Genomic DNA, 72,089 nt, shown 5'->3' on the forward strand with positions numbered 1-72,089 from the left:
AACATATAAAATTCAGATCATGACTCATCATCTGTAAAAAAATCTTCAAAATCGGCCGAATAGTTTTCGAGAAATCGCGTGCACAAAATTTGGAAAAAAAAATAATAATAATAATAATAAGAAACAGTACGAAAACAATAAGGTCTTCCGTTGGAAACGGAAGACCTTAATAAGAAACAGTACGAAAACAATAAGGTCTTCCGTTGGAAACGGAAGACCTTAATTATTACTTGTTCCAATGTCCTTATACTTGGCAGCTTCTTGGCTAACTTGAAAAGGTACTTTTTCTTTGAATGGTTATCTACATAAAATTAATGTAGTAAAATTCTACAGCATTTTTTCGTTATTTTCAGTGATTAAAATCGATGCATTATTCTTTAAATATAAATGATTAAGTTAAGATAGCAGGTAGCTATAAATAATAAGTTATTCAAATGTAAACCTCCTAACATTTAACATTTGTATGTGTGCAGCATACTGTAGCTGGTATACTTTCAATTGTTAACTTAACATATGAGAGTAAAAAGTAACACCCTCAAATTGTGCTTGTTACATTCACAGCTGGTAAAAAGATAAAGTGCAGTGTTCAAAGGAACAATGTAAAAAATCATAATGGTGCCTTTATTTGCTAATCACATACTTCTATGGCTGTCTACACAAACTTCTGAATTAAAACATATTTGTTAAAGTCGCTAGAATTAATAACAACTAGATTAAGGGTTGGTAATGATTACAAAGGTAATTTAAATCAGGCCACGTTCATCCTATATGTGCATGTTGAACTAGATGTGCCAAAATGACGGAACAGGGTATCATCACTATATGCCCTGGGCCAGCCATTTTATGGCGAGGGCATAAACAATGGATATTTCACATACATGCATTTTCAAAATGGTAAATCTATTATGCTCACAAAGCATTGTCAGATTTGATGTACACACTGTTACAGGAATAAAATTTTCCTGGCCACCAACGTTTGAATGGTACACAGGGAATACCTCGAACCCAAACATATTTTTGGACATTTTCCCTAAAAAATGAAATAGTTATAAATTATTTATATGAAATAATACATTTAAAACTTTATTGATAAAACTTAAACATACATCGTACAAATTCTTATTAAGGTTCATAACTTGCAAGTATACATACAATCTACAAGTATAAAAAAAATATAATATATCCCCCTTATTCCTGATTCTTTAAAAATTGAATTGATTTTCTTAGCAAACAGTACAAATAAACCAGACTCTTGTTGCTATACATGTAAGGGGTCGGCCCCTAAAACGTCCAATTCCAGATATCTAAAAACGGCCAGGAATTTCTAAACACTTGTTGAACAAAATATGTTTAATATCAAAAGACGTTTTATATGATGCCAAGAAAATGGGGCTGGTTCTTCAATTTAGGGGCCATAATGGCTCTAAAGTCTCTCTTCCATAGCACTTTACTGACAAATATTTTGTAATATGTTTAAGAGGCAAAAATGTTCATCTTTCACTTATAAAACTATACATTGTAAAATTTTTATCATGTGTTACGTAATTTGGAGTTTTAAGGGCCCAGAAGTCCAAAACTTCGATCAATTATACATATGTAATTAAAAACCAACAAATATTTTGAATAGCGATATAGAATAAAAGATGCTTAGAATTATGTTTCAAACAATATTCAATCATAAAAATTTCGTTTTCTAGCCCCAAATAGGAGATAAGGGGATGGCCCCTAAAACGTCCTATACCAGATAGGTAAAAAACGGCAAAGAATTTTTTAAAACTTGTTGAACAAAATATGTTTAATATCAAAAAACCTTTTATATGATTCCAAGAAAAAGGGGCTGGCCCTTCAATTATGGGCCATAACGGCTCTTAAGTCTTTCTTCCATAGCACTTTACTGAGCAATATTTTGAAAAGTAATATATAATAATAAATGCTAAGAATGATGCGCAATATTCAACCATCGAAATTTTGTCATATGTCCCCAGAAGGAGATAATCCATTTTTATCAAAATTTGCTTAAAATTAAACGCATACCTGAATGTGAAATATATGGTATTTTCTGTAAACTGTATGGAAATGCTCTTATTAACTGTCATGTCATTTCTGAAAAAAATGAAGAGAAGAATATGGGGATTTTTGCAGAATGTTCAGTCAACCTCTCTACCTTAAAGATGTAGTATCTGGTTTTAAAGTCTACTAAAAGGCATTTGAATATAAATTTTGAATATTTAAGATCAATTCTATGTAAGAATCAAAATTCGGTGGCCACGCATATTCACGTATTTTCTTCATACTTGACAATTTGATATACTTTGGTGAGTAAAAAAGCTTAACACCATTTGTTTGTTGCTATGTGGTCCCTTTGCCATGGTAACCGAGGGTAAAGTGGTAAAAATGTCATTTTAATGCTTATTTGAGAACATATTGTGAGTAATGTGTAGAACCTGGGGTTTCCAGGGTAAAATATATTATTAAAAATAGATGTCATTTTTCAAAAGAAAGAAGAAAATTCATGGAGAAACGCATGTTTTTAGAGCGTTTCCATAGTTACCTAATAGGAATTTTAAAATCTGTTTTCTTCATTTAATTTGAATAAAAAGTGCAAATCTTGGATTTTTTGGTAAACAATATTATGATTGTGCAATTAAGAATTTAAATATGAAAATTGAGATCCGTTGCTATGGTAACACGCTTAAAAATAAGGAAAATCATAATATTTTTAGGCATATTTGAATGGATATTATTACCTTATAATGAATTAATATATAAAATCAAATGGTGAGAAAAAATAAAGTATGTCCTTAACTTTATCGACACTTGAAAACAATCTGATATTTTCTAAAAATAACTGCCGTTGCTATGGACTTTTCAAAAAGAAAGAATTTCTGTGTGATTTTTTACGCAACTTAATTTTCCATAGCAACAGCACTTCTCTGTTGCATAAAAATGGTTTTTGTCCTGTATAATAAAAATTTGGATATATTTTTACAAGTTTCAACTAAAACAATTGCAAATAAATTCTAAAATCAGGAATGAAAGCATATCAAAATAATCTTCAATTTCTCAGTTTTTCTTAATTTTTGGCCTTGTTGCCATAGCAACGGATGTCAATTTTCATGATAAAATATATATTGCATGGACATTGATATGGATGTAAAAATTTAACAGTTTCCCATTTGGGCTTATCAAAAAATCGCAGAAAACTGATTTCAAAAATCTGTAACGGTTTCCATGGTAACATTTTAAAAGTATTGGTTTCTCCATCATTTTTCTTATATAATTAAATAGTTGAAAATAGGACAAAGGCTGTTTTATGTCTTTGATAGTTTACATTAGTGGGCAAAACCTTCTAATATGGCTTCAAAGTAGTTAGTTTTGCTATTTTCCCATCTTTAGCCTCGATTACCATGGCAACGGTTACCCCCAGGAACCAACTTTTAGTGGTTTTTTGCGTTTTACACCTAGGTGTGTCCATGTATGAAATATAAGGAAAATTGGTGACTATGCGTGGCCAGACCATTTTATAAATCATTGATTCTTACATAGAATGGATCTTAATACCAAGCAAAAAGTTACATTTTCTAATTACAGATTCACCAAACCATTTCCAAGTTTTATCGCATATTCCTTTTATCAGAAGTATTTAACAGGCCATACCTTTTATGTACGAAAAGGCTGATCTTTGTTGAAACTAATTAGTTTGTGTTGGAACTTTGCAAGGTTTACAAGACCGGTACATGGCAAAGGTCCTTCCTGGCCCTGCTATTTCAAAATAGTCATTAAAAAAAACTTGTTATGTATTGACCTAATCCATTACATTTATGTTATGCAAATTTCAATGACAGCAACTATAACTATCTTGTCACACTTGCATGAGATAAGAAAGAAAAATTTAAGCTAGTGTTCGCTGTTGTGAGTGACAACAGCATTACATGTAATTTCCCTGATACTCTTCTTAGGTCTGAAAAGTGTTTGTTAGCACTCAATAATAGGATTGTTTCCTCACTAAACTTTTGTCTGCACAGAAGACACATCCTCCTCTAATTGGCCAAAAATCCTACTTCACCTCAATATTTAGTCTGATAAAATATATTAATTTCAAAATACAAGTATTAAAGATAGAGTTTCTAAGTGACTTTTATTCATTCTGTTTAATTTCTATTTTTTTGGACTTCCAATTCGGACTCCACTTCCCCGCAGGTGCACATCACCATAATTTGTCAATGTGTCATCCATACTGTATTCCTAAAAAGAAAGCACAAGTTAATGTAGCTATTCTTTGACCATAGCTTACAATATGGCAGTAGACCTATGTATGTACATGTGTTTACACTATTTTGTTTTATCGCAAGGAATATCTTTAACAAAAAACGTAAAATTGTATTATAAAGAACACATCAAACAAACGAAATTCCCAGTATTACAACAGTTTCAGATTTTTTCACTCATTCATTTCTCATCTCTACATTCTCTTATACTTAATGTTTCTAAACGATTTTAATTGAAAAAGACACCAAGCGCCCCATTTAAATCAAACTCTTTGATATCAGGAGTATTTATGACTTTGTGAATCAATTACCATCGTTGTTCAATACTCATTCTGGCAAAGTGAAACATCGTGCCAAATGAAAAAAAATGGAATAATTAAGGTCTTCCGTTTCCAACGGAAGACCTTTCTATTATTGTGCGGGTAAAAAATTAAGATTATTCTTATTATGTCTCCCCTTTCAAAGGGGAGACATATTGTTTTTGTCGACTTTCTTCTTCTTATTCTTCTTCATCCAAATTTGTCCAAGCCGTAACTTGAATACCCTTTGACATTAAGACTTCAAACTTGGAACATAGGTAGATGGTATTGAGACTGGTATTTTGTCACATTTTGCATTCCAAACAAATTCAAAAATGTCTTTATTGAGAGATAAAATTGTCTCCCTTCTGGGTGTCGGCAATGATATAAATAAGTGGTTGATTTTTGGAATGATTAAGGACTTTACTACAGTCACACGACCAACTGGAGTTAGAATTCTTCTATTCCAATGTTGTATCATACTTTTTATTTTAGGAATCTGCATAGAGTAGTTTAGGTCAGTAATTTGTTCTAAATCAACAGAAAAACAGACACCCAATAAGTTAAATGTTGTTGAACCCCAATCAAGTTTCCATCTAGAGTGATGAAACACCTGATTTGAAAATTTTTCGATCCTATCCAAATTATTTTTGTTTTAGAGCTATTTACTTTTAACACACATAGTTTTGAAAAAAATTCTAAAGTATCAAACGCTGTAAATAGTGAATTTGGTGAGCCATCAAGAATTAAAGATGTAACATCAGCATATTGACTTATTTTATGTTCCTTACCATGTATCAGAATGCCCTTAATATCATTATTTTCCTTTATCAAGGCTGATAGAATCTCAGCACAAAGGAGAAATAAATAAGGTGCAACAGGGTCTCCTTGCCTACATCCTCTCTCAACACAAAGTTGGTCTGATAAAAAACCACTTTGTAAAACAGCTGCCTTGAAATTAGTGTTAAGAATCTTAACCCATTGTATAATGTATTCACCAAATCCGAAAAACTTTAAGACTTTGTAAATAAAAGACCAAGAAATTGAATCGAAGGCTTTTTCAAAATCTATTAACACTAATAGTCCTGGTATTTTCTAACTTCAGTAAAATGCATTAAGTCATATATAAATCTGGTATTTTCTCCAATGTATCTTCCTTTAATAAAGCCCGACTGAGTGTCAGAAATAAGATAATCTAAAGTAGATTTAATTCTCGAACTAAGACACAGGATGAATGACAATCTTTTAGTTCTCCTTAAAGATAGCTTAAAGATGCTTAAAGGTAGCTTAAAGACGATCTTTAAGCCACCTTTAAGCTATATGTGTTGCTTAAAGATGGCTTAAAGAAAGCGTAAAGATGGCTTAAAGGCAGCTTAAAGACTATCCTTAAGCCACCTTTAAGGACAACTTATAGGTCCTTAATGTCCAAACTTCTTTAAGCCACCTTTAAGCCACCTTTAAGCTACCTTTAAGCCACCTTTAAGCCATTAAAAAAAATTATTTCAATATTGTGGTTAATTTCCAACAAAATGTATTAACTTTATGAAAGAAAAGGTATTAAAACGGTCTTTGTTCTAGAAAGAAAAATAAAAAAAACACACAAAAAAACCGGCCACGGCGAGAATTGAACCCGGGACCCTTAGTTCACTAGCATCACCACACTTCCTCTGCGCCACGGCACCTTACTTATATATGAGCGTTTTTATATCCTATATATCAGTGGATATTGAATCACTGTATTGAATGTGTTTACTTGAAAAGATTTTGACAAACCATTCAGTTTGTAACAATCAATTATATCTAATTTATAAATTACATGCATGCGTGTATTTAGAATGAAATACGAAACTTGGTCTTCAGTGAACAAAAAAATATATTATACCTAAATGGAAACCGTTAGGTTCAGTAAAGTAGGCTTTCTTAGTTAATAAATTTAAACCGAGTAGATATACGTTCATCTAATTTATAGCTATAAAAATGTATGAAAGAAAATGAAATCATTTCTTTTATGAAATGCATTGATACTATTAGGGCATTTGTTCAATTTCCCGCAATTTCCCGGTTTTCATGATCGCGGCGCCGTTCCAATATGTTTAAATATTTACATGTAATTGTATGTACATGATTTTTAAACTATTAATTCTATAACAAACAAAATTACCAATTACCGGTGACGTATTTACTGCATGTGGCAATTGCAAATGACTTGTATATACAATTGTATGATGTGCCAGGCCGGGTATATTTGACATATTTACCCTTATACATATATTTAAATAATCAACCCTTATTTATGATCACCGGTACATTAATTAATTAGCCTCAGGATTTTACTCTTACATACATGTATCGTTAATTTGTAGACGTAACATCTTTGAAACCCAGAGCTAGGAAATAATACTTTGAAAATGAATTACAAATGTAAATTAACTTTTATTCACTAGACTTATCGTATACTCGTACATACTAAGATTCAACGCCTTTAGAAACCCTGACGTGCACCTGGGCACACGACACACCTGTTGTGTATATCTTGTATATTCTGTGTTAGTTCCAGGGGTTTTCTTAAGTTGGACAAACAATAGACTTTAATTAGATATACACAAACATGCACCTGGGCACACGACACAACTGTTGTGTATATCTTGTATATTCTGTGTTAGTTCCAGGGGTTTTCTTAAGTTGGACAAACAATAGACTCTAATTAGATATACACAAACGAACAAAACTGTCTAGACAAACAAAGCAGTAATATCCTGCCCGATATAACAAAGGCAGTTGAGAGTCTTTTTCATCTTTAACATGTATCTAGCAGATCTAGAGTTAGAAATAATGAAAATTGAAAAAAAAAATACAAACCTTAAACCGATTATCAAATTAAATCATGCATTTTTGGTTCATTATCTTTATTTTGTTTAATAACCGGAGGAACAGAGAGAGAGAGAGAGAGAGAGAGAGATTTTTTTCACCGATTAATTTATAATAGGAAACAAACATACTTTAATTAGTTTTATGCACATATTAAGATACAGAGACTGCGCTTATCCCTACATTAATTTTGAAACCCCCAAAAAATTATAAAGAATTTTATAACGGCAATCTGTGTCCATCGGAGCGGTGCTGATGATAGCTATCTGTGTTTAATGGAGCGACGATTAAAACCGCCTGGAACACCCCCCCCCCTTCCTTGGAAATTATATTAACACTCGGATGACCCCCTCCCATCTCTATAAAAGAGCTTTTGCATTTAATATATGTTTTTATTGTTCAGCTTGATCAATATTGACTTAAAGGCCACTTAAAGACAGTGTAAAGGCAGTGTAAAGAGAGCGTAAATGCCACTTAAAGATGCTTAAAGATGGCTTAAAGGTGGCTTAAAGGTGGCTTAAAGAAGTTTGGACATTAAGGACCTATAAGCACTTGCTTAAAGGTGACTTAAAGGCGGCTTAAAGGTTGTATAGCCTTTAAGCTCCTTTAAGTCACCTTTAAGCCACCTTTAAGGACTTGCTTAAAGATGGTTTTTCGCCCTGTGAGACAACCTGAAATAAGTTTATATATAACATTCAAAAGTGTAATCGGTCGCCATTTTTTAAAAATTGTCTAGGTTTATCTCCCTTCGGCAAACATGATATAATTCCCACACGTTGAGAAATAGGAAGTTCCTTTTTGGAGAAAATACAATTTATTGACTTCAGAATAAATTCCTTTAGGTCAACCCAAAAGAATTTAAAAAACCCGACAGTATATCCATCGCTACCTGGGGATTTATTGTTTTTCATGTTTTTTAAGACTTCATAAATTTCATTTTCAGATATATTTCTGTCCAATGATTCTGAGAGACATGTATCTAATTTTGGAATATGGATTTGAATAATATCTTCGAAGTCTAGGTCCAATAGTTCAGAATCTCTTTTTGCATAGAGATTTTTGTAATTTCATTAAGAATTTCTGCCTGGTCATAGATCATACCACTTCCTTCTAATTCTAATTTTTTGATAGTTTTATTAATATAATTACGATTTTCCAAGTTACAAAAATATCTGATAGGCTTTTCCCCTTCCTCAACCCATCTAGCTTTACCTCTGATCATATGCCCCATCATCTTTTCTTTCCTAATGTTTTTCTAGTAATAATCTCTTTTATTCAACTGCATGTAAATTAATATTTTCCTCAGACTCTAATTTATCTATTTCTTCGAGTAATGACTTTTCTTTATTTTCTCTTTCCTTTTTCTTAAACGTGGAATATGAAATAGTAATACCCCTAATTTCCATGAGTAGAACATCTAGAAATGAACTATCATCTATATCCTCTGTGTCTCTTACCAGATATTGTTTGCAAATATCTTGTATTGTTTCTTTTACCTTTTGTACATAATTCATGTCTGAAAGTAGACTGTTGTTAAATTTCCACAATCCACGTCCCCTTTTAAAGGTATTGAATTTCAATTCTGTAGTAACAATGGAGTGGTCTGATCTATAACCAGGTTTAATTGAGTAAGATTCCACAGAATTTGATAGACTTTCAGATATCAAAATATAGTCTAAACGCCCTTGTTTTAAGGGTTTTTATTACGCCAAGTATATGCCCTTTTATCAGGGTTTAAAATTCTAAAATAATCCAACAGATGTAAGTCATCCATAATTTCTAATATTTTTTCCCTTGCTTTTGGGTTATTAACTGACTTGTAATTCATTGTATCCATAACAGGATTCAGTGCAAGATTAAAATCTCCCGCAAGTATATAATAATCGTTGTCTAATTCTAAAAATGTTTCACGTACATACTCATAAAACTCAGGACTATCAGTGTTCGGACCATAAATGTTCATAAGAGTAACCCTATTATCTTCTATAGTTAGATCCAATGCAATTAAGTTTCCCCCTTCATCTCTTTTTATTTCATGAACCTTATATTCAAAATTGTTGTTAAAAAAAATAGAGACACCTCTTGCATTTGATCTATATGAATTAAAAAAACATCTGTAACCCCACACTGCTTCAACAAGTGCTTCAATTTCGGGAATAAAGTGTGTATCTTGAAAACATATAATAGAATAGCCTTTTGATTTATAGAAATTTAGAACATCTTGGCGTTTTGATACTGTAGCCATCCCTTGACAGTTAACGGTAGCTATTTTAATTGAGTCAACCATTATCAAAGGTGAACAGAAAAATATAAACTAAAGTGAAATGATCAAAATATTGAAAACAATCTACGCAGCCACTTACCAATACTAGATGCATCCAAAAAAACACGTAATTTAATTGTAAAGGACAAACACTCTCTCTCACACTCACATAACTTCCACGCATGTAAACAACCAACACAAAACATTGAACCCGAATGTCAATCGTTGAATCCCGATCCCGAGGTCAAAACCTTACAGTTACTCCGCGTTCAAAACTGAAAAGTTAGCATGGTTAGCGCCGGTGCTTAAGTTTCTCACTGACATTATCTAGGATGTCGAATGTCTCTTGCCGTCATTATCGAGAGCGAACACTTTACCATTGAAGTGCCATGCTGAGTGGATCCTGGGGTCGTCTTTGAGGTCGCGCATAAGCTTAGCGTTCATCGGGGTTAAATGATCAAACATTATAAAATGTTTTTTGAGCTTGTCCTGCGAACGGTTCTTTATCACCTTGACCTTTGTTTCCGTGTCGCGGAATTTCGCTATCACTGGCCTTGGACCGTCCCTGGCACCTCCTGGGACCCTATGAATCGCAATGACGTCTGCAGGTGCGAGATCAATGTTGATGGTTGATTTCAGTATGTGACATAAGTCATCTCGCAGGTTTTCGGTCTGCTTTTCTTCCCATTTCAGAAATTTGATATTATTTTTTTGTGAGTATTGTTGATTTTGGTTAGCTAAAGTTAGTGCATTCTCTGATGTATGTTGAATGTATATCAGATTGTCCATCATGCTTCTCAGCTCTCGTGCCTGGTTGCTGAACTTTTCCCGAAGAGTTTCGAAGTCGAGATTGAAACCGTCGGAAATATCTTTGACATGGCTTTCATATTCATTTGTTTTGGTTTCAATTTTTTGTTCGAATTCTTCTTTAACGGCTGTTTTGATCTCTAATGTAGTTTTTTCTTTGATTTCTTGAAGCAATGATTTTTTTAACGTCCGTTATAATTTCTTCTTTAATATCATTTTTCATTTCTTCTAAGATCGAAGTAATTTCTTCTTTTAATATATATATATATATATATATATATATATATATATATATATATATATATATATATATATATATATATTATTTAAAGATGCATAATTTCAAGTGGCTTTGTTCAGTCACAAAGACGGTTTATTGATTAAAATTAATGGAAACGACATTGTCACTGTCGCTTGTTTTCTTATTATTAATGAAATTTTCTTTTTTAAAACATTTCATGCTTATCATTACTACATCTCAAGAAGGTTAAAAATTAAGATTAAGCAAGTCCTTTTTTTAAGTGCGCAATTCAAGTTGTTCACTGTATGAAACACTACTTTAGAAATTTTCGAGGCACAAAACACAACTGAATTTTCATACAACTTTATCCTAAGTCACAATGCAACTGTCTGAAATCTTCCGAAGTTCGTGGTATTTATTCAGTTTCTTTGTGTCATGTTATGGCAGCCTTAATCCGGGCTTTTCTCAACTTCAGCATGGACACAGGCTTGACAGGAAACTAATCCAATCCTTCACAGAAGTAAGTTTCCTTGACTGTGTGACGGAATGTATAGTGACACCTCGGTGTAAATCTGTTAATTATTTTAAAGGGGCTAATTTCTGTAAAATCAGTTACGAAAATAAAACGACAGCAGAAACTAAGTACGTGGACAATGCTGGATGGGTGTACAGTGAAAAGGAGCACTGGCCAAAGGTAAACATTTTATGTCCAAATATGTCTGTGCAGCATATTAAGATTATTCGATTTAAGTACAACTGAGTTCAAACGATATGTATTTATTAGTATAAATATATTTCAAGATTTTTCCATTCAAATGTCCCTCTAGCTTGTAAACACGTCTAAAAAAAGTCTTTGGGGATTCTTCAATGACACATACATAAAAGTACCATGCCATATTTTAAATACCCGTGAAAAACGACCTATAATTTGGATAAATTTTTTTTCATTGATTCCTAGTGCACTTTTTTACAGATATGTACATTTTTTGAGATTAAAATTGTGTTGTAAAGATATCTTGGGTGCAAACTGGAGTTTGCTTACACATGCACTGTGTGGTCTTCGCCACTTTTTCAAACTCGTTCACATCTTTTAAACTTAATTTTTTATTTATCTGACAAGACCCAATATATTAAATTGACCTTTAATATATAATTGATTTAAAAAAATTGTTTGAATTAATTCTTGATATTTACAAAAATATATTCCGACACACACGCTCGTATATATTTTCCATCCCAATTCAATTACATGTAACCAAATGAGAAAAACTGATTTTCTGCTTATTTAAAGGGTTTTTTTCAGACGCTGATAAAGATTCAATGAGTGATTAGAAACATGTATGCCATGATTAAAAAAATTGTTACTAAAGTAAGGAAGATTGAAAACGCTTTCAATCAGCAGTTCTAAAGTGTCCGGGTGATTCAAAACAGATGTTTTTAAGTTGTATATGTTGTGAATATTTCGTTAAAGTCGGAGCTTTAATTAAACATTAATAGTACGTGTAGCGATGATAAACAAGAATACATTTTTTAAAATAAATACATGTATTTTGAAATGTCAAAAAAAAAAAGATTGATACATTAATGCACAACTTTTTGTTCATTTTCGCCTCGTTTTAAACAAAGGATATTAATAATACTAAAGGAAATTTAGTAAGTAATAAATGGTGCTTTCAAAAAAAAATGAAACTTTATACTCATAAGTATTTACGATTCATGTGGGGGTTGTGTGTGTGGGTTTTTTTTCAAATAATAACAATCGCATTTACCAAATACATATATGATTGTATGAAAGAAAATCAAGATGAATCCAGCAGCAGCTAATATCAGTTAATAAACGTGTAGAATCTAGCAGCCAAAAAAGAAAAATAATATTGTACTGCTAGAAATAAAAAAGGAATAGTTCTTAAAACGCGTGATAACATAACAAAATGCAAGAAAAAGAATACAAATTGTAATGAATGTCTCTATTATTAGAAATGTTATCTTTGAACAATGAGATCTCATTCACATTATAATAACGACTGATGAATCTGGAGCTGGGTTAGTTTTATTAAATCTAAACAATTATGCTATTGTTTTATCAGGCATTTATTATATCAAATATACAGACATGTTTCACATTAAGATGATAAAACACTCTTTGACTAAGTAAGCTCTATATCAGATTTATGTATGTTTTTACCCCTGCGAAGTTTGGGGAGGGGGTATATAGGATTAATCTTTTCCGTCCGTCTGTTTGTGCAAATTTCGTTTACGATCCATATCTTTTTTTTATGGAGAAACATTGGCAGTTCTTACTTCACACAAAAATTGCTTATGACCTTGGGGTGTGTCATGAACTTGACCCAAATCCATTCGGGCAAGGTCAAGATCACTAGCAGAAAAAGTGTAAATTTGCATTCGGTCCATATCTTTCTTGTGGAGAGGCATTTGAAGTTCTAACTTCACACAAACATTGCTTATGACCCGGGGATGTGTCATGACCTTGACCCAAGGTCATTTGGACAAGGTCAAGGCCACTGGTAGGTAAAGTTCAAAATGGATGTCTGGTTTATATCATACTTATGAAGAAACGTTTTAGAAATTTTTAATTTACTCAAAGATTGCCTACGACCTTAAGTTACGTCATGACCTTGACAGACCCAAGGTCATTTGGGCAAGTTCAAAGTAATTGTATAAACAATGCTTAATTCTTAAATGTATCATATCTTGCCTTGTATGAATGGATAGAATAGAAGGTAATATTTGACAGAAAGCTTGCTTGTGTAAGGCAAAATCAAATAAGAAAACAGCCCGCCCCGATGCATTTTATATATTTTCGAGAAGAAAAAAAATTGGGTGGAAAATTTTTTCGATAAAATCATCAAGCTCGGTACACCAAAAATTATAAACATTTAATGGCCGCTTGACATGTTGATTATAGTTTGATTCCAGTTATGTTTCTTATCATTAAGTTAAGTTAAAATAAAATAAAATGAAATTTAAAGAACAGAAGATTGGTTTGTGTACTTATATTAGCATAGGGAACTGAAAAAAAATCAGATCAGATGTAATTGATAGAAACTTAATGTTTAAATAAATAGCATCGATCATTTTCTAAAACAACAACTTTTAGTTATGATTTTTTTTTCTTAGCAAGGGGTACCATTTGTGAGCCTTCACAGTACCTCTATATCTTGCCTTGTATGAATGGATAGAATAGAAGGTAATATTTGACAGAAAGCTTGCTTGTGTAAGGCAAAATCAAACAAGAAAACAGCCCGCCCCGATGCATTTTATATATTTTCGAGAAGAAAAAAAATTGGGTGGAAAATTTTTTCGATAAAATCATCAAGCTCGGTACACCAAAAATTATAAACATTTAATGGCCGCTTGACATGTTGATTATAGTTTGATTCCAGTTATGTTTCTTATCATTAAGTTAAGTTAAAATAAAATAAAATGAAATTTAAAGAACAGAAGATTGGTTTGTGTACTTATATTAGCATAGGGAACTGAAAAAAAAATCAGATCAGATGTTATTGATAGAAACTTAATGTTTAAATAAATAGCATCGATCATTTTCTAAAACAACAACTTTTAGTTATGATTTTTTTTCTTAGCAAGGGGTACCATTTGTGAGCCTTCACAGTACCTCTACATTATTTTGTAGGATCTGGCTGGAGCTTGTTTAAACTCAAACTGTAAAGTCAACGAGAAATGTACACACAAGAGATATTCTGAAAATGCATTCTTTAAATGTGTTTTGTCAGGTAAAAGTATATTTTTTTCTGTTTAAGACACAAATGAAAACCTACACGAGTTACATCATATGACAATTTCTTGTGTTTTACTATAGTTTAGTCCTAATTTCTAAAAAGAGCTCTAGAAATACGTTTTAACGGCAAATAATTACTATATTGTCCAGCATGTTTATTTATCAATTAAAATATGCTGCGTCGTGTGTAACATACATTAATTTATACTAATATACAAATGCCAATCCATGATCAATATGTATTTGAATTATCATTGTAACGTTTTGTTTCGTCTGGGTTATTTTAGCAACCTGGATACTGATTTACAAATTTTCAACGTTAACACTTATCGTTTACAATGTGTCTTTGTTATCAAGATTGTGGAATTCCCGATATCAAAGGAATAGATTTGAGTACAGCAAAACGTGAGGACGCCATTGGTATACACAGAAGAATACACACCTCTTGTTCTGATGGATACTCCCAGTCTGGTTCGGGACGACTGATCTGTCAGTCAAACGGAGAGTGGAAATACGACATTGTCTGCAAAGAAAGTTAATTATAAATGTTTTATTCTTGTTTTAATTGCATTGTACTTTTTCATAATATCACAAATGCTGACTCACCTGACGGCGCCAGCAATGTCAACATTGATGCAAAGTGCAATGAATTTTAAATCAAACATCATGTTTGCAATTAGTGACTTAAATCAAAGTACTCAAAGTACAGATATCCGGGCTTATTTGATGTGTAATGAAAACGTTTTCATGATATGACATTACTTCAAACTAAATAGACAGATAGAGTCATTATTAACGAATAAACGGAGTTAATAAGCATGTTTAAATATATTTATTTTGACTTTGTAAATGTAATATTGAGTAAATCGTGGGAGGGTAAGACATTTAACACCCTAATTAAGAATACGTGTGTTATTCTATGTACATAGGACATAATAAAACATTTACTTGAAAATTATGTAGCACACATAAAATCGATTCCTAATTGCATTTTTTATAAAATCGTTATGCCAAAAGTGTGTAATATTTTCAATGGAAATATGACTTTCTTACGCTTTTGTACAATAACGGTATTTTAAAATACTAATATTAGAATTCAAGTAAGCTATGTTACCTGTTAACAAGTCTTTTTTTTTTAAAAATAAAACAGGTCACCAAGTTTTAAATCAGAAAAAGACATAAACACATATATTATTGTTTTACATATTGCAAACCGTGATATCAATTATAGCGAGTGTTTTAACAATAACGTCAAAAAAATAAAATAAATGGTTTTTTGGTGTGTGGTAACTGATAATTAAGATAATGGTCAATTACACGTTTAAAAAATGGATTTTTATCTCTTCGAAGAGTACAAACTATGGTGGGTTTCGATTCAATCAGTGCACATGTCCATATTTTGCAGCATACCTGTTATGTACACACACACACACACACAGAGGGAGAGAGTGAAAACAATTATATTTCTTATTATTCTCCACACAATATTAAACTGTACACATCAAAAGAATTTGGTCTTAAGTTTTTTTAGGTTTTAAGTAATACATGTAGCTATAGAAGACATTACCTTTTCTATTTTTTTTACGGTCAGTGTATTATATTTTCTCAATGTTATCTCTAAGTATCTACATTGTTGTTATGTTGACAGCTACTTCCAACCTTGCATTGAATAAACCTGCAACACAATCATCAACGTTTACAGGGCCAGAAAATATTCTGAACTTCTCTGCCAATTTGGCAGTTGATGGTAACAACGGTACAGACTTTGCCGTAGACAAGTGTTCATGCACAGAGGGTGGAGACACAAATCCGTGGTGGTTGGTGGATCTGCAGGCTGTGTATTTCATCACATCTGTCAGAATATTCAATAGAGGAATGGACAAGTGGGGACTAGGTTAGTGTACACATGATTTCATCCGTGAATATAAAACGTGGAAAACCTCTATATCGCCGTTTTTTTATTTTTAGCAAGAGAAAAAATTAAAAATATATAAGGAAAAAATGAAATTTATGCAGTTTTCTGAATTATTACTTTACAATTTCACATTAACATATGTTGTTTTTTTTTTACTTAGATGTGTCAGACCGGCTGCGGAATGTTACCGTCACTGAAGGGCTGACAGAGTCAGATGTCAACACTCCCTGTGGTTTCTTTGCTGGTCCCGGTACTTTGTCACAGCTGGTCGTCATCGACTGTCCGACATTACCACAGGGGAGATTCGTAAAGATCTCCATGATAACTGAGTATCTCACTCTTTGTGAAGTTGAAGTGTTTGGATACTCTGTCTAATTATAATTGCCGATGTCTTTTATCTAAATGATTCTCTTTCCAACCAATCCATTACTGTGTATTCCTAAATAAACGCAAGCTCTTCTCGCAGATTTTAAATCTCGTTTGCTTTATATGGGAGTTGAGTACTAAAGGATTAAAATAAAAATTCAGTGTCGCGATTTTTTGTTCCCGCGATCTGATCCAAAAAGACGGGATCGCGGAATTAAGCACTCGCGTAAAATAGGGAATTTACAAAATGTGTATGTTGATGTGAGGTTTTTAATAGCTTAATGTTCAGTTTTGTTACAAAACTCTATTTATAATTGCTTATAGTGTTTTTATTTTTAAACTGCATGCAGTTGATATAAAAATTTAAAGCGTTTTATAAACTATTATATTTGATAAAACATTTAGTAATTAACTTTTAACAGTATATGTTTAGTTTTATTCCGTTCTGTTCTCTTTGGGTTAATAAAAAGTCATATCAGCATTTATGTTGTTTTCTTTTTAATTGCATTGTCGGATTTTTTGGCTATAACAATATCAAATTTTTTTTTCGGCAGAAACCAATTATTTTAGAAAGTTTATAGACTTTTGCCTATTTACACCTGTAAAATCGGTCTCCTTTCAACTTTAAAAACATTGAAAGTAAATAGAAATAATTTCATATTGCCCCCCCCCCCCCCCCAATTTTTGGGTTTATTTTGCCCACAAGTTATGCATCGATTGTAAACAAAACAAACTAAGAAATAATAGTGAGCAATATATTAATTATTATTTGTAAAAAAACAAAATGCCTCTATTAAAACCAATCTCAAAGTCGTACAATTATCCCCGCTTCGACGTCAGGTGTGAGATTGTAATTAGGCGAAATAACGCGATATCTTTTTCAAACAGCCAAAACAAACGTTGTATCAGTTGAAACACTTATTATTGATGACGTTTCTATAATAAGTGCCAAAACTTACAACAAGTCCAATATTTATCTAAAGATGTCCGAAAATTAAACAAAATCTTTGGTTGTATAAAGTAATATAAGTTAGTGATTTTAATCAACTTTCTCTCGTTTCGAATGAACTGTATGGCGATCCAGGCAAACATTGTATCATGTTGTCATGGTTTAATGAGTACTTTCCCCATAAAACTAATTTAAATGTAATTCAAACATTTAAAGAGAAAAAACTTTTGGCCATACAAGTCAGAAATATATTATTTGCAAATGTATTAATTGGGAAAACAAAGTTTATTTTCTGGCTGATCCTTTTCAATATTTGAGTTCTGTTTTTTTGTTTTTTCCCTTTGCCAAAAGAAACAATGTCACTTCATCAACCCCCCCCCCCCCCCTTTCTTAGGCTCGTGCAAGAAATCATCAAGGCCCAATCCAGCAACTCTATTAAGCATTAATTTTCTTTTTAAATCGGATAACGATGATAATGTTACCAATATTGTATGAAAATATCGTAAACTGCCCTTTACGTACAAAAGCAGAAACAAAATGTTTTAGGAATGACTCGAGAAATATGTTTTTTACGCAAAACAAGCTCCTGCAGAACAATTAGAGCACGATGCGCATTATATTCTTTATTTAAGGGTATTCTGGACATGTAAGTATGGAAGCGTATCTACAAATACAACAATCATTTCCATTCTTGAAGCTGCACATTAAATATCCAAAACATGGTATAAAACAAAAGTTTCAACTATCAAATCATTTTTGCAGGCCGGTTTTCAATACGAAGAATATGTTGTTCAATAAATTGATAGTGAACGCTGCAGCTACGACGATAACATTCAATTAGCACAGATGTGTATATATATATATATATATATATATATATATATATATATATATATATATATATATATATATATATATATATATATATATATATATCATTTTACTTTAAAATTTTCATTCCTGCCCGCTCCTCTAAATATCCAGCCATATTCTTAGTTTTTTTTGTATTTCAAGTTTGAAGAATATGTTAAGAATTAAAAAGATTTCTGGACCCAGAATAAACAAAACCTTATTGTATCATATTCATTTGCAAAATGTATATCTCCGGGCTTGCACAGGATAACCTCTAGTATTTACAGAAATAACGTAAACACGCAGATGTATTGATTCAATTATAAAACCAATTGTGTCTCTAGATCACTTATCACTATGTATTATGTAAATCATTGAAAAGCATTTACTTTTAAGTGCCTTTGTTCAACCACAGAAAATGTATAATGACTAGACTTTAATAGAAACGACACATTTTTCTGTATATTTATCAAATATTCTTTTTACCTTTTAATGCTTACTAGCGAAGGGAAGTGAAGCTCAACAAATTAAAAGCATCAGGTTTTGAGCTTCAATTGACAAGGACTGATAATACTAAAATATTAATTATCTTTAACTTTTTATACGGATGTTATTCGGCTTGCATCAACTCTTGATGTGATCGAAGAATTTGACATATGGCAACTGTGGTGCTTTTAAAGCTTTTTTCAATATGTTTAAATTGTGTGTCATGTAAGTATATTACCAAAGAGTTCGAAAAGAATTAACAGAAATCATGCAGAATGATTTTGACTGACACAAACATTTTGACTTTTTTTTAGTACTGCCAATGAAGTTTTGAAATAAAAACAATAAAAAAATAGATCGAATGTCCTCCGTTTTGCTTTGGGTTTATTTTTGTTTCAGCTTAAACTGTAAAAAATGCAAAATTATATCCATATCATTTTTATTTTGTTAATATTTTGTGCAGAACAGGAAACTACTTCTTTAATATTTGCTGAAAAAATCGGTGTGAGTTTAATCGCATGATATTTCAGTATTAGCTATTTATAATGAAAAGTAGCTAAATTTTCCAGTAATTATAGTCAAATTAGTTGTTATATAAATACCAAAGGCAGCATTTTATAATGAAATTAAATTTTTGAAATTCACTTACAGAAACACAATTTGGCATTGTAGACATTGAATGAAAGTACATCTATAATGAACAGTTATTTCAAGTTATCTTTTTATTGTCATAAACAGTCACTTTTCTATCTTTTAATATTCTGTTGGATCTTTGTCACCGTAATAAGATTTTGCGAATTCTGCGACGTCCCTCCGGCTTTTGAATTTGTCATTTTTGGCAAAATATTGCATATAGGGTACCCTCATTGTACGGATAACTCCCCCTACAGTTTGCAAGATAGGAAGTTGTTCTTTTGCAGATCAATTGTAAATATATTAGAGGTGTGCATATTGTTAGAATTTGGATTTCTGATAATTTATGAAAAAAATACCAGCTTTTATACTCTTTTTGCAAAAAATTGCATATACTGTGGTTCCATTAATATTCGAGGGTATCAATTTTTGTGGAAAAAGTGAAAATGACAGTTTCAAGGATACGTAAATTCGTGGCCAATAATCCTATCAATACAAAATGTAAATAGAAACTGCACCTCAATGAACACTTATTTTCATTAATCAGCTTAATAATGAAATCCATAAACATTGGTATTCAACGAATATTGATGAAACCACAGTAGGATACCCTCATTGTTCGGATAACTCCTCTTACAGTTTTCAAGATAGGAAAATGTTCTTATGCAGATCAATTGAACTTATATCGGAAGTGTGCATATTGGAAGGGTTTTTATTTCTGATAATTTATGAAAAAAATACCTGCTTTTGAACTTAGTCATTTTTTTGGGCCAAATATTGCATAAAGGGTACTTCATTTCACTGGATACGGTAGATAGTGTTTATCAATTCAGGGTTGACATGGATTTTGGATACAGTTCATATAAAAGAAAACCCGGTTTGCTGTCACATTGACAGCTTCTCACTTGTTTTCAATTTTTCCGGACATCGTCCTTGAATGTTTAGTAACTTGCAGGAAAACTTGGTGAAATCTGTGTCACATTTGGAAAATTAAAACAAACTGTGATTTGTGTGACAGTTGAATGAGAAAAAAATCACGTCTATTCACCGATGAATATATAGATTGAATATTGTCATAGTTGTTCGTTGATTCTGAACTAAAGACGACTAAACACAAAAAAATAACAAAGATATTACTTCATAGGCTTGAAGTCAGGTGTGAACGGTAATCTTCAATTTCTTTTTTGAATCATTTAATGAGATTTTTTTTCATAGTTAAAATGGTTTATTGATATTACCGATTTGACTTTATTGTAAAAAAAAACTCATTTAGATTTAAAAATAACAAAAATATTTGTCAGTTTGAAAAAGGCAGTATATCATGAATGCTTATTGAACTCTGATTTTTTAATACATCCGCGGATCTTTAAGGTTGGGTTGGGGGTAATTCAAATTTCTTCAATTTACATAAAAAAAATCTGAATCTGCGTTGGTAATTATGAATTCGCAAAAAAATAGTACCTTGTTCTCTTGTAATAAATAAGCGGGAATGCAAACCACAAAAAAAATTTAAAAATCCAGGTTTTGGTATCAACTATGGACTTTGAAAGAATCAAAGTTTCAGTTATTTTTTACAAATCATAAAAATACTAGATGCAGTGGGTAACAGAACAACGTACAGTGGGGTGCAGTGCTGGTCAGTGGGTAGGTACACTGCTGTCCAGCAGAGTACAGTGCCTCTGTACAATGAATTAACAGAAGGGTACAGTCATTATACCGAAGATGGCAACGAAATACCAACAGTTTTTGAATTCGGAAATTAAAAGAAGAGCTATATTAAATGATTTAGAAATATCATAAAGAACAAAGTAACATTAAAAACTACACCACATTCTATTTACGACGTAATCATTCTGGTCGACTACTCCCTGATCTAAAATTTCAATGATTCCATTGTTCAAAGACAGCGATTCTAGAGAATCTTTTATTATATATTATTGATTTCCTTAAAAGCTTTTCGAGGAAAATTCATTGTTAGAAATTCATTTTTAATTTATATTTTTGCAGCTATAAAGAATTACGTAATAGGCTGCTGGTATATATTGCAGAGTGTAATTGTTTCAGCAAAGCAAAGAAAAACTAAAAACAATCATTTAACTGTATACACAAGTTTGAAACAAGCACAATATGGTTCACCTTTTGATTGGTAAATATTTGAATGAAGTGACATTTACAACAGTACTCCTGTGTGTTGTATCATTGTACGAGGGAGTGACATCTTCGGTTGTTCCCGGTGAGAGGTATCGTGGTCCCGTTGTCCGGGTGTTGGAGATTATTGGACAACAGCAGTGTGTCCGGGAATGTAGACACAGACCCAATCTATGTCGGGGAGTCAACTACCGGAAAGAGGATTTGTTGTGTGAACTCGTGTCGGCCATCGACAAAACGGAAACCAATCCTGGCTGTGTTAGAATTCAACTCAATCAGGTATTGTTTTATCTCTTCTGTTTTTGACTGGTCATTTATACGTAAGAAATGCTCATAACACGAGTTATCAGTAACATTATATTGAAGATCATACATTTTTAATATTGCTTGTTTTATTATACGTCCTTAGGAATGTAAGTTTGGTAGAAAAAGTGGCTCCTCGTTTTAAGGGGGAGTAATAAAAAATTGTTGTAAATTTACAAGATATAGAAAAAATATTCAAGAGAATGATTTGGTCAAAACAGCTGTATCTTGTGTGTAAGAACTCTCAGATAGTTTAAAGGCTAGTTTGTTCAAATCATAGCGTTTTAGATATCCGTTAATAATTTTTCTCTAATGTGTACACAATGTAAGTAATAAGTAATAAGAACGGTTATGTATACATTGAGTGAGAATTATAACTATCATAGAAATGAATGAAGTTAAGAAACGCGATTTTGCATTATAGATATCAGAAACGAAATTTCTCAGGGTTAAAATGCACTGATTAACCAAAATCCCAGGTACGCTTTGTTACACCTCCAATTTAAGACCTACATGTACTGTATAATTCATCGCTTGCAAATTGAAGCCAGTAAAACGAGGAATAAATAAATGAAAATTTGTTCTTACTGTTGAGTATTGACTTGGTGTGTTTTATCAACAGCAACATAAAATACATTGCAGGAACACCTATAAGTAAAGTTTCAGGGATTGAAATTCGCAAAATTTGTTATTAGAAAAAGAAAACCAAACCTAACAGACAGTCACAAATAATGTACATGTCTATGTATACCAAAGTAAATAACATGTTTTTATAATCAACCGTGACCGTCTTGTAGACTGTAAATGTACCAGAAATGAACCAGGAATGTCTGGCGTGCTCCTCAGACGATCAGTGTGTGACGCTCTCCAGTAAGATTGTCCATTGTATTCGAGGTGGGTTATATGTCGATTTTTTTTTACACAGACAATGCAAATCTGTTCACATAATATAAAATGAAAATAATAAAACAGTGGTCTCAATTTCTTAAAATGATCAATATATTTGTTTCATTGATATGTCTTTTGCTGCAACACAAAGAGTCAGCGCCTGCATATATTTTACTTCAAGATCAATAAAAATAAACATAAAAAAGACTATATGAAAATCAAATTTGACAAAAACAAAATTTATTCAGGTTGCCTGATGAATCATGATAAACAGTTTTATAAAATAATGCAACACAATTATAAGATGATGGCATTTTTTATTTAACTAGCATTATAAGTAATAAATTTTTACGTGTATATGCTTTTGTTGATTTTTTTTTTATTAACGGTCAATGTATTGTATTTCCTTTAAATAATCAATTTATATCTGCATTTTTTGTAATATTGTTGACAGCTACTTCCAACCTTGCATTGAATAAACCTGCAAAACAGTCATCAAAGTTTACAGGGGAAGGAGTGACCTACTCTGCCTATCTGGCAGTTGATGGCAACAAAGGTACAGACTTTGTCGTAGACAAGTGTACACACACATCGAGTGGCGACACCAATCCCTGGTGGAGGGTGGATCTAATGGCTATTTATACCATTACATCTGTCAGAATATTTAATAGAGGGATGGACAAAAATAGAATAGGTAAGCATCCAAAGTAACGACATTTTATTTGAAATATAATAGTGGAAACAATACTTTTAATTTTGTTTTCTCGAATTACAGCTTTGATGAGAAATGTCGAGGAGAAATGGTAAAAAAAATCCATATTTTTAGCAAGGAGAAAAAAAAGAAAATAATGGAGTTTATGCAGTTTTCTGTATTATTAGTTTAAAATTTCACAATAATATATGTGGATTTATTTTAAATAGATGTGTCAGACCGTCTGCGGAATGTCACCGTCACTGTAGGGCTGACAGAATCAGATGTCAATACTCCCTGTGGTTTCTTTGCTGGTCCCGGTACTCTGTCACAGCTGGTCGTCATCGACTGTCCGACATTACCACAGGGGAGATTCGTAAAGATCTCCATAATCACTGAGTATCTCACTCTTTGTGAAGTTGAAGTGTTTGGATACTCTGTCTAATTATTTTTGCTGATATCTTTTATCTGAATGACTCTCTTTCCTACCAATCACTTTCTAGTATATAGATGTTCAGGTGGGGTTATTGTTTAGTTTTGTGACAAAACTCTTTATTTAATGATTGCTTTGTTTAATTATAAGACTGCGTGCAGTTGATATAAAATGTAAAGCTTTTTATAAACTATTATCGGGATATTTGATTCAATATTTCATAATTAACCAAAAATAATCAAACAGTATGTGTTAAGTTTTAATTTGTTGCTGTCTTGTTTGGGGTCAATAAAATATCTGCAGTTATGTTGTTTTCCTTTTTAACCGCATGCTTCGATTTTTTAGCTATAACAGTATCAAACAATTTCAAAATTGATCTGCTTTCAATTTATAAAATAATTCAGTCAGTTAAAACGAAAGAAATTAGTCACCACGTACATGTGCATGTATATAAAATTAATTTCAGTTTAGAGTTTCATTACTGTCCGCTCCTAATAGAATTCAGCCGCTTTGTTTTTGCAGTTGTTTTTTCCTTATTTCAATTTTATAGAACAAGTTATGAAAAGGAATAAAGAAAAGTTTTGGAAACAGTACATACAACAATTTAAAAAATCTTGTTAAACATTTTTAGCATGGTATCAAGTTAATGTAAAGAAGTGTTTATTCTCGTGCTTGCGCGGGATATCAAGTAGTTCTTCGTAAAATGTCAAAGTAAATAAAGCATTTTATAAAAATTAATATATGCGCTTAAAACCAGCAAGTTCTTCTTCAAAAATGTCTCAGATCTCCAACTTCTAAAATGTTCATCTTCATTCCTGATCCAAATGATTCCCCATGCTCGGTAGTTCGCGACATAAAAGGTAAAAAAACATGTACTCACCGACAATGTTACTAAAAATGTCTACCTAAAATGTTTGTTTACAATGTTAAATAGATTAATTTTAAAGACTATATTAAGATAAAATAAACCGTATCCAATAACAAAAAAAAAAAAACAAGGTGCAAACTAAAGACCTTGTATGAATATGTATAACTTAATAAAATTAAAATGTTACATAAAAAGGATACATTAAATCCATAAAAATTACTATCATGTTACCAAAGAGTAACTAGAATTTGTATTGTAACTTGTTTAATATTGTAATTCATAACTATATCTTGCACACAATATACCCCAATAAATAGCTATGGACAACGAATTTAGATTCCTCTGGGTCATTAATTTTACAGCCAGCATCATTATAATAATATTCTTTCAAAGAATTAGTTGACAGACTTGTGAATATTCAGGTGCAAGCAAGATTTTCGAGTTTTGCCTTTTGATAAAAAATAATCTAGATGCTGTCATTAGACAGTAATACCCGCACCAGGTGTTTGCCCATAAATAACACTGTTTTGTACCAGTTTAATCAAAAATGAAGGCCACATGTAGCTCCGGTAATACATTTAAAAATTATAGTTTTCATAACTAAGGATGAGCTCCCTTCCCATATGATAATACACATGAGCAGCACTTTATGTGCAATTTGGGGTTGAACTGTTTGCCGTGAATTTTTAGTTAATCAATATAATCTTAACATTTCATGTCATAGAAAGTATAATGCTCTATATAATTATTACAAACAAAATTAAAAATTAAATTATGCCCCCTCCCCGTGGTGGTTGCCGGTTTTAGATTTGCTTCTGTGTGCCTACATGTACATCATCGTGTGCACAAATTTAGAGAAGGGGTGGGAGGGAGGGGTCCAGACCCCCCCCCCCTCCCCATGAGAATTCATTTATATCAATAGTAAAATTACCAAAAAATACACCTTGGACCCCAATGCTCTTACAGACATGTAACGCTGTTAGAGTATCAGTTACACTAAAAACGAAGCTACAGTAATTTTTAATATGGGATAACCACAACAATAAGCAACTAAAACTAAAAGAAATTAAGGCCACAAATGTACATGTATATATCATTCAATTTAATTTAGGTTTTTCATCCCTGTCCGCTCTTTTAAATATCCAGCTATGTATTTAGTTTTTTTGTATTTCAATTTTCAGGAATATGTTAAGAAAGCAATAAAGAAAAATGTTGGACACAGAATATACAAAAATGAACAAAACCGCATTGTATCATATCATGTGTAAAATGTATATTTCCGCGCTTGCAGGGGATATCATGAAGTATTTGCAAAAAAACAACAACACGTAAATACTCAGCTGTATTGATTTATTTCTAAAACAAATTGTTTTTCAACATCACTTATTTCTATGTATTATGTATACCATTTAAAAGCATTTACTTTTAAATGCCTTTGTTCAACCACAGAAAATGTTTAATGACTAGACGTTAATAGAAACGACACATTTTACTGTTTGTTTATCGAATATTCCTTTTACCATTCAATGCTTACTCACGATGGGCGGTGAAGCTCAATAAATTAAAAGCATCAGGTTTTGAGCTACAAGTAACAAGGAATGATAATACTAAAATCTTAATTGCCCTGATCTTTTTATATTGATGTTATTCTGCTTGCATTAAATCTTTATGAGGTCGCTGAATTTGACATATGACAACTGTGGTGATTTTAAAGCTTCCTTTCAATATGTTTAAATTGAGTGTCATATAATGGTCGTACAAAAAATTTAAAAAAGAATCAACAGAAATAATGCAAATTATTTTGACAACCACATACATTTTGACTTTGTTTCAGTACTGCCAAAATAGTCTTGAAGAAAACAATCAAGGAAACAAGATCGAATGCCCTCTGTTTTACTTTTTAGGTTTATTTTTGTAATAGCTTAAACCATAAACAATGCAAAATTATATCAATATCATTTAATTCATATTTTTTGCAGAACAGATTCTACTCATGACAATAAACTTAATAATATTGTGAATATGACAACTCAGACCACGAGGAAACTACTTCCTGAATGTTTGCTGCAAAAGTCGGTAGGAGTTTAATCGCATGATATTTCGGTATAAGTTATTTATAACGGAAAGTAACTAAATTTTCAAGTAATAATAGTCAATTAGTTTCGACAAAAATAACAGAGACAGCGTTTCATTATGAAATAAAATTTGAAAATTTCTAACAGAAACACAATTTGGCATTGCAGACATTGAATGAAAGTCCATTTTAATGAACAATTATTTCAAGTAATTTTTCTCTTTATTTCATAAACAGTCACTGTATTATTATTTTAAGTAATTTTTATTTTTTGGTCATAAACAGTCACTGTATCACATTGTATTTTATTAACACTATCACCAAATATTGTTGACAGTTCTCTTAGCACCTGCATTGGGTAAACCTACCGAACAGTCTTCAACGTTTCAACTTTATGGAGCACAGTTGGCAGTATATGGTAACAGAGGTACACACCTTCTCCAAGAAGAGTGTACATACACAGGAGGAAACGACACAAATCCCTGGTGGAGGGTGGACCTACTGACTGTGTACACCATCACATCTGTCAGAATACTCAACAGAGGAAAAGACGCAGGAGGAGGTAAGTGTTCAAAGTGACGTTATCACGTAGGCTTACATAGAAACTACATTGCTAAACTATTACTTGGTTGCAAATGATTTTGTTATTAAGTAATTAAATTTCTAAGAAATATAACATGCATATGAGTAATAAAATGAAGAAACAACTTTAACTTGGAAAACATTGTTCTTTAAATGTTTTTGTTAACTTTTACATCTGCGTTTTCATTTTTTAAAGATGCGTCAGACCGACTTCGGGACGTTACCGCCACTGTAGGGTTGATAGAATCTGAAACTCCTTGTGGTTTCTTTCTTGGTCCCGGTACCGCGTCATAGCTGGTTGTCATCGACTGTACGACATTACGACGGGAAAGATTCGTTAAGATCTCTAAGACAACTGAGGCTCTCACTCTATGTGAAATTGACGTGTTTGGATTCTCCTTCTTATTAATATCAAAGATACGATACCGTATTACGTTAAATGTTTGCGCGTTTCCACCCTTTCAGGTTCACTCCTTATAGATGTGAGAGATCATACCGATATTCTTGGAGTTTCACATTAGACTAAATGTTATAGATCTATGACACTGCATGCATGGTTTTTATTAACTTTTATATTGAATTTCTCTTATTAAAAATACCTAATCAGAACGTGTTGGGTGTATTCCGTTTTATAACCGTGTAGTCGATAAAAAACAACCTTTTTTTTTACAGGTAGGAATAACTGTAGAAGCTACAATCCTCTCACTGAAGATATATTCCCAGCAATGCTAGATACTTTATTTGATCAGTAAGAAAGCTGTTTTTTAAATCAATACCTTGTAAACATACTTATATTCATAAACTTAAATTATATAATCTGTCGACTATTTGATACTGACCATCAAAAATAGAGGTACTGTGAGCAAGCTCACAATTGATACCCCCCGCTAAGAAAAAACCCATAACGAGTGTATTTTTGCTATTATAGAAAATATTGTAGTAATCTATTTCACTGTCTATTTTCTATAAATAACAACTGCTCTATTTTTTAAAACTGTTAAAGCTAATAGGAGTAAACAAACCCATTTCTATCCTTTAATTCCATTTTATTTTAAGTTAACTGTTAATGCTTGAGAACGTTTGCATCCTTCCGTTAACAACCAGGACTTGAATCAAACGAAATTGACATGTCAAGCAACCATTTAATATTTAAACATTTTATTGGTATACTGAGCCCGATTTTTTCCGAATTTTTTTTCCACACATTTTTTTCCCCAACAAAAAAAAATCATCGGGGCAGTCAATTTTCAGAGAGACAGGGATTAGAATCTAAAAACAATTTTATGTGGCTTGAGACAAGCAAGCTTTGTGTCAAATTTTAGCTTCTAATATTTCAATTAATACAAGACATGGCACAGACAGAATTTAGCATTTTTGGAATAATGACCTTGAACTTCCTCAATTAACCTTAAGTCAAGGTCATGACACACCCTTTGGTCATAAGCAATATTTGTGTGAAGTAAGAACTTCCAATAAATGAGGTCTATAGTCTACATTACGATTAACAGCAACACCTATGTAAAGGAAACACGTAGTTTTGATAAATGTTTCAATATCAACGTTACGATACATTCCCTGAGTACTATCGAATGGAATGCAGATTGTGATGTCAAAGTTAAGTGTACCGCCATATTGTATGAAGTACAGACAAATGTTTTTCTATTTGTTTGTCAAGGGGTAGCTGATATATTATATGCTGGGCTACATTTGGGAATAATTAAGAACTCCAAGGCCTTTTGTTGAAATTACGCTTTGGATATTTATTGTCGTATTTTTGAATCAAATAAATCTTTCCACATGAACATCTAGGTGATCTATAATCATATACAATTATAATATTACTAAAACACTCTCTTTCTCTACATTCACTCATTAAATTTATCTTTAGTTAAATAATATTTAAATTACATGTATTTGATTAAAATGACTCACCAAGTATAACAGGAAAATGAACTAATATATAGTCGGGTTGAAAAACTATGAAGTTAATATTTCAACCGTCTGTCTGGGTGGCGTCGTGATTCTGAATTAAAGTTCGTGCTCAAAGTTAGATTAAGCAAACGGACATGCGCACTCACTCACTCAAACCCGAAAAACCAGTCTAACACAACCATTCATTCACTGATCCACCCGCCAAACGTAACCACGTGACCTCTCGTACTACTATCATACTATGAATGAATGAAGCGGTGTGAACGTAAACAAATGAACAATGGAAAATGAAAACAACATGAACGCAAATATGATTACTTATTAACTAAAATAATTGATCCTGTGACATTCTCCCCTGTCTGGAGAAAAAATGTCTCCTGACATTTTGCTTCAGATCAATGTTGACACCAATTCTGAAAACAATATAGCGACTGAAAATAATAAACATAAAACTATACATTTTCTGTGACATTCTCCCTATGTCAGACATACCAAACTTCAACTGGCTGGGACCCCATAACCCATTCTCCGTATCTGTCAGGTTTATTTCTCTCTCTAATAGACCTGCGTGGAATGAAAACATTAGTATCTGGCAACACATCATCATCTTTATTTGGTGAAGACAAATTAGAATTATGTGATAAACCAGATCTGGATAAATCAACAGAATGGATAGGAAATCCATGATCTGATTCTACAGTCGAAGAATCGAACTGTTTTGTTATCGAGTTTCCACGACCAACGTCGATATTATCTGCGCCTGATATATCGAAATTATGATTGCCCGTTGCACCGAAAGATTCACTAGAATCATTCCCATGGTAAATACGTGAAGTATTAGGCGTACCCTTGGGTATATATTCCTTACCTGACCTTTTCTTTACCATATAGGTAAACTCTGAATCATCCTCTTCATTATCATCATCATCCTCACTTGAATCAGATGATGTCGACTCTGATTCTGCTAACACCTTTTGACGTCTGTCTCTCCTCTTATGTTGTCTGTCTGATTCTTTGGGAAATTCTATATCTACAGTATCTGAAATGGACATGAAAGGTAAAAGTAAATTTCTATGTAAAGCTTAAATTGCACCTTTTTTTGGACTCTTTCTGCACCTTGTATACCGGAATGTCTGGATTGGGTATGTCCACAATAACATATGGATATCTTTCCCATTTGTCTGATAATTTGCTTTTACCGGTTTTGTGCAAAAGCCTTATTAAAACTCTGTCCCCAATTTCTAATTTTGAATTTCTCACTCTAAAATCATAATGTCTTTTTGATCTTTCAGAATTCCTTTCTGTATTTGATCTTGCTACTTTGTAAGCATAGTCTAGTCTCTTTTTCAGTTTATCAACATAATTCTCTTTGTTCTTTGACTTCTCCTTAACTGTATCTATTCCGAGATAAGCATCAATGTCAAGCTTAGGGTGCCAACCAAACATAAGGTAATGAGGGGAATACCCTGTGGTATCTTGCTTGGTAGCATTATATGCTTGAACAAGAGGCGGCACATAGGACTTCCAGTCCTCTTTTTGGTGATACTCAAAAGTTCCCAACATCTTTATTAGTGTTTGGTTGAATCGCTCCACTACGCCATTTCCCATGGGGTGGTAGGGTGTCGTCCTACTCTTACTTACCCCAGCGACGTTCATAGCTCTTTGATCAGTCGACTCTCAAAATTCCGTCCCTGATCTGAGTGAATTCTCTACCTTGGCTTCTCCTGAACCCTCTATATCTACCTCTAAAAGGTCTGTGTAACCCTCTTTCTACATTAGAAGGAACAGTATTCTCTTTGCTTTCTTGCAATTCAAAGTTATTTAACTTCCGTGTTAACTCTTGGTAATTGTACTGCTGAGAATTAATATTCTGTTCTAACCTGTCAATCTTGGACACTAATTCCTTTAATTCTTTCTTCCAGTCTTCATTTTCTGCTGTGTCAGCATTCGCCGCTGCCGCGCGGACTTTCGTTTTCTGTTGACCTTGGTCTTCCTGTTGAACCTTCCTGATTTCCTTCAGAAGAATTTGAAAATCTTTAATAGAATCATACAAATGTCTAGTAGAATTTCTCAAAGTTTGACTAGAGAGACCTGTCCAAAACTTATTTCTAAGCATCGCATCTTTTGCAACTTCATCAATAAAACCAAACTGAATAGCCTTAGAAATGGTTTCCTCTAATCTTGATGCATAAACAACAATAGATTCTGATTCTTTTTGATAATCGCTATAAAAAGCTTGCATTAAATTCTCATTAGTGGAAACACTTCCAAAGAACCCATCCAACTTATTAATGATATCTGTCAAACAAACATCTTCACCTAATGGTACCAACATAGATGTAGCTAATCCCTTAAGTGAATTTCTGACTGCTTGAAGAAGTGTATATTCAGGATATTGACCACTCTTTTTCAAACACTTCAATTCAAAACTCCACACCTCATAAGGTACCTCACCTTTCTGGGGCTCATTCGTTCCACGAAATAAAGGTAATTTAGGGGGGGGGGGTTGATTGGGTTTACGCAGGTATTCGTAGAAGTATTTAAATTAGGACTGGGAGTACTCAGGATTGGTCTTGAGTGTTCAACCTTTGGTGTTGTACCTGACAATGTGTTTAACAGAGTTTGCACTCTAGGTCCTATGTTTTTAATTGGAGAACCTAAAGCAAGTTTTGGTTTAGGGGGTTCTACTTTCTTAGGAGTACTGGACACTTGAAGTAACTTATTATACTCCTCTACTGTTAACACCATGTAACCAGGATGTTTATTGACCTTGTCAATGTACTTAGAGATATATGTCTCTTTCTTTTCTAACTCTTTCTTATCTGACACCTTCTTTTCTAACTCTTTCTTTCCTTCTTCCTCACCACCTGAGGCCATGATTGGGTTGTTAAAATACAGAGTAAAATTAATTGATATATACACAAATGCAATACTCACCATGTGCTGAAGATAACTGATGGATAATCTTTTGAAATAAGGTTACGGTAGCTCGAATTGAAAACACCGCACGACAATACACAACACAGTTCGACTTTTTCTGTACCAGATGAAATAATAAATCATACACTGATTAACACTCGATACTTTGATACCTTGTAAGAAAATAAACAAAATAAATAAATGTCAATATGTTCTAAGCTATGAGATAAATTTCACTGAAATACAAACATATGAAATTATAGCCACTTCAACAGTCTCTCTGGTATCACATTCCTAAATATCAAGTCAGAACTAAGAAACAATCTGGAACAAGTATGAAAAAAATGAATTATTATTTCTGCTGAATTATACCCATCTAATCGTATGTCATGAACATTACGCAGCGCATGGTAAATGAATGATATGAATTCATAAAATGACAAAAAATGGAATGATAGAAAAATAAGATATCTGTGAGCTAATGCTCACTAGTGATACCCCCGCTCTGATGTGAATATGCAAAATAAGCAAAGTCGACATTTAACAGAAAGCTGGCATCCGATTGGTACAGAAATATATCCCATAATATGGCATGCCTAAACAAATAGTGTGTTAAAATTTCAAGCATCTGCGATTATTAGTTGCTGAGATATCTTTGACGGAAATTTGTTTGAAAATTTTGGCTTAAAATAAACAAAGTCTTCATTTAACACGAAGTTGACGTCTGATTGGTACAAAAATATATCCCACGATATGGCATGCCTATACAAATATTGTGTAAAAATTTCAAGCATCTGCGATAAATAGTTGCTGAGAAATCTTTGACGAAAATTTGTTTGAAAAATTTGGCTAAAAATAAGCATAGTCTTCATTTAACAGGAAGTTGACGTCTGATTGATACAAAAATATATCCCACAATATGGCATGCCTAAACAAATAGTGTGTTGAAATTTCAAGCATCTGCGATTAATAGTTGCTGAGAAATCTTTGACGAAAATTTGTTTGAAAATTTTGGTTAAAAAAAAAGCAAAGTCGTCATTTAACAGGAAGTTGACGTCTGATTGGTACAAAAATATATCCCACGATATGGCATGCCTTAACAAACACTGTGTAAAAATTTCAAGCATCTGCAATAAATAGTTGCTGAGATAAATGCGACAGAATTTTTTTTGTTACGGACGGACAGACAGACGGACAGACAGACAGACACACAAGGGTAAAACAGTATACCCCCTCTCCTTCGGAGCGGGGGTATAACAATGATCTGCTTTCTTACTCCCGCTCGAATTTCCTCGCTGTCAATCTGCTATGCCAAAGGTTAGTATAAACAACTGAACAACATGCAGTGTAGCGGTTAGCAAGGACAAATGATGTCTTAAGGTCTTGAGATTTTACAAATAAACTTTGGAATGTTACGCGGGTTTAACACACGTACCAGTGTATCACTTTCACACCATGCAACTATACATACAACAAACACATAAAACAATACAAATGAAATTGAACAAATCAATTATGAGTCACAAATGAACACACTGGAGATATCTGTTTAAGTATTCCTCGGATCCTAGAAATGTCAAGTTAATTGCATGCACTCTATAACGAATCGCGATAACGTTGGAGCTCACTGGAAGTTCGTAAACATTACCATAAGCGCAGTCATTTTGATTGTGACGTCATAGAATCGGAAGTCGCTAAGTAAGGAATTTCCACGGTGGCGTGATGATTTTCCGGATATATATATGATCCGCTCCTGTCGAAAATTCTCCTCGCTAGGTGAATACTTTCCACAGGTCGCTATGAGAATTCTTTTCACAGGTCGCTAGCTGAATTCTTCTCACAAATCACTAACTGAATATTTTACATAGGCTTCAAATAAACCCTCAAAGACAGGATAATACGATGTGCACAAAAATATAAATAATTTATGGAAAATTTTGGCGGTATAGGAAATCACAACAGGCATACATTCATCACCGGAAATTTATCCTAAACGGCGCTCTGGAGTCCCAACGTGGGCGCCATTGTCAAGGGGTAGCTGATATATTATATGCTGGGCTACATTTGGGAATAATTAAGAACTTCAAGGCCTTTTGTGGAAATTCCGCTTTGGATATTTATTGTCGTATTTTTGAATCAAATAAATCTTTCCACATGAACATCTAGGTGATCTATAATCATATACAATTATAATATTACTAAAACACTCTCTTTCTCTACATTCACTCATTAAATTTATCTTTAGTTAAATAATATTTAAATTACATGTATTTGATTAAAATGACTCACCAAGTATAACAGGAAAATGAACTAATATATTGTCGGGTTCAAAAACTATGAAGTTAATATTTCAACCGTCTGTCTGGGTGGCGTCGTGATTCTGAATTAAAGTTCGTGCTCAAAGTTAGATTAAGCAAACGGACATGCTCACTCACTCAAACCCGAAAAACCAGTCTAACACACCCATTCATTCACTGATCCACCCGCCAAACGTAACCACGTGACCTCTCGTACTACTATCATACTATGAATGAATGAATCGGTGTGAACGTAAACAAATGAACAATGGGAAATGAAAACAATATGAACGCAAATATGATTACTTATTAACTAAAATAATTGATCCTGTGACACATCGTTGTGGGAAGCTTTAACATACCTGCAAGAGGGTGAATCACACGGGTACTATGCACATAAAGTCGGTTATGGCATGTGCGGTTTCAATAAACACTCTTAGAAAAAAAAAATGCATGTTTCAAATGTTACATTACACTTTGTATAATGATACAACAATTGAAATAAGATTTTTTTTTCCATTTTCCGCGACATTGTCCTTGACTGCTTGGTATCGTTTTTACAGGGACACTTGGTGAAATATAAGCCACCGTTGGAAAATTAAAAGAAATTGCGATTTGTACGGCAGTTACACGTACACTCTAATGTGTACTGCATTTGTTAGCTACCACCAGTCGTTACTAAAAAGTTACTTGACTATTGGCCGATAATGTGTAGATCAAATATTGTCAACTTGTTGATATTTAGTTGATTTTGAACCAAAAAAGACTAAACACGAAAATATGATATAAATATCACTAACTAAGCTCGAAGTACGGAGTGAACGGTTATCTTCAATTTTAAAAATCATGTAATGAAATTTTTCATTGTTAAAAAAGTAATATTAATATTACTGTATTGACTTAATTGTACAAACAACTTCAACTTTCTGCAATTTACAAACATATGTTGCACTTACATCGGAAATAATTCTAAATATGCGTATGTAATAATTATTTCGCCAAAAATTTAAAAAAAAAAATAAAATTAGAAGCCTGTTCTCTCTTTTAAGTAATAATGGGGAATGCAAAAAAACAAAATATAAAAATCCAGGATTTGGTATCAAATATGGACTTTGGAAGAAACTATATTTCAGTTACTTTTTTTTTACAAATATTAAAAAAAATAAATGTTGCAGTAGGTGACAGAACAATGCAATGTTTGTTAGAATCTCGTACAGTGGGGTACAGTGTTGGTCAGTAGAGTACATTGCCTCTGTACAGTGGATGTACAGTCAATTAACAGAAGGGAACAATGATTATACAGAAATGGCAACGATGTCTTATAATTATCGGAAATACCAACAGATTTTGAATTCAGAAGTTAAAAGAACAGCTATAAGGGAAATTGATTGTAAATGATGTAGAAATATCATAAAGAACGAAGAAACTTGCAAAAATATCCCATTCTGTTTACGATATAATCGTTCATTGAACTGGTTTTTTTGTCGATTCCATTGTTCAAAGACAGCTTTTCTAGAGAATCTTTTAATATATATTATTAATTTCGTTAAAAGCTTTTCAAGGAAAGTTCTTTGATAGAAATTCATTCAATTTTAATTTATATTTTTTCTGCGAAAAAGATACACGTATTAGGCTGGTGGTATATAATACAAAGTGTAATTGTTTAAGCAAAGCAAAAAACAAAACCTAAAAACAATCATTTAATTTTATACTTAAATCTGAAACAAGCACAGAATGGTTCACCTTCTGATTGGTAAATATTTGAATGAAGTGACATTTACAACAGTACTGCTGTGTGTTGTATCATTGTATGAGGGAGTGACATCTGCGGTTGTTCCCGGTGAGAGGTATCGTGGTCCCGCTGTTCGGGTGTTGGAGATCATTGGGCAACAGCAGTGTGTCCGAGAATGTAGACACAGACCCAAGCTATGTCGGGGAGTCAACTACCGGAAACAGGAACTGTTGTGTGAACTCGTGTCGGCCATCGACAAAACGGAAACCAATCCCGACTATGTTAGAATTGAACTTAATCAGGTATTGTTTTATCTCTTCTGTTTTTGACTGGTCAATAATACGTAAGAAATGTTCATAATACGAAGTATCAATGACATTTTTTTAAGATTATACATTTTTAATATTGCTTGTTTTATCATATGTCCTGAGGAATTAGAGTTTGTTAGAAAAACGGGCTCCTTATATTTAAGGGGGAATAATAAAGCATTCTTGTAAATTTATAAGATATAGAAAAATATTCTTTAAAAAAATCTGTAAATTGTGTGCAAGAACCTTCAAATGGTTTAGAGGCTAATTTGTTTAAATCATAGCGTTTTGGATACCCATTATAATTTTTTTTCTGCATCTTGTAAACAATGTAAGTTATTAGTAGGTAGAATGGTAATGTTTAAATTGAATGAAAGATATATCATAGAAAAAAAGTTAAGAAACGTGAGTTTGCAAAATAAAAATTAAAAAGGATTTTCAGGGTAAAAATGCACCGATTAACCAAAATCCCAGGTATGCTTAGTTACAATACCAATTTGAGACCTACATGTATTGTATAGTTCATCGCTCGCAAATTGAAGCCAGTAAATGGAGGAACAAATAAATGATAATTCTTTCCTACTCTTGAATATTGACATGGTGTGTTTTATCAACAGCAACATAAAATACATTGCAGGAACACCTATAAGTAAAGTTTCAGCGATTGAAATTCGCAAAATTTGTTATTAAAAAAAGAAAACCAAACCTAACAGACAGTCACAAATAATGTACATGTCTATGTTAACCAAAGTAAATAACATGCTTTTATAATCAAACGTGACCGTCTTGTAGACTGTAAATGTACCAGAAATGAACCAGGAATGTCTGGCGTGCTCCTCAGACGATCAGTGTGTGACACTGTCCAGTAAGAAAGTCCATTGTGTTCGAGGTTGGTTAAATGTCGATTATTTTATACAGACAATGTAAATCTGTTCACATAATAAAAAATGAAACTAATAAAACAGTGATCCTCATTTCTTATAATCAATATATTTGTTTCATTTATATGTCTATTGCTGCAACACAAAGAGTTGGCGCATGCTTATATTTTATTTGAAGATCAATAAAAATAAATACCCATTAAGTAAAAAAGAAAGTACCATAGCCTATACAAATACTTATCGAGGAGTCTCATATATGCATTAAATTAAGTTTCATAATGGAGTAGAAAAATCGTTTTAAATGTTCTGCTTATTACTGATTGTGGTTAGCCAGTAAATACTTTTTTTAAAAACAAAATTATATGTTTATTTAGAAATTACAAAGAAAATTGTTGAATTTTGATCATTAAACGTCCTTTTTCATTATATTGAATGATAAAGAACTAAATATTAACAAGCAAAGGAAGACAAGCAACGGAAGAAAGTTATATAACGGAAAAAATGGGTTTTTGTTCTATTTGCATCGTTCTTTAAATTCTAATACATTTACTGCACAGTTGAAGTTCTGCGGTATGCTATAAAAATTTTGTTTTAAAAAAATGGAATGTCTGCCTTATGTTTAATACTTTCAACAACTTTCAACATTAAACTATCAAATAACAAGATGATATGTTCCTGGTGCTTTTATCTCACAACCTTAGTGTTGAGTAATAAGCCATGTATACATGCACCTGAAATGATTGTTGAAACCACATTGTTTTACATTATGTGTCTGATAAACCAATCATTTTTTTAAAGTCAATATTTAATATTAACAAGTTGACCCTTTGCTGTTGCCGTTGTTTTTTTTAATTAACGGTCAATGTATTGTATTTCCTTTAAATAATCAATATATATCTGCTTTTTTGTAATATTGTTGACAGCTGTTTCCAACCTTGCGTTGCATAAGCCTGCAAAACAATCATCGACGTTTACATGGGCAGAAGCTGGACTGAACTACTCTGCCGATTTGGCAGTTGATGGCAACAACGGTACAGACTTTGTCGTAGACAAGTGTACCAGCACAGAGGGTGGAGACACGAATCCGTGGTGGTTGGTGGATCTGAGGGCTATTTATACAATTAAATCTGTGAGAATATTTAATAGAGGAATTGACGAGTGGGGAGTAGGTAAGCGTACAAAGTAACATTGTAAAACGAACTAACGGTAGAGTCTTCAAGTAACGATAATGTAAAACGACGTAAAATAGTGTAGTACAGCTTTGATAACATCCGTGAAAATAAAACGGGGAAAACACCTTTATCTTTTACTTTTTGAGTAAGTAGATAAAAGAAAAAGAAATACAAGGAAAAAACGGAATCTATGCAGGTTTTCGAATTATTACTTAACAGTTTCACATTAATATATCTTTTGGTTTTTTTTATTTAGATGCGTCAGACCGTCTGCGGAATGTTACCGTCACTGTAGTGCTGACAGAGTCAGATGTCAACACTCCCTGTGGTTTCTTTGCTGGTCCCGGTACTTTGTCACAGCTGGTCATCATCGACTGTCCGACATTACCACAGGGAAGATTCGTAAAAATCTCAATAATCACTGAGTATCTCACTCTTTGTGAAGTTGAAGTGTTTGGATACTCTGTCTAATAATTATTACTGATGTCTTAACGAAACGATTCTCTTTCCGACCAAATAATTATGTATGTGTTGAGGTGAATGTTCAGTTTTACATCTGTAATAAAACTCTTCATTTAATGATTGCTTTAAGTGTTTTTATTAATAAAACTGCATGCAGTTGATATACAAATGAAAAGCGTTTTTATAAACTATTTTATCACGTGTAGAGTATACCATCCGTGTGATAAGCCTTTGCTTTTCAAACGAATGATGTTTTATCAAATACATCCGGTCCGACACAGCATAGTTGCAGGTCTTCAGCTCCCGGTCTTAAATAAATCAAGATGGACGACCAGGGAGCTACAGTGCCAACCATTGAAAAGTTGTATATTTATTGCCCACAAAAATCTGCAATAGTTTTGGACTGATTACTTTTATTTATACGCAACTTCTGTGAAAACAAGTAATATCATTTAATTGTGCATGCAATTTATTACTGATATCGTCTCCTTACTTGCCTCAGGCTTTCTTCGGAGAACGCTATACCGACTTCGGAAAATTAAGAATGTTAAATCTTCAGCGAGATCGAGAGTCACCATTGTTACATGTAAACAAACTGCACCACTTCTCTTTACGGGGCTGGTAATGATGCTTTAAAAGAGACGATTTCAGTTGTAAATTGCATGGCAAATTTACTGCTAATAATTGTGTTCACAGAATCAATCCAATACTAGCGCACGTTTACGTTCGCAATAAATATACAGTTTTTTCAGTGAGTGGCACTGTAGTTCCCAGGTTGTCCATCCGATTTTTTTTCAGACCGGAAGCTTCAGACCTGCAGCTAGACACAGCCCCTCCCATCAACGCTTCAGTGACCTATTTTCGAAGATTTGCTAGTACTTTCAACATGGTTATATCGACTACTAAAAATTGATATAAAATGGATTTTATCAAAGATTAAAGTTACAAATAAGATAGAAAACATATAACTGTGTAGTTTATAAAATTGCAAATTACGTTAGCTATCAAAGAGTTCATCCTGACAACGTGATTAAATAGAACGCTTTTGTTGTGTTCATATACAAGAACATTCCGAAATACGGTTTCTTAAGACTTTTATTCCACCACAAGTATCTCAATGTTTTCAACTTCGCATCATTAGGCTAGTGTTTGTTTTAAAATAACATCAACAATTGTTTCTCGTTCGAGTCAATTCAAACTACCTAGGATTTGCAATTTCCTGTATGTCAACAACTTAATTATTTAAGTATTCTGATCAGTATTTCCATTAAATGAAATGATTAAGCTATTAGGAAAATTATTTAGAGATAAAAAAAATTAAGTTTATTTCAGTGAATTTGTACAGAAAAAGTTAGATTAACTCCGAAATAAAACCTAATTTGTATTGCACAACGTCACTATTCTGCCTCAGGAAGACAGATTATCAATGACTTATTCCTGAATTCGGTAAAAAGCTACCATAAAATAAAATGATAATAAGTGCATAATCCACTCAAATATTACACCAAGTTACACATTTCCTCAATTTCCTTGAAGCTGAACACTGCTCGTAAATATGCACTGTGCGCCGTATTTCTCTCTCACCACTGTTATCCCTACAACCCCTATATAAGCTGCAGGCCTATTCGCAGTTTAAAGTGTTTCGCTATAGAGGTCTCACCTGTGCGGACATACATTTTCCCTCGCCTTGTTACTCGATCGCAATAAAAATATAAAGCTTTATCCACTTTTTTCATGCCAAGAGAATACTTTCATCAAATAAACTGGTCAAAATATAATAACAAACTGAATATGCACATAAATTAAGAACTTAATGCACAAAATCCAAAGACCACGAAAGGGATACTATACGTCGGCGATGAGTTTTCAGTCGGAAATCGGGTGCAACGAAATCGAAGGGTTCACATACCGGGTACCTGTGTGGCTGTGACAATTTACGAGCGATGTTCAGCTTTAAGACAATATTAGGGTTCTGAGCAATACATGCATTCAGCAAACATTATGTAGAAAACTAGCATATACTGCAAACATACATGTGTTCGACCTATTTATGACAAATTGACCGTAGATTAAAGTATTAATCTTCAAACACAATATCATATACTATAACTATTAGATGCACGTTAGCAATACTAATTTCTGTTATATAAGGACAACAATCTTTTCTCTAATTATAAAGTTTATTCCCCCTTTCTTAGGAAAACGATGGAAAATATACAAAAAAGGATGAACTTTAAATTGGTTAATAACCTAAAGGTTTTACATAAATTGGTCGCCAAGCAATGATCTGGAAATTTCACTATTTTTAACAAACACTTGGTTGGTGTAAAAAAACAAGAAGGTTAAGGTTAAGTTGCTACTAAACAAACCTACACGGGAATGGTTGTTTTAGAGCTCTCCAAACTATTCGTGTATCAATTTCAAGAAACAGTTTGGTGACAAGGCGACATTGCTGATGACGGACACCGACTCCTTGTTTTACAAGTTTCAAACGGAAGATTTGTATCAAGACATGGTTCGAAATAAAGAGTTATTTGATGCATCCAACTACCCAAAGAACCATATTATTTACAGGGAGACAAACAGAAACGTACTTGAGAAAATGAAAGACAAAACCGGAGGTGTGTATTAATTTGAATCACGTGGAATATTGATTTTTTCCTTATACTTTTAACGATTGAACTAATACTTTCTTCATGATTATGTATTCAGGGTATCCCGTAAAAGATACAAAAATGAAAAAATGGTATAAAAAATTTAAATATGTAAAGTACATATTTCCGCGATTACGGGGAATATCATGAAGTATTTACAAAAATAACGTAAACACAAAGCTGTATTGATTAATTTCTAAAACAAATTGTTTTTCATGTCTCACTTAATTCTAAGTTATATGTATGATATTTAAAAGCATTTACTTCTAAAAGCCTTTGTTCAACCACCGAAAATGTATAATGACTTGACTTTAATAGAAACAACACAACTTACTGTTTATTTATCGAATATTCCTTTTACCATTTATTGCTTACTCACAAAGGGCAGTGAAGCTTAACAAATTAAAAGCGTCATTGTTTTGAGCTACAAGTAACAAGGAATAACAATACTAAAATATTAATTGTCCTTAACTTCTTTATACTGATGTTATTCTGCTTGCATTAAATCTCTATGAGTTCGCAGAATTTGACATATGACAACTGGTGTGATTTTAAAGCTTTTTCTCAATATGTTTAAATTGTGTGTCATATAATTGTCGTACAAAAAAATTAAAAACGAACCAACAGAAATCATAAAAAAAATTTTTGACTACCACATACATTTTGCCTTTGTTTCAGTACTGCCAAAATAGTCTTGAAGAAAACAATTAAGGAAATTAGATCGAATGTTCTCTGTTGTGCTTTAGGTTTTTTTTTGTATCAGCTTAAACCATAAACAATGCAAAATGATATCAATATCATTTAATTCATATTTTGTGCAGAACAGATTCTACTCATTACAATAAACTTAATAATAATATAAAAGGATTGGACAACTAAGACCATGAGAAAACTACTTTCTTAATGTTTGCTGTAAAGGTCAGTTGGAGTTTAATCGCATGATATTTCAGTATAAGCTATTTATAATAAAAAATAACTAAAATTTCAAGTAATAATAGTCAAATAAGTTTCGACATAAATAACAGAGTTAGCATCTTATTTTGAAATGAAGTTTTTAAAATTTCTAACAGAAACTCAATTTGGCATTGCAGACATTGAATGAAAGTACATTTTAATGAACAGTTATTTCAAGTAATTTTTCTTCGTTTTGTTATAAACTGTATCACTTTGCATTTTATTCACACTATCACCAAATACAGTTCTCTTAGCACTTTATTGGGTAAACCAACCGAACAGTCTTCAGCGTTTCATACCTATGGAGTTGAGTTGGCAGCAGATGGTAACAGAGGTACAGACCTTCTCTAAGAACAGTATACACACACAGGAGGATACGACATAAAGCCTTGGTGGAGGGTGGATCTACTGACTGTGTATACGATCACATCTGTCAGAATACTCAACAGAGGAATAGACGCAGGAGGAGGTAAGTCTCCATAGTGACGTTATCAGGTAGGCTTACAGAGAAACGACATTGCTAAATCATAATTAAAGGATGGACACGGCATAGTCCTCGTTACTTTGCGGTAAATGTCAAAAACTTATACAAAATTATTGATAAACGAAAAAAAAACGTTTTATTTGCCATTCTGTTTTTTTTGAATTTTTTTTGCAAGTATATTTTTATTGCATTCAAATATTACTTAATTGCAAATGTTTCCGTTGTGTAGTAATTATTTTTCTAAGAATACAACGTGCATATGAGTAATATAATGAATAAACTACATTATCTTTGAATATCATAGTGCTTTAAATGTTTCTGTAAGTGTATCTGTTTTTAATCTTTTAAGATGTGTCAGACCCACCTCGGGACGTTGCCGTCACTGTAGGGCTGACGGAGTCTGATGTGAACACTCCTTGTGGGTTCTTTGCTGGTCCCGGTACCGCGTCACAGTTGGTCGTCATCGACTCTCCGACATTACCACAAGGAAGATTCGTAAGATCTCCAAGACAACTGAGACCCTCAGTCTATGTGAAGTTGTCGTGTTTGGATTCTCCGTCTTATTAATATCATAGATAAATTCTTGTCTAATACGATAACGTATTATGCTAAATGTTGGCGCGTTTCAACCCTTTTAGGTTCACTCCTTATAGATGTGAGAGATCATACCAAAACTTACTCTTGGAGTTTCACATTAGACTAAATGTTACATATCTATGACACTACATGCATGCTTTTTATGATCTTTTATATTGAATTTCTCTTATTAAAAATACCAAATCAAACAGGTTGGGTTTTATCATGTTTTATAACCATGGAGTCAATAAAGAACGACCTTTTTTGACTGGTAGGAATAATTGTAGAAGCTTTAATCCTTATACTGATTGTGCACAAACAAGCTTCAACAATTCTTTGTTAAAGAGGTTTATTGGCCTCCTCTGTCATGAGGGTAAGAGGCTACAAAAAGAAAACAAGCCGTCTTACAAATAATTACATAAAACAGACAATTCATAAACAGTTCACAAATTATACAATGGCCAATCCATGATAAACATTATGCCAAATTATAAAAAATACACGAAAAGGGGGTTTTATGACCTTTAAACAAATTACATTTAATATTTATACTGTACTTATATTGCTTGACCTTTTGACTTGATATAATCAAAATTGTTACCAAAATAATGTTTCATAAAATATCCTATCCAGATTTTACATGATGTCAACTCCATGTGCGTTTGTGCACTTTTATATGATTTACAACAATTATGCAAAAATAAAGGATTGACAAAGAATGACACTTCGCATATACAATATTTAGATAGTGAATGACATTTTGCATAAGAAATACTTACTCTTTGGGCCTGTATACAGCACAGGGATGGCAATTATGCCTATAAACAAATGCGGGGGTCTTCCCGGATGTACACAACAAACAGAACAGGGACAACGTAAAATTCAAAACACGGACGGATAAATTCCGTATCATTACACTGATGATAGATTCCCAGCAATGTTAGATACTTTATTTGATCAGTACGAAAGCAGGTTTTTTAAATCAGTACCTTGTAAGCATACTTATATTCATATACTTAGCTCATATAATCTGTCGACTAATTGATACTTATTATCAATATTATTGAGTTCTATAGTCTACATTATTATTAATGGAAAAATCTATGTAAATGAAACACGAAGTTTTAATTAATGTTTCAATATCAACGTTACGTTACATTCCCTAAGTACTATCGGATGAAATGCAGATTGTGATGTCAAAGTTAATTATACCGTCATATTGTATGAAGTACAGACAAATGATCTTCTATACATCGCTGTAGGAAGCCTTAACATACCCGCACGAGGGTGTATCACACGGGTAGTATACACATAAAGTCGGTTATGGCATGTGCGGTTTCAATAAACACGCTGAGAAAAATAAATGCATGTTTCAACTGTTACATTACTGTTACACTACACTTTATATAATTATATAACAATTGATATAAGATTTCTTTTGCATTGTCCTTGACTGCCTTTTTTTACAGGGACACTTGTTGAAATATAAGACACCGCTGGAAAATTAAAATAAATTGCGATTTGTATGGGAGTGGCACGTGCAGTCAAATGTGTACTGCATTTGTTAAGCTGCCAGTCCAGTCGTTACTGTGAAAATGACTTGATGATAACTGTTTGCCAGTCGACCATGACATAAAAGTCCAATGACACGTCCATTCGCTTATAAATGTGTAGATCAAATATAGTCAACTAGTTGATTTTAAACCAAAAAAGACTAACAACGAAAATATGACATAGATTTTACTATATACGCTTGAAGTCAGGAGTGAACGATTATCTTCAATTTCTATTTTAAAAATGCTTTAATAATATGTTTTTTCATTGTTAAAAATATTAATATTACTGAATTTACTTTACAGTACAAAACTCATTTAGTTTTAAATCGCACAATAATTGTCCTTTTTAAAGGCAGTATATCATGAGTGCTAACTGAATTCTGATTTTTAATACATGAACTGATCTATGGGATGGGGTAGTTTACATACCCATGTTGCACTTTCCCGAAAAAAAAATTCTAAATCTGCTTATGTAATAATATATTTACACTCCACGTGTTTTTTTTTTTTTTTTTTTGTTGCTTGTAAAATGTGTTGAAAGCTACGGCAGTTATAACACTGTAATACACAGCGGGTACTCAGAAGTTAAAATAACGAGTTTTATAATGACGACACAAACGTTGAACGCTGTAAACTGCAACGTCGCAAGCGAAAATCAAAAGTCATGCTTGTGGCTGTTACTGTGGCTCTTCCATTAATATGAACTTACCCTTAGGATAAGATAAGAAGTTTAAGCTATAAATCTCATTTGTAGACAAGGCATGACGTTAAAAAAATGTAAATAAAAGCATTAAATCATGATTTTTTGAAGTATACAGTCTCATAACTTCATTGATGTGTGCATACAAATTTTCATAACGCGCTAACGCGATTTACTTAATTTGTATGCACACAACGGTGCAGTTATGAGATAGTGTACTGAAAAAAAAATCATGATTCAATGCTATAGAACCCCCCCCCCCCTCCTAAAAAAATAGAAGCTTGCTCTTTCTCGTACAGTTGGGTACAGTGCTGGTCAGTCGGTAGGTACAGTGGTGTCCTGTAGAGTACAGTGCCTCTGTACAGTAGATGTACAGTGAATTAACAGAAGGGTACACTGATTATACGGAAGATGGCAACGATGTCTTACAATTTTCAGAAATACCAGTAGATCTTGAATTCAGAAGTTAATTGAACAGTTAAAAGGGAAATTGATTTTGAATTATGTAGAAATATCAAAAAGAACAAACTAATTTGAACAAATATCACATTCTGTTTATGACGTAGTCATTCTTTGAACTGAATTTGTTGTCGATTCCTTTGTTCAAAGACGGTTATTCTTGAGATACTTTTAATATATATTATTAATTTTGTTAGAAGCTTTTCAAGGAAAGTTCATTGATAGAAATTCATTCAATTTTAATTTATATTTTTGCTGCGAAAAAGATAAACGTAATAGACTGGTGGGACAATTACAGAGTGTAATTGTTTAAGAAGAGCAAAGAAAACAAAAAAAAATCAGTTCACTGTATACACAAGTCTAAAACAAGCACAGAATGGTTCATCTTCTGATTGGTAAATATTTGAATGAAGTGACATTCACAACAGTACTGCTGTGTGCTGTATCATTGTACGAGGGAGTAACATCTGCGGTTGTTCAAGGTGAGAGGTATCGTGGTCCCATTGTCCAGGTGTTGGAGATCATTGGACAACAGCAGTGTGTCCGGGAATGTAGACACAGACCCAAGCTATGTCGGGGAGTCAACTATCGGAAACAGGAACTGCTGTGTGAACTCGTGTCGGCCATCGACAAAACGGAAACCAATCCTGACTATGTTAGAATTGAACTCAATCAGGTATTGATTTATCTCTTCTGTTTTTGACTGGTCAATAATACGGAAGAAATGCTCATAATACGAAGTATCAATGACAATTTTTTTAAGGTCATACATTTATAATATTGCTTGTTTTATCATACGTCCTTAGGAATTCAAGATTGTTAGAAAAACGGGCTCCTTATTTTTAAGGGGGAATAATAAAGCATTTTTGTAAATTTACAAGATATGAAACAAATATTCTTCAGGAGAATGATTTGGCCAAAAAAGCTGAAACTTTTGTGCAAGAACCCTCAGATAGTTAAAAGGCTATTTTGTTTAAATCATTGCTTTTTAGATACCCATTTTTATTTTTTTATTTTTTGTTTGCATCTTGTAAACTTGTAAGTTATTAGTAATTAGAACGGTAATGAATAAAAGATATAACTATCATAAAAATAAATAAAGCGATTTTGCAAAATAAAAAACGAAAAAGGATTTCTCAGGGTTAAAATGCACCGATTAACCAAAATCCCAGGTAGGCTTAGTTACAATACCATTTGAGACCTACATGTACTGTATAGTCCATCACTCGCTAATTGAAGCCAGTAAATGGTGGAATAAATGAATGAAAATTCTTTTTTACTTATGAATATTGACATGGTGTGTTTTATCAACAGCAACATAAGATACATTGTAGAACATCTTTAAATAAAACATAAGCGATTGACAATCGCAAACTTTCTTATTAAAATAATAAAATCAAACCCAACAGATACCCATATATAACATGCTTTTATAATCAACTGTGACCGTTTTGTAGACTGTAAATGAATTAGAAATGAACCAGGAATGTCTGGCGTGCTCCTCAGACGATCAGTGTGTGACGCTTTCCAGTAAGAAAGTCCATTGCATTCGAGGTGGGTTAAATGTCGATTATTTTATATAGACAATGCAAGTCTGTTGAGATAATATAAAATAAAAATGATTAAACAGTGATCCCTATTTCTTAAAGTGATCGATATATTTGTTTCATTGATATGATTTTTGCTGCAACATAAAGTATCGGCGCATGCATATATTTTATTTCCAGACCAATAAAAAAAAATCCCCATAACGTTAAAAAGAAACATGCATAATCTAGCTTATTACAACAACAAAAAAATAGTCATTAAAGTATCATTGCTTATACAAACATTTATCGAGGAGTCTCATATTTGCATTAAGTTTCATAACGGAGTAGAAAAATAATATTGTAATGACCACCACCTCCATGCAAGAAATTTTTTAAATAGGACTATGAGGCTAACAATTTTTGGGAAAAAAATAATGACCGTAATGAAGTGCATGACCTGATATTAAGGTAGCTCCATGCTCGTAAAATTCTCTGAGGAAAGTTGAAAAACTGAACTGATTTCGACTTAATAGACTTAAATGTCATCAATTGTTAGAAAAAAATATACATGTCATCACACTTTTTGAGATGCCAGATAAACATAAACTAAAGCATATTTTAGCATTAGAAAAATGTATTTTTTTTTTGTTAAAAGTAAAATCTTGTAGGCAGAAATCTGTTTTTCTTGTTTAATTTTAATGTCAACTTTATCAGAAAACTAAAATTACAAAAATATTTTAAAATTAATCGTTGGAATAAGAAAAACTATAGCATTTAGACATACACCTGAGAGAAAAGTCAGAAAAAGAGTTATTTCCCCTTTGCATAGATAAAATATATAAAAATTTGGAAATTTAGTTTAAAATTAAGAGCGAAAATATCTTGAACCTACCAATAATTCTAATTACATCCATGTGATTATATTCACATAAAATAAATAAAACTATCCTGCACAATTTTTAAAGAATTCAAAGTTTTACAAAAAAGTGTGACGTCACAGAACACTGGATCTACTTTAAAAAGGGGCATGACTGATAAAAATAATTTCAACATATTTGGTTACTTTTATAACTGTTTATGTGTATAACAATATATGCTTTCATAGATAAACAAAACCAGGGTAGCTAATTTAAAACAACCTGCATCTCCAATCCCCACAGGAGACAGACACTCTCCCTGTGGGCATTTAATCCAAAGAATAAGCTCTAAAATCTACCATGTGTTACCCACTTCTCCTGTAAAATCTTTTGAATATTTAACCTTCATTGACAGATTCACCGTCTGGCATTTATATCAAAATCATTTTAAATGTACTGCTTATTACTGATTGTGGTTAGCTAATTAATACTTTAATATTAGCAAGTCTATTTGTTTAATTAGAAATAACAAAAAATGTTGAATTTTTATCATAAAACTTCCTAATTCTTTATATTCAATAATTTATAACTAAATACGAACAAGCAAGGAAGACTCCATTATCTGGTTTTAGTTATAAAACGAAAAAAAAGAGGTTTTTTTGTTCAATTTTCGTCGTACTTTTAAGCAATTTCAATACATTTACTGCACAATTGATGTTTTGCGATATGCTATAAAAAAAGTGTGTAAATGAAATTGAATGTTTGCCTTATTATACCCCCCAAACAAAGTTGGGGGGGGTATATAGGAATCACCTTGTCCGTCCGTCCGTCTGTCTGTGCAATCGTGTCCGGTCAATATATTTCTTATGGAGAAACATCGGACGTTCTTACTTCACAAAAAGATTGCTTATGACTTAAGGGTGTGTCATAACCTTGACCTAAGGTCATTCGTGCAAGGTCAAAGTCACTGGCAGAAAAAAATGCAAAATTCGTGTCCGGTCCATATCTTTCTTATTGAGAAACATTGGAGGATCTTATTTCGCACAGATTGCTTATTACATAAGTTTGTGTTGTGACCATGACCTAAGGTCATCTGGGCAAGGTCAAGGTCACTGGCAAAAAAAATGCAAAATTCGTGTCCGGTCCATATCTTCCTTATGGAGAAGCAATGAATGTTCTTACTTCACACAAATATTGCTTATGACGTAAGGGTGTGTCATGACCTTGACCCAAGGTCAATTGAGGAAGTTCAATGTTATTGTTTCAAAAATGCTAAATTTGGTCTGTTCATTTCTTGTATTAATGGAAATATTAGAAGCTAAAATTTGACAAAAAGCTTTTTTCCACTCTTTAAAGACATAGTTTATGAAAATTTGAAGGCATATAATGTTAAAAAAAATCTTTACTACCAAGAATCATCACTACTAAATTCATAATTATGTAGATTAGGAAGCTCACTACCAAAATTGTATATTTCATGTCCAAGGGGGTATGTGTTTTGAATTTGGGGGTGGGGTTGAATGTAAAGTGTTGATCTATGTAACGTTTAAAAATCATCCGCTCTACTCCCACACATCTGAAATATCGTTGTCAGCTCTGCTAGGTCTTGCATTGGGCAAACATACGAAACAGTCGTCAACACTTGGAGCCTATGGGGCTGAATATGCAGTGGATGGCAACAGAGGTACAGACATATTCAAAGACATGTGTACACACACAGCTGAAAACGACACCAATCCCTGGTGGAGGGTGGATCTACTGACTGTTTATTCCATCAAATCTGTCAGAATACTCAACAGAGGAATAGACAGTGGTGAAGGTAAGCGTACAAAGTATCAGCACAGCAAAATAGAAATATCATGTATGGATACAATGTGACTTTTCTAGCTTTTCAGTAATGCTCTATCATTTTGACAAAATCATTGAATCTTTAGCGTACATATGTAAACGTTATCATTTAGTTTCTTGTTTTCTTTGCAGGAAGAATTTTATTACGTTTCAAGTTTAATTTGTCTCAAATTTGTTCCTTGTAAAGTCATTCATATTTCTTATATAACACGCATAATAATAATATAACGAGAAAATAAATTATTAAAATTTGAAAAATGCATTTCTTGAAATGTTATTTTATTTTACAATGTTTTTTCACTATTCTAGATTATTCAAACCGGCTCCGAAATGTTTCCGTCACTGTAGGGCTGACTGAATCAGACCTCAACACTCCCTGTGGTGTCTTTGCTGGTCCCGGTACTGCGTCACAGCTGGCTGTCATCAACTGTCCGACGTCACCACAAGGGAGATTCGTAAAGATATCAAAGACAACCTCGGTTCTCACTCTTTGTGAAGTTGACGTGTTCGGTGTATCCGTATAATTATCATAATTATTTATGTTTCAAGGTACACACCTGTTATTGATTTCACTCTATACATGTAACACAATAGAGGTAAAAAAGTCTTTAAAATCAGTTTGTTCTTCTCATGACAAGATGTTCGAAGGAAATATTATTTGCTACCTATCACATCGGCTGACACCAAACAAAAGGCACATGATGCGGCACTTTCTCAAAATATCTGACTACAAACCTCAAAACGACGTGTTTTCCATGTTTTTGTAAAAGACGTCACACTCCAAAGAAAGCTGATTTCCTGTGTTACAAGAAGTAGTCCCTATGAAAATAATCATCATTGAACAAAATACAGTAAATATCCTTCTCAGAGGAACAACATATTTTTTTTAATTGAGTAAAGTAAGATCTAAAAAGTAAAAGTCAAGTAAAAAATTATTCTGAAGTATATATGAATTAACTATTGACCAAGTTCATTTTGATTGATCGCCTATCGGTGTGATACCGTATACTTAATGTTACTTATTTCTATAATTTGTGCATCCTGAATAATAGGCATTGCACCATTAAATGCGGCTGTTAGTATCGCGTCAGATTAAATCGTTCTAGTTGTGCCAATTCTTACTCATATTAACAAATATTTTTTAAAAGTTGCTCATTGAATTTCCTTTCTTTTAGTTTTTTTCATTTTAATAGTCCATACAGTATATATTTTAACTGTGTACCTTTATATTTTATACAGCGTTTGAGAAAAAAAAACCCATTCTAATTAGCATGTAGCATATGTGCAATAACATTTTGTTTTATAACTATGTCAGTAAGGTGGTGTTGGACATCTGTTGATATTAATGTAGATTAAAGTACATTATAATTATAATGCTTTTACCGGTTTAGAATTTTCAACTTCTACAATATTTAATGAAAAATAGCTTTTAAAACTATTAGAGGTAAATAACAGAGGTAAAAAATCTAAAGCCCACGGCGGGATTCGAACTCATGATTTGCAGATTCTTATCTAACCAACTGCGCTACGCTGTTAGGGGACAATATTGGGGAAGAAACTACTTATATAAATACACTTCATTTTATAATTAATTTCGATTAACACGACATGGAGATGTCCCATACCACCTAAATTAAAGAAATAAACTGTTTTTTGTGTATCTTTTAAACAGAACAGTAGAGAGAAATTTCTATCAAGTTTTTTTTCTGATTGTGTCGTCTAGATTGCAAAAAAAAGACATTTTGAAGCTTAAAGTCTTTTTGTGTGTCTGCTGATGAGGTTACATAAATAAGTAATGTACATGCACCTGTATTGATAACATTGTTATGTTAGTCCAATATAGAAGCATTACAAATTTCTTTACCTGATCACCACAAATATTAATGGCAACAAATAAAATTGCTTGTTATTTATTTCTTTACTACTGAAAATCAAATGTACGCGTACATCACATAAAAAAGGCATCAGATACCCCCCCCCCCCCCAGTTGAAGAATATGTACCCATAGTATCAGTCTCTCCGTCCATCCGTCCGTCTGCAGCATATCTTCTCTCCCCATGCCGAGAACTGGCTCGTACTTCACCCAGCGTTCCATAGACCTTTAAGGTGGAATAACACATCTGGAAAAAGTCATTAAAATTAACAAAAAAATTTTCTGTACAGATGTCAGATAAGCAAAAAATTTGCAGTTTGGGATAAATAAATGAATATCTAAAATAATTATCCCTGTAAGTAAAAACGGAAGCCCTTACGGGATTCGAACACGGGAGGTACGTGTAGTGTTCCAGATTGTTATTTTGGGAGGGGGGCTCAAATTTTAGTTTAGTAGAGCTCTTCAGTGCGGGAAGTTTACCGTATTCCCGCCAATAAAGATCTGGAAAGTACTGTACAGTGTCTCCTCCATATTTTCCAGGTAAATATGCTTAATGTACTTCTTTGCATAAAAGTAACCGTTGTCAAGAATAAGTATTATGTTTCATATTAATAGGTGCAATAAGCTGTTGCTGTATTTTTGAACGCACCAAGGTATTTTATTAGATTTCTTGGCAAGCAAAGTTTAAACTGCATGGTTGTGACGTCACACGTCACAGTTTTGTGTACTGAAGTTCTAGTCCGTTTATAGCTTTCATATACTGATATCTAGTCATTGATAGATACATGTTTATAACTTTATTCATTAGCATTATATAATATAATTATATAATATATAATTAATATAATATAATTATATAAAGATCTCATGGTTTATTATAGGAGACCTAGGGCTCATGTACATGATTATTAGTGCAAAAGCACTCTGAATAATTTAATTTTTATAATGTGGACTGTATATTGTCAGTTAATAATGTACCATATTCCCGCCAATAAAGATCTGGAAATTACTGTACAGTGTCTCCTCCATATTTTTCAGACCCGGTAACATACGGATCAAAGGTCCGACACTTTCTTAAAATGAGAAATAAATTAATGAAATTGCATATATCATTTTAAAAAATCATAATGATAATATACACGAAGTTCAACATAAAAAAGCGATACATTAGATGGATAGGATATAAATTTAAGATTTAGATGTCATTTTTCATATGAAAGGTAATTAAAACTTCATACCATTTAAACAATGAAAAGGTTGCAGAAGGCCTATTTGTATCTAGTTGAATATAATGAAAATAAGTTAATGACCCTGTTTACAAGTAAAAGTAATAAACATGCCGTTCAAGAAACTAAAGTGATATATTATAGGAATCAATAGGATATACTGTACAGCAATTTAAAATGTTATTAAAATTGAATAATATTCTTAAAAAATATTAATATTTGTATTTGATGCCTAAAACTGAATATTTTTCTGTCAAATTCTTCTGTTCACCCCTAAGACCTATACATTTATCAGACACTTTTATATATATTATGTCCATTCCCCATTGTAACTAATTATTTTTCTTCTGTTTGTATACAAAAGAGTATATTAAAAAAACTTGTATAGAATAGTAAGGCTAAATTTCATTAAATTATTAATAGAATTCCTGGGTCCCCTGCCGGTCAAGCAGTATACTAGTCTCGACTAAGGCTGATTTAGGAACGTGGACAAGGTATTAGTGGTATAAACATTTGGTGTAAATTTCATGTAAATCCGTCAAAATTTGTAGGCATGAGAGCGCTTACAAGGTAAATTTTTGGATAAAACGGAGTCATTATTGTGGTCAAAGTCCCATAACTCCAACAAAAAGTATCGACCAATGCTGATTTTCGACATTGACCAAAGTATTAGTAGTATAAACATTTGGTATAAATTTAATGAAAATCCGTCAAATTTTTAGGCATGAGAGCGCTTACGAAAAAGTGTGACGGACCGACACACGGACGCCCGACATTTCTATGTCCCCGCTCCGCGTTGCGGCGGGGGACAAAAATAGCTGTTTCCAAAAATGTTATCTGTATATAAATATGTTATATAAAACATACGTTAGATATATAGGTAGGAAAAGTACAAAATAAGTGCACTCGGTAAAAAGTTTGCTAGTATTCATTATGTGAACACTTATTGATGTAACAATTCATCCAGAAACAGTTAAAGTTATGTTATATCAATAAGAATGTTATGAATGCTGTGTATAGAACAAATTCTTCTGTGGTTGGCTCCATAAATCTTAAAAAGATGGTGTGAGTTGGTAATTAAGCAGAAGAAGGTTCCATCCTAATCCTCATGCATTCCATTCAAGAAATATTCATTAATGTCATGGTCTGGAAACTAAGATAGAATTAATACAGTGTGTTAAGAGAATTACATGTAATTTTTGCAAACATTGTGCACTCATCAAATACTTACATGTATATATTCAATGCAGTTATTTCAAGAATGTGCTATTTCTAACAATGTAATCTTTTCTAATATTCTCTTTTGTATACAAACAGAACAAATTACTTAGTAACTATGGGGAATAGACATAGTATATGTAAAAGTGTCTGATAAATGTATAGGTCTTAGGAATGAACAGAAGAATTGTACATACATGTATTACATCATTTTGCCACTAATTTTAAACCCAACTGACAGTTTCTTTTTGCTTTATATACAGCGTCAAAAGATAGTTGCATCATGTGCATGTACTTTCAGTAATTTTAAAACCATAATAACATTTCAGTCCAACAAAACACCTTAAATTGTCAAATGATTTTACAAAAGGAATTTGAACTAATATACCAGTAAGTCACAAGTGATACTAGTATATACTTTTTAAAGCAGTACAATGTATCATTTATATGACAAAATCAGGAAACCTGGCTCAATTAATTCTGCAGACACATGATAAATGTAATGAATGTGTAATTTCAATGGTGTAACTTCAAAGATATTTAGATTTCCAGTGGACAGAAAGATAAAAAATATATTGAACAAAGATCAATGTCATAAACACTTATGTAACATATGAATGTCTGTATGAGTTTCAACTATCAACATCTATGTACACCAAAATAAGATTGCTTCAATAACAAAGACTAATCTGAAAAACATATTTCTAGCCGAAGGAATTCATGGGATTTCTGCAAATCCCATTTTCTCAGTGAGTGTAAAACACATCTCGTTAAAGCTGAACACCGCTCGTAAATAAGCATTGTCCGCCATATTTCTTTCCAATTCGCCTTTCATTCCAGAACTCCTATATAAGCCTTTTGTTAGTTAACGGTCCAACGCATTTCGATGTTCGGGTTTCACCTGTGTAGGTGCTACCCACGCTTTGCCGTCGTAAATAAAGTCCTCGAACACGCTGACCGAGTACTCGCGTACCATTCCGCAATTAGTGAAGAAATACTCCAAGTAAAAAATGGCATCAACTGCACAGGTAAGTGCTATGCAACAAAACAGCAAAATGCCATAAATGCAGTAAAAATATAAGCAAAGTAGCAATGCAAGATAACCGACACATGTACACGACTTCCATTCGACTACAATGGTCAGGGTCAACAAAGTGCTACTTTCGTTTTCTATTACACATGCGCAGTTTAGTCCAATGACAAATATCGGAGGGATGGATGTCAGTGAAACGTGGTGTCTTTGAAAACGCGAGTTTGTGTACATTTTATTGGCATTGGAGAAATATTTTCTATTTAGGTATTTATATACCCTAACTTCTTACCTATTGTGGAAGCTTTGCAGATATTTGTCGACAGGCAGCCGTTATTCGAAGTAAGCACGTGTGACTTTGCCGGATGAATATTCCAACGTACAAACGCGTACAGTACTACAGTTGAATAAAGGTTCTGCGAGAGGTCTGTAACCCTTTTAAATGCAGGTGAACATTTTATTGCTGTGCGCATTTAACGGAAGAGTGATATAAAGGGTTTCTTTTTCAGTTGTGTTTTTTATTTTTTCATTTTCATTTCATCACCCCTCTTGGCGCCCCTTGAAACACGGAGGTTTTGTCACGTCGATGGTAGTGACTTGAAAGCAATCAGGCGTAACGAAATCGGAGAGTATACCCTAGTGTGTGATATCGGAGATAGAAAAACTAATATGGCGTATGCCTATTTACGAGCGGTGTTCAGCTTTAAGTTTATAATTTCAAACTCCTGCTATTCTTTTCTGAGGTTCCCACCACTTAAAATACAGATTATCATGCAGATTTGCAACAAAATGCCCTTACAAACATTTCCCTTTTACACAAGACATTGTAGCTATTTAGATGACCTTGCTTGGCTTTCAATCAACTCAGACTAAATATGTATAAATATGGAGGACAAGTTGTAAGTTTATTACATGACAAAGAACAATAATAGAATGATTTCAAGTATTGATCAATAACTGTCTCTTTTTCACCGCATAATAAAAATACTTCACCATTTAAATTATCGTTGTCACCATTTAATGTATTTTCCCAACCAGATGAAATGTTCGGCACACCAACCAATGTTTTGGACGCATCTTTTAAAGCATGTAACCAACCATATATTATATAACTCTCACTCAATAGCCAGGAGTGGCAACCATTTAACAGACTGTACTGACCAACTGATATACGAGAACACCATATGAATGTGATGGTGACCAAATGGTTGTTTTACGCTATGACTCATTGCGTCATTATTCTAAACGTATAATATAAATAAAGCACCAGCTATGTGATTTTAACCACCATTTAACGTGCTTTTGTAAAAAAAAAAAAACACTTAAGTAACTTCAGTCTTTGACTAGTTCTTTTGCTTTTACCACTAAGGCATTGTCAGCTGGAAGGGCGTTTTCATATTGTTTGTATGGTCTCCTGTCTGGTGCATCTAAGCCCCATCTTCTTATTAGGTTGTCTAGGGGAATTTACTATGACTGGCAGATGTGGCTAACTTTTATGAAAGAAGTTTAGGAAACAACATTTTCTTCATTGAACTGGCAATCAGATCAATTTTTACATTTTTATTCTGATGGTTCAGCATCGCATGGTTGTGGCATAATTTTTAAGACAGCATGGGCATTTTACGAATGGCCTGAAAGTTGGAAAAAATCATCAATCACTGATATTACAATGTTAGAACTTGTCCCAGTTGTTTTAGGCATTAAACTTTGGGCTGAAGCATTACAGAGTCGGAAACTGTTATTGCACATTGACAGTTTGGCATTAGTTCATGTTCTCAACAATAAGACATTAAAGAATAAAAAAGTGATGTCACTAGTAAGATATCTCGTTTTGATTTGCTTGCAGTTTAATATTTAGGTTAGAGCTGATTATGTTCCTGGTTCAAAAAAACAAATTGCTGACTCCATTTCTCGTTTTCAGTGGAAGAAGTTTCGAGACCTTGCGCCTTGGGCAGACCCTTATCCTTGTCAAGTTCCTACAAAATTTTACGAACTTTTGTTGACCATGTCTAAAAGTTAGTTCAATCAAGCTTATCAACTAATACTACAAATGCATATGAAAAAGCAGTTCAAGCTTTTCAGTTGTTTCGGGCACAATTTGGTTTGCAGCAAACTTTGCCACCTACAGCTGATCAGTTAATAAACGACTATGTGCGCTGTGGTCAATATATATGCCCCCTATCAAACAATTTTTAAATAGTATCCCATCAAAATAAAATCTTCACAAATCATTGTATAGAGGATGCCTATAACTTTAATCTTGATTTAGTCATCATTGCGCATTCGCTGTTTATATATGACGTCACCTTAATGACCTAATTCCCGCAAATTTGCAAACAAATAAAAAAAATATTCTCATTTTTTGCTCTATATTTTGCATTCGGAAGTATAGAGCGCAGGTCTGCTTAAGTGCGATTTTAAAATATAATTTTCGTCAGCAAGCCTATGTCCAGTCGAAAAACCATCGGGAAACACCCATAATTAGCTACAAAACATCAATTTATCAAAATAAAGCAATCTTCATGACTTTATGACGTCATTTCTACATTATGACGTCACTGTGATGATAACCTTTTACACCTTTATTTTTTAATATGATTTTAATTATCTTTCACCTTATTTTAAAAGATGTTTCTGAAACTTTGATTTTGGGGGCAAAAAATGCATGAATAGTCCTAATGCATAGTCCTTTGTTTGCCTATCTTTTTGCAAAAAAATTAAGTTATTCTACTGCCAAATCATATTTTTTGCAGTTGCATGGGTATCATAATACAGTTACTTTTAATTACTATTATTCAAAAAATGTTGACAGGTTTTAGACGGCAAAATCCTACACAAAGACATCAGAAGTCGCATTACATACTTAATGTAGAGTAAAATATTGAGCGCTTAACCTAATTTAACAAAATCGTTGTATGAAAGTCACTTGTTTGGCGTTGCTTTTTCCTTAGCATCTTTAGGTCACCTAAGCTGAAAGCTCAAGTGAGCTATTCTGATCACATTTTGTCCGTCGTCCGTCTGTCCGTCCGTCTGTAAACTTTTTACATTTTGAACTTCTCCTCTAAAACCGCTTATCCAATTTCAACCAAATTTGGCACAAAGCATCCTTATGGGAGGGCGAATATAAATTGCAGAAATAAAAGTCCGATCTGTATTTAAAGAGGAGAAAACTTTGAAACTATAGAAAAAGGGGGGTGCATTTTTAAAAAAATTACTTCTCAAGAAAAACCGAGTCTAATTTAACGTAGTTTAGCATAAATTATCCTTATGGGAAGGAAAATATAAATTTCAAAAATTAAGTGCTTATTCTGTTTCAAATCTGAGTTATTACGAAAATAATTAAGGAAAGGCGTTTTTCAATCAGTTTAATAGCTTCGGGTTCGGCATACGGTAAAATGGGTAGGCAAGACTTGGCCTGAGCAAAACAAAAGATTGGCCAATCTTATTAAAATTTTAGGATATTTGATGGACCAGTATATTTGTATTTGCTGTAAATATTGCTGCAAAATAATGCGTATTTGGAATTGACGATTGCCGATCTTCCCCGGCTTTTATTTTGCAACGGCCCGGGTCTGCATACCCATTTTACCAAGACTCCCCAAACAAAAACTTTTCTTAAGAAATCATATCAAAATCACTTAAAAATCATATCAAACTCACAAATTCATGATTTTGTTCTATGATTTAGACATGATCCATTAAATGAATCATACCCAAATCATAGGTGACAATTAAGGAAGTATGATCCTGATATGGTTTATTTCTTGGTTTTGAGTCTGCTATGATTTTCTTGTGATTCTGGTATGTGCTATTATCTTAGAAAGCAACAGAGCATGCGTTTGAAATGATTCGTTAATTGCCAGATAAACTGACCACTAAGAATTAAGATTTCGGCATAACCGGAAGTTGAGTTGCAAATTTTGAATGTTCATCTTGGAGCCTAAATGTTATGTACATGTCAGGAAAATTTGTTATTGTTGGGCATCTTGCTCTATCTTGGCATATTTTAAAAGTGAATTTATGGAAGTATTTTGGGGGAATATATACTTATTCACTTGAGGTAAATAATATTTTATAAAGAGTTATTTACAACGCAGCTAGGTTAAGGACGCCCATGGATTACCGTATGAAATAAATGCACTAAAAACAGACTTAATTTCAGACAAAGTTTACAAACTCATCCAAATATGGCAATGATAAAGTTTATACATCATTATGTTACTACCGATCTCCCCGACATTTTTCACCGGAACACAATCACCGCATCAGCTGTTTATCACGTGATATGCTAAAAATAGAGCAGCTACATATGACTTCATTTATTGCAAAAGTTCAACGATATACGAATGAAATATTAAATTGTTGTTTATATCACTTAAAAGAAAATTAATTGCTTAATCTAAAAAGTGCTGGGAGCAACTATAGCAGTACCAGCAACATGCTTAACTTTAGCATTGATCGTACAAGTTTTAGAAATTTTGTCGATAACTAAGTCAATTCACGTGTCAAAAAAATGTTTCCTTTCAAGCTACAACTTGCTCCCAGCACTTTTTACAATCACTGGTATTTGATGAACATAAAAAAGTTAAAACACAATCCTTAGAATTGACTGGATATCGTTGAACTTTCACAATTTTAGACAGATATATATGATTTTAAGCAAATTAGCCGATTTTCAAACGCACTGATGATCAGGATCAAGGGCAGATAATCTGGCGTTGGGAAGCGCGGAAAATTTAAAGATTTACCTTGTTAATCGTTGGTTATTCCTTATCTGCACATTTTATTAACCTTTTGAACCTTTCAATTCGTAAACTACACAGGAATATTATGAATTTATTATTTTTTGTTCAGTTTAAACAGAATGGAGTGATGAATTCCTCAATGCACCAGAACAAAATCAGAGAACCACATGCGCGGATCTAAGGTCTGGGGTGGGGGCTGGTTTTCTATGAATGTCTACCTCATATAACTTCAGACTAATTTAAGTGTATAGATAACAGGCTAAAGCAAAGGAAATAAGAAGCCAGATCCACGTAGGATGGATTTTGAAAGGGGGGGGGATGACTCATCCAAAAATTCTTGACAAGCAAAAAAAAAATTAAATTTCTTTACATACTCTCAAAACAGTTGGGGGGCAACCCCCCCCCCCCCCCGCCCCAATCTTATACTACATGCCTGCTTTAATCCACCCCTGCTTATTAAATATGTAATTTGATATTGTTATGAAGTGTCCATGCGCGGATCTAGAGGAGGGGTCAGAGGGGTCCCAACCCCCCTGGAAAATGAAAATGTATTAAATTTACATAGTAAAATCATTGCAAATATGCCTTAGACCCAAATCAAATGAATACAAAATTAAGAAAACAATATACTTTTATTGAAAAACAAAATTTCAAAACTCACAATTGTAATTTTTTTAAACAGCTTTAATTTTGTTTTTAATAATGTCTTAACACATTCAAAATACACCAAAGCATGATGATGAGCACTTTTTTATCCATCATGTTTATGCATTATAACATTAATTTTTCATTAAATAGTCTGTAGAACACAGGGAATATATGGGTAGGGATGACAGGGTAACCTCAAGAGTTGAAACCACAAGAATCGACCCGCAAAACCCATGTCGCCAGGTGGTAGCAGAAGTCCATGTTGGGCTGAAATTAAAATTTAAAAAAGAAATTATCTGTGAGAACATATGCATAGCAAATACATTAATATTTGTTTAAAAAAAAATACACTGACCATGCAGCGTTATAAGTATAACAACATGCGCGGATCTAGAAGGGGGAAGTTTTACGAAACCCCCCCCCCCCCCGGGAAATAAAAATAAATTAATTTACATCGTAAAATTATCAAATATGCCTCGGACCCCCATGAAAAACCCAATTACCCTTCGGACCCCCACCCCCCGGGAAAAATTTCCGGATCTGTGCATGTGACAAGATAGCAGTACAAAAATCAAACCAAATATCTTAGATATAAACTATTAACACATATCAAATTAAGAGAGAGAGAGAGAGAGAGAGGAGAGAGAGAGAGAGAGAGAGAGAGAGTGTCTGCTTTACTCAAAGTGTAATAGTAAATATTCAATTTCTTTTGATATACAGTATATCTCTTCTCGAAATAATCTTTTACTAAATTATAATTCCATTAGTTTCATATTTTTTTTCTAGCAATGAACTGTCCATAAAGTCACACATAAGCTGATGTATCTGAGCACAGTAACAATTAATCCAACATACACATCTATTTGTTATCTCAAAATTGTTTGTATACAACGTACATGTATACATACGCTATGCATGGAAACTTTACCGAGAAATGAATCAATACATGTATGTATTTTAACATATAGATAGACCATAACTCAAAACAAAAAACAATGATTCTGTTAAAAAATTAAATCTTGAAAAGACTGTATTATGAATATCAGGGAACATAAATACCCTAAAATTCTGACCTTAATGTAATATGAAGTTCTTTTCAATTTTAAGATTAAAATATCCTCTTCTAAGAAAATACTTTAATAAATTGTAGAATAGCATGTAAGTTTTACATTGGTTAATTTAAAAAAAATCTGCTGTTGAGGAAATGTATATGTTATTGTATGCATGTACATGTGGATCAGGTAGTGAATAATAACAAACCAGGTCAGTTTCAAGCTTGTGCCTCTTAAATATTATCTAGCCACTATGCAGTCTGATCTAAAGCGGTCGAGTCTGACCACCACATATGTTGGATTTTACTGGTTGGGGTTTATTATCAGATTATTATGAAGCATTACTGCACATATTTAACACATGAAATATATTAATGATTAATATATTTCATGCAGCACATACAAATATGTACATGCAAATCTTTCTGAATTTTTATTTCATAAACAAAGCCATGAAAGACAATATGATACAATATTGTTTTATTAAAATTAAGTAAAGAATTCATGATGCATACATGCACATGATGATTACATCATTCTTCACTTGTGTACCATGGTACCCCGCATGTTTACAGTGTATCCTATTATGGTGTGTATAAAATAGTTCAATACAAACTAAGACACACATGTACATATATGGCAAAATAACAAATAAGAATTCAAAACAGTGTTATAGATATCTACTGTAAGCACAGATCCAGCAAAATGAGTTATATCATCTAAGATCCAAAATTTTACTGAAGTGCAAAACATGTGTAATCACCATGCAAACATGCATGCACTTTGTACAGCATTCTACAATTGTCTACCCTGGGAACCCCACCTCTTTCAAGTGCAATGTTTACAGTGTCTGGTGTGTAGTTCAATACACAAAAAATATAAATGTATAGCCTAATTAGATATAAGAATTCAAAACAGCGAAGATGGGCAAAACAACACATGTGTAGGTACACTGCATGGACTGAAAAGAGCAAATGTTTTGAAAAGAAAAGGTCACCACGACATATCCTGTATTAAAACATACCTTTATTATCTCTTAAACGATGGTTGAGCTGCATTTTCCACTTTCGGCGTCTTGCAGGACATGCATTTTATGAAAATGTTTACACACCGCTGTCAGCTGTTCGCAACCAAAACAAGGCGAGTGAAAGCGCTGTGTTGACGCGGATGGTAAGCAACCGACAATGCAAGTTTAAGAAATAAACGCCTTTATTCACAGATTTTCGATTCAATATTGTTTAAAATAAAATTCAAAATGATTATTTAAAGCAATCAATCGATAAATTTTAACAGCGATCGCTTTACTATATCGAAAGTAGGAAAAAGATGAAAACATGAATAATGGGCGGAGCTAACGTCATGAAATGTCACGTGATATTCATGAGGTGAAATCTATGGGAGGCCTTAACCTAGCTGCGAATACACTATTTAGTGATTTATTAAGTGAAGCAAGCAACTACTGCATGGATGTACATGTATCATTAGTTCAGACCGAGAGCTACTGACCTGCAGCTAGGTTTTGAAATGCATACGTAAGATTTTAATTTGTACAATTCATGTAATAATGGCTAGAAGAGTTTGAAATAACAGTATAATTATCATCTAAATTATGGAAGGTTTTGATTCTGTGTTCTCTCACCGGAAGAAGATTTTTGTATTTAACATTCTATAGATAGCATATAAGAATTTATATTTATAATTCAATTCTATGTGGAATAAAATGCGATGACGACCGGAAGTTACGACAAACAAAACAAAATACATCTACAACTACAGGTTTATCATCCTACAAAGTCTTGATCCCAAAGTCTTTATTGTTTTTAAGATCTCGGTGTGACAAGAATTTTGTCGCGGGACAAAAAAAAAACGGACTATAGGAAATGAATTCTAAAAAACGGAAAAAATCATCGAGATATTATCATTTCTTATCATCCCTGAAATTTCATGCTATAGCAACAAAAAGGTCTTACGTTTGCCATGTATTAATCTGTAAAAAAAAAAGCTTAACTCTTGTTAATAAAAATGGATATAACACATAAAGTTTAAATTTTTTCCAGTAATTCAGGACCATGGTTTTGATATGAGTTGTTAGTTACAACAGATCATGCCAGGACCATGGTTTTGATATGGGTTGTGAGTTACAACTGATCATACCAGGACCATGGTTTTCTTGCAATTTGTTTAGTTTTACAGAACACCCGAGAATCATGATCCATAAACTCATTTGCATGTGAAATTTTTCCTAAACCAAAATCATCTCAAAACCATGATTTACACACAAGCCATTGATATGATCCCGTAGGCTATTTTTTCTGTTTGGGTCGTATTCCATACTCTTTGTGTAAAGCAGCCATGACATTATACGAAAAAGGGTCGATCTGACTATGATGAATTTTCTTGCTATGCAACAGTTCGCGTATGAAGGGATATTTTTTAAACATGCAAAATATATTGGTGCCGATTTTGTGAAGTAAATTGAGGCTGAATATTTCAATGCGTTGACAGTTTTCACACATGACGTTGGTGTTAGTTTGTTCTGATTTTTGTTTCGTTTTCATTATTTATACTTTGTAACCTGGGAACAATCGTCTGTATTTCGTGATTTTTACGTGTCAAATCAAACAGAGAGTTCGGTAAATCAAACAGTTAACTGTTAACCTGCGCAAATTAATCAAAATCTGATGTATCAAAAAAGTACTGAAATACAATTCATTCTATCAGTAATTCGGCATTATCTTTTGCGTAATGGAAGATTAATGCAATAGGATTTGTTGAGATGCTCGGCATTTTCTCGAGTTTATTCAGTTTAAATAGAGTTTGATATCGCTGACGGAAATATGTAGGTATATATATATATATATATATATATATATATATATATATATATATATATATATATGATTCATTTCGAAAAAAAATAAATTGTGTTCTTTATTTGTTATAGTGCATGTTTCCTGCATGGGGCCCCATCTTTATACAATTAATAATGTGAAATCTACATCAATTTTGATAGTTTTTCAGACACAGGTTAATAAAAACATCTTTAAAACAGTTTCCATAGTTCTGACACAGTTCTGTTGCGGGGATAAAGTAATTATCGCTATTCTTAAGAAAATATCACAGCGGAAAATTACTGATGGACCATATGGCACAATATCTTTTGAACGATCATTGTTGCTCAGGTGTTTGATATGTTCAGAGTTGGGGGGATAACACTGACTCGGCACAGTTCTGTTGAGAAAATACTGCAGTGAACCGATACATACATTGATTCACATACAATTCACTTGTTTTTAAGATATTCCAAGACTGATCATGATCAGTTTGGTAGTGGTGCAACTATTACCATCACAAAATGCCCAGAATAAAATGTATGCTTTCAGTTTCTTAACTCTTACTGGCAGTGTAGGCCAAGCCAATTAGGCCCACTTTTTTGTCATATTAATGCCGAACCCTTAACATCATTTCAATTTTCTAGCATTTTACAAAAGTACCTGAACTTTTTACAGGCTGATACAAAAACATTCAAATCTCATTCTTTCAGAATAGGTGCTGCTACTCATTTGTATATGGCAGGTATACCTGAAAGTCAAATACAGAACAGGGGAAGATGGCAATCTAATCATACAAGCGTTATCTTAGACCAGAATCAGATTAATAAGGGCAACACACTACACTACACCTTGAAATATTTTCTCAAATCAGCAGAAAATTACCTGGTAATGATAGAAAGCATGATCAATATGAAGTATGTCAAATAGGTGAAAAAATGTCCATTTTAGATGAATGTTTATATTTTAATTTAGTAAAGTTCAAGCAGTTTCGAAATGATGATATGTGGTTCACAATATCCCGATACTTAAACAGTGTAACAAACCATTTAAATCGCCATCTTGTGATGTAATGTCTTTAATAAAAGGTATAAGACTCTTCAATTTACTGTCAATTCAAAAGATATTTGTTTGCCCAGTGTCCGGGGTATGACATAAATAAAATATCTTATCATTACGTTATGGCCCTTTCCCCGTTCAGTTTGTATTGCTCAATCTAAAATGAGTCATATTGAAATGAGGATTTGTATTATCTTTTAATGCATTTAAGATATCATCCTGTCACCTTTTTTTCCTTAAAACTCACAAACAAATTCTCACATGTTCTACGTCTCTTTATATATTTTGATAACATATACATTTTAACACATCAACACTTTAGATACAAAAAACAGTTTCTTTACAATGAAATAAGTTTGACTTTAACAGTTAATGGCCCACACGCTTCGAAAACCATATCTCGGGGGCGCTCTCCTCGCACATCGCGAGCGTCTAAGAACGGGGACGGGTGTCGGCTCCCTTTGATGGTGTGCGGGGATCTGGACTGACGCGGGGACTGTCACGGTTGGTCGACGGCAACATGTAAGACACTTCCAGAATACGAAAAGCACTATGTACAAAAGAAAACTGTAGTTAGTCTAGCTTAACATTTTCATATCCAACCTCAGACACAGAAATATCCTTCATCGCTGCTGAAAGTCTGTGAAGGCTTTTTTTTCCTGGCACATTGCTTGCGCACGATGACGACACACACACAAATCGCAATGCAGGAGATGGCAAGGGACGATATTTCTGTGACTATGATCCAGGGAGTGTCTAAAAAATAAGAGATATGCTCAAAATTTCGTTTCCGTTCCAGCACATTATATTTGTAGAGCATTTTCATTTTTTGAAAATATAACTATTCATGATTTTAAAAAATATTTTATACTATATAATAAAATACACTTACTAAACCCAATGGCTGCCGTCTCCATCATGGCTGTTGTCGTAGAGGGGTAACTCTTCTGTCGGGCAGTTGAAGCCTGAAAAAATTACGGCATTGGTTATAAATCAATCACAATATGTACAAGTTTACACAGCATGCACGTAAAGTCAACATGTGAATATAAATTACACTTACATGTGTACATAACCTGTCCCCAAAGAAGACTTTGGTGCCTGGTCTGGGCAAAGTCTCGTCACACTGCAGGTCGGAAAACTGCACCATGACTTTCTCCATGTCGTAGGCCCTGAGGTTTAACTGCTTCGTCAGGACCTTCACACCTTCAAGACGTGGAGAAGAAGGGAGTTCTTGACACACCATCGCGTCGTCCCTTCTTTGACAGCAAGATGCAATGCAACTCAAGTACGAAAACACTATCAACACTGTCTTCATCATGGTGTCCTCCGAACAAATGAGAGTATGGGGTCTGCAGCTGGTCAGCCACGGGACTTCAATGTGCATATACACAGAGTCCCCCGCGTGTTGCTCAAGCGTGAAGCGCTAGCCGGACAGTGTCCACGTCAAAGGCATTGGTTATGAACAAGCTATACACAAAAATTAAAAAAAAACCTTTTTACACACATATACAAGAGGGTTTAGTCGCCATCAATTCAAAATATATCTCGTCCTAAAAAGAACGATATTTATGTTTGTAATTTTGTCAATCCTCCACTTGCTGTCCGGCCTTTGCCGCATCAAATGTTTAAAAAGATTTATATAGTCCATTTGAGATTTGATTTTCTTTCCCACATCGCTTATACTACTGACGAGAATTGGGCTGGGAAAGAGAGTTTCATTCCTGTCCGGAATGAAATATCGGTACTCCCCCGTTTCGATGTGCCGTAGGATAAATCCCACAGAAATATTCATGCGAAAAGCCATTTTCTCCCCTCGGGCGATGTCCTCTACTTTCCGGACGATATCCGTGGTTGTGATGAGGTTGTCGGCTGGATAGTTTAAAGATTTTTTAACTTAGCCGGTTTCACCTTTGCTTAGTATGAATTTCTCTCATCACCGTCCCACGACGCCGGTTCTCCCGTAGCCTCCCGAGGAAACTCCCCCACTTCATCGCTTTGCTGCATATAGTTACTTTTAGAGGTGAGGTTTTAGAGCGATTACGTAACTATTGGGGTCTCCTAGAGGGTATTTTTAGAGAGGTGGTGATTTCATTGGTGGATTGGATATAGAGGTGATGACGTACGGTAGTTACTAATGAGGCCTTATAGAGGGGACTTTTGAAAACAGTAAATTTATAGAGGTCGTGTTCTCATTGGAGGATTGAATATAGAGGTGATGGCATAGCTATTTATAGAAAAGGTTCTGTACAGAACTTGTTTGTCATCGTTATATTTAGAAAGGTATTGTTATAGAGTTTGCATAGAAACATATTCATTATAGAGTTGATTACTATACCAGATAATGAACATTCGCAAGAAAAAAAGATTTTTAGTTCATTCATTTATGTTAAAACAATCATTTCATTATGGATTTTCAAGGAGTACAGTACAAATGGAAAATTATAGCAAGGAGTGCATTGAAAAAAGATGAGAAAAATCCCAAAACGTGGACATTGAATGAGAGTCGTTGGTTTGATAATAAGAAAGTTTGTATAAAAGATTTAAGAGAAATGACCCGAAACGGCTACGATTTTGCTGACAGCTGGGGAACTAATGAAATTTTATTAAAACGTTGAGTTATGCCCCAGTGAGCGCCTGATACGAAACACGATGAATGCAAGAAAGACAAAGTTATCAATGAAAAAAGTTCAGTTTAACGATAACGTTCACACTCTGTTAGTTCCATACGAAGATAGGAAAGGTGAATGGATGAATTATGTCATTGATATAGCCCATTTTAGGAGAAGAATTCAACAGACAGGGACGATTGTGTTGCCTATATTGAATAAGAAAAAGAAAATTATGTTAAAGAAGTGTAACCAAGCATTGCCCAGGTGAAAAAAATTGCAAAGGTAGAGGTTTTTTATGAAAAAAAATTTAAGTGCTGATATTGCACAACAAGTTGAATACAAAATATTGTTTAACATGGTGAAAGTAGATATTGCACAACGATGGTGAAAGAATAATATAAAAAATGATTTTGGAAAAAAGTGTGTAAGGGGCTCAATTTAGTAAATGATAAAATTTTTAACAAAAAAAATGTTATATTACAGTGTGTCATGAAATGCTTTACGTTATATAAAAAGGGAAAAATATGTGAGGATGTATGGCAAATAGTACATGTATAAACACTGAGGATGAATGTAGAGCTACATAACTATTGCATATACATTTCCCTGCAGCAGACACAATTTGGAAGATATGGCTACTAAATCGACAATCTACTGGAAATGCAAAGACGTGGAGACTCCTGAAATTAAATAAATAGTTTAAGGGTTGACGGATTGTTACAAAAATTAGCCGATTTCCGAGATGCTCTGTTTTACCGTATTGGTTTTTATTTTACGCACCGCAGTCACGTGACGATGCTGATTTGTTAGTCATATTGACAGAGTTGTTGACAATTTGTTTCATAGCTTTACCAAATATTTCCAAGTACTGGTGTGTTGTCGCAGGTTGTACGTCAGACGGACGTATAACGCGGAACCTGGTAAAGTATCCTGCAATGGAAGGAGTCGATTTTTCCCCGTCTCCCACCCGCTTAAGGAACAACAAAATTAGAAAGCGGTGGATCTCTCGGGTACATTGTTTTTGCAAAAGCAAGCCAAGATATTTAATTTTTGACGTATATAAAATTCAAATTAGTTATTGTGCAAATCTTAATCAGAAAATTAATGTCGGTTATTCTAGATTTTAAGAATGTAAACATGACAGACTGTCAATCCGAATTTTCTCCATAAACCATTTATCTGAATACAAATATTTTACTGATTTACTAGATTAAAAGAGAGAATTTTGAAACAAAATTTAGAATTAATATTTGGGGCCAGAAATTTTCAGGGGCTTTTACGTGTGGTATACCACTGCCACCATGAACATTTGGTGAAGTGGTCTTCTCTAGTTTTTTGAATTTTGTCCTTTTCGCAATATTTTGGGCCAAAAATGTTTAGGGTCAAATTGCTAGTGGTATACCACTACCACGGTGAATATATGGCGATGTGGTCATCTCTAGTTTTTGAGATTTGGGCTCCCATCCAATTGTGCATTTCCCCAAAAGTGTGGTATTTGAAGATGAATTGAATATATATAGATGAATTAGTATTTTATAAGGAAGAAAAAACAAAGAAATTTAAAGCAGGAAAGGTGTTCCATGTTTATTTTACACAGATATGTCCGCGGGAAATCTCTCCTTTAATCTCCAATATTTTCAGGGGCTTCTACTTGTGGTATTTCACTACCACAGTGAAAATATGGTGATGCGGTTATCTATAGTTTTTTTAGCATCAAGCTCATATACAATTGAATAGTGAATTGCGTTCTAGAACGCAGTTTGCAATTCAAAATTTAGAATTCAACTCAATTTTCAGGGGCATCTACAAGTGGTATCTTAACTGCCACCGTGAAAATATAATGATACAGTTATCTATAGTTTTTGAGAATCGGGCTTGAATAAAATTGAATGGTGAATTGCGTTCTATAACGCAGTTCGCAATTCAAAATTTAGAATTCATATTTGGGGTCCGAAATTTTCAGGGCCATCTACTAGTGGTATTTCACTACCACCGTGAAAATATAATGATACAGTTATCTATAGTTTTTGAGAATCGGGCTTATTTAAAATTGAATAGTGAATTGCGTTCTAGAACGCAGTTCGCAACTCAAAATTCAAAAATTCATATTTGGGGCTCGACATATTCAGGGGCTTTTACTGGTGGTATGCCAGCGCCACCATGAAAATTTGGTGAAGTGGTCTTCTCTAGTTTTTGAAATTTTGGCCTTTTCATAATTGAATCGTGAACAGCGTTCTAGAACGCAGTTCGCAATTCAAAATTTAAAATTCATATTCGGGGCCCGAAGTTTTCAGGGGCATATACTAGTCGTATAACACTACCACTGTGAAAATATGGTTATGCAGCTTTCTCTAGATTTTGAGAATCGGGCTTATATTCAATTGAAAAGTGGACTGCGTTAAAGAACGCAGTTCGCAATTCAAAATATAAAATTCATATTTTGGGCCAAAGATGTACAGGGTCAAATTGCTAGTGGTATACCACTACCACGGTGAATTTATGGCGATGTGGTCATCTCTAGTTTTTGAAGTTCGGGCTCCTATGCAAATGTAGTGCATTTTCCCTAAAAGTGTGGTATTTGAAGATGAATAGAATATATGTAGATGGAAGATTTGTATTTTTTAATGAAGAAAAAACAAAGAAATTTAAAGCAATAAAGGTGTTCCATGTTAATTTTACACAGATATGTTTGCGGGAAATCTCTCCTTTAATCTCTTGGAGAATAATACTCATTTCTTTCTGGAAAAACTTCAGGACATGAATCAGTTAATAATATCTATA

General features: G+C 33.1%; 3 protein-coding genes and 2 pseudogenes across 4 annotated transcripts; 4 read left to right on the top strand and 1 right to left on the bottom strand.

Moving 5' to 3' along the window:
• The first annotated feature begins 11,125 nt into the window (after positions 1-11,125).
• LOC128174585 (uncharacterized) lies at positions 11,126-16,926 on the top strand. The gene is made up of 5 exons (XM_052840100.1): positions 11,126-11,440; positions 14,402-14,501; positions 14,864-15,040; positions 16,155-16,400; positions 16,582-16,926. Exons 1-5 carry the CDS (start codon positions 11,126-11,128, stop codon positions 16,794-16,796), a joined length of 1,053 nt encoding a protein of 350 aa, XP_052696060.1. The 3' UTR covers positions 16,797-16,926.
• A 4,690-nt stretch (positions 16,927-21,616) lies between these two features.
• On the top strand, positions 21,617-24,477 carry LOC128173306 (uncharacterized). Its single transcript, XM_052839015.1, has 4 exons — positions 21,617-22,134; positions 22,956-23,052; positions 23,501-23,740; positions 23,968-24,477. Exons 1-4 carry the CDS (start codon positions 21,835-21,837, stop codon positions 24,180-24,182), a joined length of 852 nt encoding a protein of 283 aa, XP_052694975.1. The 5' UTR covers positions 21,617-21,834; the 3' UTR covers positions 24,183-24,477.
• A 2,965-nt stretch (positions 24,478-27,442) lies between these two features.
• Positions 27,443-28,253, top strand: LOC128173337 (fucolectin-like; annotated as a pseudogene).
• Positions 28,254-34,582: 6,329 nt separating this feature from the next.
• On the top strand, positions 34,583-51,540 carry LOC128173283 (uncharacterized; annotated as a pseudogene).
• A 15,472-nt stretch (positions 51,541-67,012) lies between these two features.
• Positions 67,013-69,054, bottom strand: LOC128173317 (uncharacterized). 2 transcript variants are annotated; one of them, XM_052839020.1, is made up of 3 exons: positions 67,760-69,054; positions 67,589-67,661; positions 67,013-67,246 (listed from the first exon to the last, which is right to left on the bottom strand). In XM_052839020.1, exons 1-3 carry the CDS (start codon positions 68,081-68,083, stop codon positions 67,059-67,061), a joined length of 585 nt encoding a protein of 194 aa, XP_052694980.1. In that variant the 5' UTR covers positions 68,084-69,054; the 3' UTR covers positions 67,013-67,058. The 2 variants fall into 2 exon arrangements, with proteins under 2 accessions (XP_052694980.1, XP_052694981.1); XM_052839021.1 differs by having other exon boundaries at positions 67,132-67,452.
• Between the last annotated feature and the right edge of the window lie 3,035 nt (positions 69,055-72,089).

The sequence above is a fragment of the Crassostrea angulata genome, chromosome 2, assembly GCF_025612915.1.
Source record: "Crassostrea angulata isolate pt1a10 chromosome 2, ASM2561291v2, whole genome shotgun sequence".
NCBI lineage: Eukaryota > Metazoa > Mollusca > Bivalvia > Ostreida > Ostreidae > Magallana > Magallana angulata.

Coding starts and splice junctions, on each gene's coding strand:
- LOC128174585 (XM_052840100.1), top strand. CDS start 11,126: ATGCAACTGTCTGAAATCTTCCGAAGTTCGTGGTATTTATTCAGTTTC. Junction 14,502..14,863: donor CTTTAAATGTGTTTTGTCAG/GTAAAAGTATAT, acceptor TTTGTTATCAAG/ATTGTGGAATTCCCGATATC. Junction 16,401..16,581: donor AATGGACAAGTGGGGACTAG/GTTAGTGTACAC, acceptor TTTTTTACTTAG/ATGTGTCAGACCGGCTGCGG.
- LOC128173306 (XM_052839015.1), top strand. CDS start 21,835: ATGGTTCACCTTTTGATTGGTAAATATTTGAATGAAGTGACATTTACA. Junction 23,053..23,500: donor GATTGTCCATTGTATTCGAG/GTGGGTTATATG, acceptor TATTGTTGACAG/CTACTTCCAACCTTGCATTG. Junction 23,741..23,967: donor GATGGACAAAAATAGAATAG/GTAAGCATCCAA, acceptor TATTTTAAATAG/ATGTGTCAGACCGTCTGCGG.
- LOC128173317 (XM_052839020.1), bottom strand. CDS start 68,083: ATGCACATTGAAGTCCCGTGGCTGACCAGCTGCAGACCCCATACTCTC. Junction 67,662..67,759: donor GGGACAGGTTATGTACACAT/GTAAGTGTAATT, acceptor TAATTTTTTCAG/GCTTCAACTGCCCGACAGAA. Junction 67,247..67,588: donor GACGGCAGCCATTGGGTTTA/GTAAGTGTATTT, acceptor TTTTGTACATAG/TGCTTTTCGTATTCTGGAAG.